Source organism: Porites lutea, chromosome 7, assembly GCF_958299795.1.
Source record: "Porites lutea chromosome 7, jaPorLute2.1, whole genome shotgun sequence".
Classification (NCBI taxonomy): domain Eukaryota; kingdom Metazoa; phylum Cnidaria; class Anthozoa; order Scleractinia; family Poritidae; genus Porites; species Porites lutea.
In genome coordinates, this window is record NC_133207.1 from 29441719 (window position 1) to 29513807 (window position 72089).

The window sequence follows — 72089 nt, forward strand, 5'->3', positions numbered from 1 at the left end:
TTTTCACAGTGCAGCACTTCAGCCATGATTTTCTAGATAACGCTGTATTGTGCTTCTCAAGGACATAAAATATTTTAAGAGACTCCTTTTCTAACCAATTTTTGCCTGCAAGAGAACGACGGAGTATTCATTTAACCAAAGTTAATTCTTTGGCTCAAAATATTAATTATGTTTTATAATGATTAAGACTATTGATAATCTTTGTGCGTGTGCGCATACAATTTTCCGCTTTTCTCTGCCTTTCTCTTCAAGTCTGGAACTTCCGACAAAAGATGGAATTTGAACGCATGTCACGGAGACCAATAAACAAACAAAGTTTCAGTATCAAGAGATTAAATTTGGTGTTAGAAACGTAAAGGAAGACATATTTCTTGAAATAAGTTAAGTTAGGACTACTTTTCAAAGGGATTTCAACCGATTTTTCCCGCATGTGACAGTCAGTTAGTGCGAGTAACGGACCTTTCATAACTCTGATAACTGTTGTACTGAACTGTTTTTAAAGACTGATCAAAGCAGTTTACGTAGTATTTTTTTGCTGGTGAATATTAAACTCTATCCTTACGTCCATGGACAGCTTATCATCGACACATACTCTCTCAGTTTGAAACTATCAAATTGATGATTTTCACCTGCTCAATTTTTTTGTTTGGACACCTCAGCCATTTATGAATTTTAGTCATTTAATTCTAACTATCTGGCAATATGTATTTATGATAACGTTTTAGTGTTCGAGTGATATTTCGTAATTTTTGAGGCTGGACATTTTGAAAAATTGTTTTTAACAAACGCCACAATTGTGGAAACTTTTCGTTAGAATATTACGTTAAGAGCAACATTGCATCAGAATATAGCTTAATTCCTTTCAGCTGCGAAATTAGACAGTGTGCATTTAGGGAAGTCTAATACAAACTTTATTTGAGAGTGACCGTCTATTAGATCATTTACGCTGTCTTTGCTTTTGACAGAACACGTCACTGACAACGCACAAGTCAATCGAGCTCAAATTTATTAATAAATTTAGCATGCTATTATTAACAATTACTATATTAGGGTTCCTTGCAAATTCTACCTGAGAAAACTTCGCTTTTATCGCTCTGTTACACACACACCCTGTTGATGAAAACGGCGCTATGAGATTGCAGAGGTGGCCGGATAAAATGATTTGCTTGGTCATATTCTGCTTCATCTTTGGAGCAGTTTTGGCGGCCGAAGAAGAATCTAGATCTTCCTACATAGTAGCCCAAGATAACAAACGTTTACATGGCTATGCTGTAAAGAGAATCGATTCTACGGATGAAATGGCATGCAGTCAAGCTTGTTTAAGGCATTCTTGGTGTACTTCATCTAACTTTAAAGAGTCCTCAAGCAATTGTGAACTGAACAAGCACGAGTTTTCAATAACTGCAGATGATGACACCAAGCTCACCGATAATACGGGCAGACGTTTTCAATGTTTCTTAAGGTGAGTCGAAGAGAGGTTTTTCAACAACGTTAACGTACGCGATATAAGAACTGCGCTCAAATAAATTTTAACTAATACACATATGTTCTGGTGGAAAAAACAGTAAATTTGAGTTTTATTAGGATGCATTTATCAAAAATGGCATCCAAAGCGGGGATATATCTTGAATTGGAGCCAGTCTAACTCTGAGTCCATTTGCTACCAGTTTCAATATGCGACAATTTTTTAATGTTATTGACGGCTATGTATTCTTGACTTCAATTGGTTCATTTGTTTTTAAATTACAGTTAAGAAAAATGTGCAGTGCAATTCAAAAATTCAAAGAGAGTCCGTCGAGTTTGTAATTTATAGAAATGTTATTTTGGTTTCTAAGTTCAAAGTATATATTGTACAGATATGATTTGCACTGCGCCTAAAAAAGGATCTTGTCAAAAAGTGAGAGATCAGTACGCACTGCAAGGATGACATGAAGTCGAACGTTTTTGCCCTAAAACATTTGCTAGTGTAAAAAGCTTCAGGAAGTCGATGGAAAACAACTTTTGCTTACCCAAGTAAAATGTGATTTTCTGCAGGGTTGTCTGATGGCTGGATGCCTCAACGGAGGTTATTGTTTATTCGGCAAAGAAAAAGACGCTTTCGCTTGCTCATGCAATCTGCAATGGAGTAGAGAAAAATGTGAACTAGGTAAATTCTTAGTCTTTTTTGTCCCTTATAATAAACATAGAATAGTGAAAGAGGTGTATTCCCTGGTAGCATCTGGTATCCCGAATACCAGGGAAAAACTCTAGGCCTCTGCTAACAGGGAAAGATGTGTATTGTTTGAAGGAAAATCACATATTTGTCTGTATCTGGCAAATGTTTCAGTGGTATAAAGAAAGTTAAACTGTTGACAGATCACCAATTTAATGAACCTTCTACTCTGTGACACTGGTAAGTAGCATTTGGCGTTTACTTTTATTAATTTCTTAGCCTCAAATGTGGATCGGCCTGGAATCAGGTTCCTTAGTAGGAAGAAAAAAGCGACTAATGGTGTGAACAGCTTGCTATTCGCCCCTTTTCTCCTCTAAGAAGCCTGATCTAGGCTAAGTCTGGAACCTCAATGTTTTTCTTGTGATTTTTCGTTTTCTTTCTCATGAAGTATAGGCTCCTGAAGGGTATTTATGTCCAATGCATGGTTGTGGCCATTTTTAAATTTAGGTTCGCCATCTTGTGTTCCGGCCATTAGGCTCTACAGCAAAAGCTTTCAGCCAACCTTGCATTTTGGCGAGTTTCTCCATCTAATGGACTAATTATAATCTGTTTTTGTAGACATTGACGAATGCGCAAAAAATACCCACAAGTGCGGTGCCAATGCCTACTGCAATAATACCAAGGGAGGATACAACTGCACTTGTCATCCGGGATATTACGGAGATGGAAAGAATTGTGAACCAGGTGAGATGGCAGGCTTCGTTTCAACTCAGAAGTTTTTTGAAAAACTATGTTAGCAGACAATACCGTTAAATCACTCAGTGCAAAAAGTACAATTTACTTGGCCATTATTCTATGATGATTAAACGGCGGTATTTTGATATATAGACAAGAGCCATGATTGCTCTTGATATAGAATATGGACACACAAAAACCAAAAATGGTTGGGAAGTTATTTTTGATATATAAGGGATTTTTTTAAAAGAATCATGCTAAAAGTTGAAATAAGACGAAAACAAACCAAACGAGAATGAGAGAATAAATTTTGAAACCATAAGAGAGAAACCAATTCTCGTCGCTATGAGCGGGAGTGTTTATTTTGACTAAGAGGACTAATTTTTTCTTCTCATCTGTTCTTGTATTATCGTTTATCGGTTTTGTAGAGAATAATATCAATTTAAGGACTGAAGCACACGTACCAACTCCGCGATTTTCTACGGTATGGCCATTACCTTACGCATGCGCACAACCATACCCTGGCAGTGGCAGCTGCATGGACAGTTGTTTCGTCCTTATTGGGTGCCGGGATATACGCCGATTATTATGCCCGGCTAGACGTCGACCAAAAGAGTTAAGGGAAGTCGCTAGATCGTGTAGTTTGGGTCAGTTCTGTCTGGTTGTAATTCGGTTCAATCGGTTACTTTAATGTGAATATTTAGACTGTGCATGTCTCTAATAATGCTTGTTTTCTTCAAGCTTTACCCCCTTGTTTATTTTGTTGCATAGTTTCATCGTGTAAGGATCTTTTTGACAAGAAAATGTGAGTAAAAATTACAAAGTTTACTTTTTAGGCTCTTAAAATAACGACATAAGTCGGTGCAGTTGAATGCGCCCGAACTGTGCTTGTTTTGCCCGTCTGAGTGAGATCCAAATATAAGTGATTTATCAGCTGTCATTATGTTATTTCGATTGTAATTGTTCGAAGTTGTTCCCGGTAAATGCGATGATGGTGGTGTCGTAAGTAAACCTTCAGCTTACTAGCTACCTTCAATTGAGTCCCCCAGCTACTCTCCTACGCAGTTCTTGTGTCTTGTGTTCTTCTGTCTTCCTTGACTGACGAACTTAATTAGTCATCACTGCAAGAGCAAGAAAACTATTATTAATTGATGCTTCACTGTTTTATTTAGTCGCTTTGCCCTTTCCTAGTGAATTTTGTCTTAACACCTTCAAGACCACGACGTCCCACAGCATGATACCATGACATACATCCTTTTACCAGCCACTTTTGTTGATGCCTACAATTACTATTTATTGCCCGTTGTATATCTGTGAAAAAGTTCTTCGACTACCGCTATCATATCTCCGTCTTTGCCAGTGTATAAAACCATAGGAAAATAGCCTGCGTAGCGCTTCAGTTCGGAGATGAAAAAATTGAAATGAGATTTCATTTTGTACAGGTAAAACGTGACTCAGTTGGTCACTCTCCTCCTTGACTCCAGACCAGTTTCACTTGTCTGTCACTTTGGAAATGTTGGATGCGGAGATGGAGGATGGACACCGGTCATGAAAATGGACGGCAACAAGGTAAAACATTTGTGTACGTTTTCCCTTAGTTTGGCGAAAAAAATGTGTTATTAATAATTAAATACAGGTTTGCCTCTGTCAGTGGTAATTTTCAATTATCCTAGCTTGCGAATACAACCGTTTCTCCTTGCTCCTCGTCGCTAGGAACGTTTCATCAGGAGGAACGTCTGCACCTCAGCGACAGAAATTCCATACTAATGACGTAAAATTGTAAAATTTTCTGGGGCAGCATAACCCCAGCCTCCAAGTTTGAGACGTCTTCGGCGCTCTAACTTTTCTTCTCGTCGGTACATGCTAAGTCCCTGGATCTGAAAGATTTAAGTATTAAGAACACCTTTAAGCTTCTGGAATATCTCTGTCAGTAGCAGAGGTCATCCGCCCTTCCTGTCAGACGATATGAAGGTTTTCATCAAAACACAGAAGCCTGGTCTATGTACTAACGAATACGTGAGAGTTAAAGATAATTATATTCAATTCGGCATTTTTTTAATCGCATCAACGATTAAGAGTGCAGTATTTGTTTACTTTGTATTGCATCGGGGACCATTAAGGCCATTTCGCCAGCTGTGGCTAACTTCATTTTATAAAGCTGGAGAAGTGAGGACGTTCCAGATATTCTTTCCATTGTAATGGATCTTTCACTGCAAAATCTTTTTTTCTTCTTCTCCGGTAAGGATGTTGTCTTTAGAAGAAAAAATAAACCTTAATTTTAACTTTTCTTTTTAAAGGACAGTTTTCCTATTTCTTCCTCCTTTCTACCATAGCAAACTTTTCACTACAATTCCGACCTCTGGAGCAACAACAAAACATTCAATCTTGATTGAGGGACGACTGGGTTTGATTTACAGGAGACCAAACTGCCCTCCTACTGGAACATATCCTTCTCCAAGATCTGCCTCGGTATGAAGATCGGCCAACAGATCAGGTTTATTGTCGTCAACCAGCAGGCGAATTCCATGTACTCTCTGATCGCTGATGGGCAATACCGCAGCACCTCACTGGGTCCTCACACATGGAAGTCGCTGATTGGTTCTAGTGCCTCCTTTCAGTGCAACTGTAACAGGGAAGGATTTAACGCCGGGATTGACGGGTCGTATTATGGTAGCGCAAGAATCGGTATCCTTGGTAGCATTATACCCTACTGCAGAAGTCACTGTTACTCCAGAATTGGGTTTGGTACTGGAGCGTGGTATGATCGCGGCCGCTACACATGTGGAAACATCGCACTGAACACGCTGATCAAGGCCATGGGGTACATCTTGGTGCAGTAAAAAGAAAACACCATGCAGAAAATTTTGTTTGTTGAAGTTTTTCTTGTATCAGGATCACATTCTATGTGTTTATTGGTCAGGCAATCTGACAGTTCATCTCTATGAGCTGCAGTTTGCACACTAACGTTGAAGCCAGTACTAGATTATAAGTAGTGGTAAATATAGTAATAACTTCAGTACATGTTTTCTATTGATAGATTGTCAACAGGGAACTGCGCCCTGGGGACGAGGTTGATAGATTGTAGATTTGTGAACTAAAGATTGCTGTTTTACATAATTGCGAACAGGGAAAACTAGGGTATTGGACTGGAAACATTTTAATAAAAAATCTTTGGGGCCTAGAATCGTGGATTCATTTGCAGCAGTAAACGTGTAAAAGCCGAAAACACTCTAGAACCCGTTTATTTCCATCGCTTTCTAGTTACGCACACTGCAGGTTATTAGTACTCTCAAATCAAAGTGCCACCCACACCAAAGTGCAACCACCGTTTACCGGAAAAAGACTTTCACAGGTCTGCTCACTAGTTATCTGAGTTTTTGCCCCTTTACCTACAAATTGGGGTTAATCAAAACCTTGATTCATAGAACTTTTAAGATAAACAACACTTGGATGGGGTTCCATACTGACCTTCAAAAATTGTCTGTCATTCTGCGGAGGAATCTCTTCCCTGAAAACCTTATCAACAAATATATTTCTAAATATATTCAGACAGCAGTCAAGGGAGGGAAAACACAGCCCTATTCAGGAGTCGAGCCCCAGGAAACGCCTAAGTTCTTCTTCAAAATCCCTTACGTTGGGCACTTCTCAGTCACGGCACAGAGGAGTATACGCAAACTTGCTAACCGGTTATGTAAACCTATTGATTTAAGGTTAGTCTTTACTACTTTCAAAGTCAGGAATCCTTTTAATGTGAAAGATGCTGTCCCTGAGGGGCTACGCACGCGTGTGGTCTATAAATTTTCGTGTGCAAGTTGCAATGCTTGTTATGTTGGTGAAACCAGCCGACACTTCTCCACACGAGTGCGCGAGCACTTACTTTCAGACAGGTCTTCGAACGTTTTTAAACATCTGCAGGGTTCAGAGTTTTGTAGAGCATCCTGCACACCGGATTGCTTCGAGATCCTGGACTCTGCAGCCACTAAGTACCAAGTGAAGCTTAAGGAATCCATGTTCATAAAATGGGAGAAGCCCGATCTCAACCAGCAGGTGAAACACATTAACCTGACTCTCTCCCTGTAAAGAACTAAGCGTCACTCATTTAACTTTGTTTTAGTACACAATATTGACAACGCAATGTAACGAACTTTGTAAGATCGCGCGCGCTTTAAATTCAACGGCGATTTCAAAATATGTAACACTGAAGATGACGGATGTACCGTCGAAACATGTCTGGAAAATTAAAGAAAGTTGTTATGTTTATACGACTATCTATATTGTTGCCGCTATCTAGACCTTTTACTCTCAAATCCAAAGCCAGGATCGGTATCATTAGTAACAATGAAAACAATTGCAAGTCCTATGACTCTAGAATTGGGTTTGGTACTGGAGGAGAACCTGATCATAGCACCTCATGTGGAAACGAGGCTACAGCCGCTCCAGATAATGGCAGTAAGCACATTAAGAGAAGGAGATATGTTTTGGTGCAGTAAAAAGAAACTGATCTAGGTTAATTTACTTTTGGTGCCAAACGAAAGCTAGTAATTAACTTAACGCTAGATCCTGTTCTTTTTTTCTGGATAAACAACAGACTTCTTCTAGATCGAATTAAGGTGTTTTAATACAGTTTTTCAAAGGTCAAACCGCTATTTTTCAAACGCCTTAGAAGTGTTTTTTTCCTTGTCTGATCGCTATAAAATTGTCACCAGTAATTAGCTATGGCCGATTGTATGGCTTGAAATTTGTGAAAATGTAGTTATAAGTAAAATCGATATTACTATGACAACAATAAACAAAAAACTTTGAAATTAATAAAAGCCGAATTTTGCGTGATCTAGACCAGCTACTGAAAATCCAACACTAGGAACTTAAAGTTTGGTGTTTAGCAAACAATCTCCGTAAGAAGTAAAAAATTCTGTATGTTGTAATTCGACTAAAACGAAAATATATTTCAAACCTTCAATTTTCAATAGCCGTGATGGATTGTTTAACAAAAACGTTATGAATGACTCAAATTATTCTTAAGTAGCGTCAGAATGCTGCTTAATCTCATATTTTGATGCTAAGAAATTTTGTTGTATTGCCGTTCTCATATGTGCGATCTTGAAAACTAACCCGTTTTCTCACCACGTGTATAAGTGCAACGTTAACTTCATTCAAAATTTGGACTGGAACCTGTCAAAAATCTGCGTTACAACATTCACTGGTTTGACGTTATTCTAATTTTTCCAAAATAATGCGCACTATACATACTTCCTACGGTGTGATGTGTGGAGAGTGATAAATGAGGCAGTGGCGAATCCCACCAACGCAGAAACGTAAACCCCCCCCCCCCCCCTGCACTGCTCCAACAGCAATGTAGATTGTTTTGCCTCACCTTTATTTTAAAATAAATGAGAGAGGGTGAGAATCAATGAGACGAGGCAAACGACTCAATGAAACCGCAAAATAATGCTATCATCTAAACTAAGTCATGATCATTGTACACGGTCAGTATTATCTTTGACAGTATTTTAAAAAGCCGTTAGTGTCTTATTAGCAAATCTGAGCAAAGTGGCCGAGAAGTGGTTACATGTAAGCGTACAAGATAGCAAAGGAGGGCAAGCGTGAAGCGAGCGAGGAGCACCAGACACACGCGTGTCTTACGCTTCTCGCCCGAACGGCTTGGAAACTAAAATTTGATAGCATTTTGTTTTGAGCGTAAAAATTGCATTCAGTCTGAGGATTAATGAGAGAGGGAAAATTTTATATATTTAGGCATGACAAAATTCATGGGAACATTGGTACTTAGAAATTACGTGTCATAGGCATGGAAAAAATGGGTTCATGCCCTCGCAGCCCAAAATTGACTTAGCTAAACTTAGGTCCCAGATCTCTCGCCGGGTTGATAATTCATTCCCAGTTTTTGCTCGTCTGGTTTGGCATGCCGGGAATGCAGATCGTGCAGCCAGTTGGGTTTGCCATGCTCGGCATGCCGGGTATGAAATTGGCATGCCCAGCGTGACTGATTTTGATGTTCGCTCCAGCATCATATCCTGAGAATCACATAATCGCCAAATATATCTTAGGGAGCTTGAAGCTACAGGTTTCATGCCTGGCAATAAATGCACATTATAACAAAAAAAGTTATGTTTGTCACAATGTATGTCACGGGATCGACTGGCAAAACTGAAGACAGAAGCCTGGATTTATAAATAAAAAGCACAACAAAACAACATTATTCATGCATAAAATAGAATACTTCACTTGCAATTACAGATCAATTAATCCTTTTATTTCAAAGCGATACTGATATTTCTGGGTCCAGATTTAAATTTGATCGCGGAAAAGCGTTTTAAACAATAAGATAACAAATCTTCTCCGTCAGTATATGTTTCTCGGTCAACAGCATTAAAAGACTGGTGAAAATTAAGCTTACCAGGACGTTCAAGTCAGTACGAGAGTACGACGTTAATACTGCAAAGACGTTCTGATTTGGTGAGTTTGGACTGCCTTCTCAGAGAGATTTTGCTTAGGTTTTCAGTGCGCTTCTTGTCGGCTATGCGAATTTTGCAAACTGTTTTACTCCTTGCTGACGATAGTCCTTTCAGCAACGTCATCTGCTCCATCCGAAGATACCCCGAGCTCGCACGAAATCGGCCGAATTTCCGAAGAAGTGTTTTCGGATGACGATGAATTTAGTTTGTTGTAGCGTGGCAGTTGTGGCGTCACGATGTCGTCATGTCTCTTCGCACTTGTTTGTCTTTTTTTTTTTTTCCTGCGGTACATGGTTGAGATGTTGGTGAATGCTGGACAAGAAATGGATTCTGCGAGAGACTGTAAGTACAAATTTAGTATTAATTTGGTAAAGAAAGAGCCTGAATATCGAAAAAATCCCGTGAATTATCCTTTTGGCATTCAGTTTATCTTGCTGTTCAGCATGCCTAAGAACTCTCAGGCATAAGTGGTTTTCAACTCGTTCACTTCGGATTGTTTCTGTTTCTACGTCTTGTAATCTTCTTCTGCTGTTAAGAAGACTGGAGGAAACTTCAAAAATATAGAAACCAATCACTTTTGGAGACAAAATAAAATATCCGTAAATCAAATGCCAAAATCAGATTTGGATTTCGCTTTAAAAAAATGAACATGCTGCAGGTGTCAATGCAAAGTTGTAAACAATTCAATAAGCAGTCTGTGAATGTGCGTTTAGGTCCGCAAAACTAATTTTTCTTTTGGATGTCTTATCCAAGCAACCACTTATGCCTTACATTGCTTGTCTACGAGTGTACTACAAAATGCTTTACTACAGTAAGCCTTTGAGAGGCGATTCTAATAAATTTATAGGACGCTAAAATGCAAAAAATTCTAAGCTTAAATAACCTGGCTGGGTCCGATTTCTGAATTACAAAATGTTCACGTTTGCCGGCTCTTCTTTAAATAAACATAGTTTTTGAAATGACTTTGTACTATTTTAACCCGAAAATTATGATTGGGTTATAAAGCTTTTAAAACGGACGAAAACTAAGCTAATAAACATGTTCAACGTAAAAAACTAAGATTTAGTCGCTTTTTCAACTTGGCTACCTTTACGCAAAAACAAAAGCAAGCAATGAGGCTTTTATTCGACATATTTTCTGAGAATTTTATCTGATCAATTTAATGTCTCTAGCATTATTTTCGTATAGGAATTTTCCTAATTATTTGAGCTTTTAATTTAATAATTTTGATACTTTATAAACTTCTCATTTGATAGCTTCACTTTTTTTATACACCGATTAAGAAACAAATTCTCTCTCGTTAAATCCTATTTTATGACCTATTTATTAGAACTCTAGATAACATGCAAAATGATGTAACAGGAAAGGCTTTAACCTTTGGTCCTAATGTATTTTTTCTTCACAACTCCCAATAATCAGTTGACGGGCCATGAGAGAATATCGCCACAAAGATGCGAAAAAGTTTTCGATGAGTTTCCTTTACATATTCCTGCTTTATATGGGTCTACACCTTCCCTGCTCAAAAATGAAACTGTTTTTCGAGTGTCAGTCAAACTCGGGATAATCTTGACTTGCAAACCCAAATGCAAAGGTTTATTTCGCAGTAGAAGAGCGTGTAAACATCATCGAACAACACAATGTAAATTGGCTAATGTGAAACCACGTTTCTTTCACTTTATTTACCATGCATTTATCTCAGTTGCACACTCTTGTGACATTAGCCTCAGACAATTAGTTGCGACCTTTAACAGACTCAACAAGCCAGTATGAAAATATCTTAAGAGAAGCTGAGCTCTACACGTTCTATTTCATTTTTTCATATTGCCCTTGCATGTGTTAACATTCCATTTCTTTTTTGTTACAGGTAACTTCCAGACATGACGAGGAGATAATTACTTTTCTAGAGAGCAATTCTTTGATACTGTCAGTTATTACTGACTTATTTTGAGTTAAAAACAAAGAACACAGACTCTGGTAATGACACATAAACAATAATCCCTGGCAAGCCTACAAAACAAGAAAGAGGAACTCAGACTCCTTATCAAAATATGAAACAAGACAAAAACAGCTTTTCTAACTTAGGGAAAATTGCGTTAGAGAGATTTGTAATTGCAACGTTATATTCAAGCACATTGCATTATCGAACATCATAATTTACTGAATAATGGACAGTGATTTTGGAGCTTAGCTCAGTTTGTAATGTAATGAACGTTGAAAGATCTTCTATAACCTTGTATTTTTAAAAGCTTTCATGGAACATAGATGCATTTTATTATGCAAAGAAAATAGTCTCTGTCTCTATTTTTAATGATTTCAGTCAATTCCATTTTATTCGCAACGTGAAATGGGAATCCTATTAAAGACTCATTAAAAGGGGTGAGGCCGTTTTTACAATCCCCCAACAGGTCATCTCCACGATGACGCTGTTTTATTACTACGGCAGAATCCCTCAGGGTTTTACTTTCTTGTGAAAATTAGAGCTTTTGTTATTTAAACTTCGCTGGGACAACCAAATCTATAAAAATGAGAGGAATAGCAATGACGTCATCGTGTAAATGACCTATAAACCGTACATCAAACGATAAGTACTGTGATTTGTTTAGTTTTTTTTTTTAGCCAGGCTTAAAATATCTGTAGATTCAAGGAATTATAACCTGTGCGTTGAGAGCATGCCAGAGACCGATTTTGGCATGCCCGGCATGACCCAGATTATGGTACGCCCGGCAAGCCAGAGAATTTGGCATGCCGGGCATGCCAGGAAATTTGGCATGCCCGGCATGCCGGAGATTTTGCTGGGTATGAGTTACTTATTACTAGAACCTAGGCTTCTCGCGGCCTGGGTGAGAAGGTCACGGAACCTCAAATTATGCTTACAGAGCATGCGAAATTCTGTTGCATGCCAATTTCAATGCAAAACCACTCTGGGGCCACCCCCTCTATTACCAGTGAGCAAATCATTGACGATAGGCATGGGAAAAATCCTTGCATGCTAACCAACATTGAAAACGTAGCAGAAATGTCCTCAATTGCTGAGTCATGCCCTAGGGGAGGCTTTAAAATACAGAATTTCCTGACATGAATGAGGGAATTTTCCGTAAACAGCATGTGATCATGCCGGCTAGGACGTATTGCCTCCGTATTGCCCTTTTTTACAGCTAGCTAGGCTCATTTTTAGGTTCCATGGCCTGAAATGACGAAAAATTCATGCCCTAAATGTAAAAAGTCCAAAAACGTCCTCGAAATTTTAGTTTCCAAGCCGTTCGCCCGAGAAACGAGAAAAACTAGCACCTTTTCTGCAGGTTAATTATAAGGAAACGGGAAGAGATACTGAGATTTTAGAAATGAACAAGGACTGGGTACTTTCATTTTCTTAACAATGGACTCGTGTTTGTAGCACCACTTCACAACCCTTTGGAGATGAAGTTGGATTCTAACTACAGTAATAAGCGGTATAAAAAAAAATAATCATACAGCACGTAGCCTGCAGGAATGGGCGTCTTTTTCTGAACTTAATGATAGTTGCCGGGCTTGTTTTAGGTTTTTGTAGATATCAGAAAACAAAGTGTGTACAGTAAACTATCTCCACTGCCAGAACGACAACTTGCTGCAAGAACGGCGCGATAGCCTGTTCCAGGCATTTAGATAGTAGAGCGCGGCGGACAGTGGGGACCAAGTTAAATTGTACACCGGGAAAACGGGGGGGGGGGGGGGGGACGAGGGGGGTCTCTAGTCTCCCCTCTTTTTTTTCTTCGTGAATTTTTCTCCCGCGCTCTACTATCTGAACGCCTGGAACAGGCTAACGGCGCGAATGCTGATCTGTCTCTAGAAACGGTTAAACCGGTTTTAGCTTTGTCGCATGAAATTGAATGAAATGCTCTTTCTTTTCGCCCTGGTGCTCTTATGAGTAAACAGGACCTCTCTGACGCCTTTCGCCATGTCCTTGTTCATGACGGGGACCGGGAACTACTCGGATGCACATGGCCGGTAAAGATTGACGGTACCGTTGTTACTGGTTATTTCTTGGACACTTTTCTTCCTTTTGATCTTCGAAGTTCGCCCGCTCTCTTTCTAAAATTCGTCGACGGGCTCAAGTTTGTCATGTCGTCTAAGGATGTGTCGCCCATTTGGAACTATCTTGACGATTTCTGGACTTGCGGCCCGCCTTCTCCTGCTCCACACTGCCAGAATTCGCTTGATGTTATGCTGAGAACGTGCGATGAGCTTGGTTTCAAAACCAGCGCTGAAAAAACAGTTCAACCGAACACGAACTTGATCCTCCTTGGAATTGAATTAGACTCACTTGCTCAGGAATCACGCATTGACCAAGCTCGACTAACTGAAACTTTACACATGCTGGATAAATGGTCGTCCCTTGAACATTGTACGAAGCTAGAATTGCAATCTCTGATTAGAAAGCTACAAGTTATTTGTTCTGTATGCCGCCCGGAAAGAATCTTTCTTCGCCGCATGATCGACTTACTCCCCAAGGCCACATGCACACACCCTTCTCATCGCATCCGCCTAACCGTCGCCTTTCGTAAGGATATTCACTGGTGGCAGACCTTTCTTATCTCGTGGAACGGCCGTAGTTTCTTTCACGCGGACGCATGGATGTCTAATTCTTCCTTGGACCTTTTCACCGACGCCAGCCAAGCAGCTTTTGGCGCCTATTTCGCTGGTGGATAGTTCGCTTGTTCGTTTACGGATCATCGCATTCCCCTGTCCAGGTCCATTACGTTTAGGGAACTTTACGCTTTTACCGAAGCGGTGTCCACATGGGCCCCTTCACTTACTTTTCGGAGCGTGTTATTTCCCTGTGACAATCAGTCAGTGGTCCACATCCTCTACTCTGGTACCATTGGTTGCAAGCATATCATGTCTATGTTGCGTTATTTGTTCTATGTTTGCGCTTCACACAACATCATGTTACGCGCTATACACATCCCTGGTGTGACTTATTGCTTTGCTGACTGCATGCCTCTCTCGTCTGCAGGTAACTAAGTTCCATCGCCTTTGTTTGACGGCCAGCTAAAGACGGACGTTTGTGCCACGTGTTCCCTTGGCTAGGCTTGATGTAAATGCAAAGGAGTACTTTCGCTCTGGTCTCGCGGACTCTACTCACCGGACTTAAGGCGCTGCCCAACGACAGTTCCTCAGCTTCTGTGATAATTACTGTCTTACTCCCTTACCGGCATCGGAAGACGCGTTAATCTTGTTCGTCACCTCCCTGGCAGCGCGAATAAAGCCTCAGTCCATTAATGTTTATCTGGCCGGTGTTCGCTCTCTTCATGTTTCTAATGGTTACGACAACCCCTTGACTCCTTGTCTCCGACTGAAGCAAATTCTGCGCGGTATTGAAAGGAATCATTTCGCCCCACCAAAACGGAAAATGCCGATTACCTTTGATCTTCTCTGCAAAATTCATGTCTTCGTGAACTTCTACTCCAACGACGATATTGTCTACTGGGCGGCAATTACCTGTGGCCATTTCTTGTTATTACGCGCCGGAGAGTTTACGTTATGCAACAAGGAGCGCTTTGACCTCTCACGCAATCTCGCACTCGGTGACGTCACTTCTCATCAGTCCCTAGACGGTCAGCACTACTGGATGGTGCACATAAAACAGTCGAAAACTGACCAACGACCGGCCAGGGAGTGACCCTTTATATAGTCACACACACCATTCAGTCTGCCCAGCCTGCGCAATGAAATCTAACCTTGCTCTTCAACGGAGCCGCCCTAATATGTCCGAGGAGTCGCCGCTCTTCCTGTTAGAGAATAATCAGGCCCTGACCAAGCAACAACTAGTAACATTCGTGTCTCACTTGCTGCGACTCATTGGTGTAGATCCTACAGCTTATGGCACACACAGCTTTTGGATCGGTGGCGCCACATCTGCTTTTTTGGCTGGCCTTGCTGACGCGAAATTCAAATGTTGGGTAGCTGGAAATCAGACTGTTATAAAACTTATTAACCGTCAGTAATGCTTCTATTTGGAAATATGTAGACGACACCACAACATCAGAGGTAATAAAGAAAGGACAGCATAGCGAGGCTCAAGGTATTGTAAATGAGGTAGTAAATTGGTCAATCAGAAACAGAGTCAAGTTAAACACAGACAAATGCAAGGAGCTCCGCATTAGTTTTACATCAGATTGTGACTTTCCTCCAGTAGTCATAGGAGAGGAGTGCATCAAATTAGTTAAAGATGATGATGATGATGATGATGATGATACCTTTATTAAAGTGTCAAACTGTAATAGCGGTATATAACCACTAAGTGGGGACACTAAAATAAATTTTAAAAAATAAATCAATTAATAAATTAATTAAAAATTAAGAAAAACTATATACAGTATAAGCAAGTGAGAAATTCGAGAGAACTATATACAATATGTACAAATGTATCCATTACTTATAAAAAAAAAAAAAGAAATAAAAGATTAAGAAGTGCAAAGAGAGCAGTTAGAGCAGTTATTGTCATCTAATAGCATGCTAAGATGCTAAACTTTTGGGTGTTACTATCTCTGGTGACTTAACATGGAATGCGCACATCACGGAAGTTACTAAGAAGGCAGCTAAGAGGCTCTATTTTATTGTTCAGCTAAAAGGAGCTCGTGTTCCACAGAGAGATTTATGCCTTTTTTACATCACATGCGTGCGCTCCGTCACTGACTATGCTGCTCCAGTTTTCATCACGCGCTACCAGCCTACCTTTCGCAAGAATTAGAACGCGTTCAGAAAAGAGCAATGCGAATCATATGTCCTGGTATAGAATATCAGCAAGCTTTAACTGCGCTTATGAGTTTACCAACGGTTGCGGAGCATCACCACAACATTTGCACGCGCATGTTTAAAAGCATAATGAGCGACCCGAACTACAAGCTAAGAAAGTTGTTGCCGCCTCCATATAAGAGCAACTATAATCTAAGGCACGCGCGCACTTTCACTTTGCCTCGTTGCAAGACAAATAGATTTAAGAACAGTTTTTTTATGGCCTCAGGCAGAATTGTAAATAATTTTTAGGTTTCTTGTTATACGTTTTTAGTTTTAGCTATTACAATTATTGCCCATTTTTACAATTGTTAGTATAAATTATTATCATTATGTAAATACGCAATTCAGCTTTGCTGCAATGTATTTAATAAAGTACCTATCTATCTATCTATGTTCGTTCCCCGCTAAATGTCCTACTCCAGTTCCCTCAGCGAACTTCGGCAAAGACTGCGTCGATAACTTATCAATATGCTAATCCCTACTACCATGGCCAGACTACTCATGATTCCTAGTGGACAGCTAGTTTTTCTTTCCCTTAGTTTCTCTTACCGCCAACTTTACCATTTGGGCATTTATTTGGGCAGTTGTATTTGTCCCAAATGGAAAATATATGTAGCTGCCCAACGACGGCCCACATACGTACAATTGTTGTCTTTATTGCGTGATTAAGTGGTATTAATAGTTAATACAAGTTGATGGTGAGCATGTATCGTTGCGTTCGACGAGAACGCAACCCCTAATTTGTGTTGGGTGTTCTGTGCCTTATTGGGTTTCCTGTGCAATTAATAAGGGAGGTTTTTTCGAGATTGCATTCTTCGTCGTCGTCGACACACATTTGCCTCGCTTTGAGGCGCTTGCTTACGTTTTGCCTCACTTTGACGCGCTAACTCACGTGGTGATTGGTGTGTCCTCGGCGCTCATCTTTCAAATGTTTGCTGAGGTCTACTATTCTGTCTTCGTAAATCGTTCATCTTTTAAAAGTGTGCTGAATCTTCGTAAAGCGTACATATTTAAGAGTTTGCTGAAGGTCTACTATCGATCTGTGTTTAATGCATCTTCCAAAGCGTTCATCTTTCAAAAGTGTGCTGAAAGTTTACACCCTGAGGAAAATTTTACTTTGGATTAACCCTTCATATTTTTCTTTGGAAAATACGTGCTACTCCTGCTACTCCTGGTGCATGCATCAAACCGGGTTTTTTAGCTTGGCGTTCGTTGTGCCACAAAGTAAATTTACCAGCGAGTAACAACAACAACAACAAATTTTATTGAAAATTGGAAAATAACTAATTACATTACTTTAAATTTCCCACCCGCAAATAGCTTATAAACTAATCGAGGCGGGGGGAGCTGAAGACATATTACAAAACAAGATTTATATATAGATGGACTAAATAACAGTGAAGACACTACTATACAGTAAATAGAATTTAAACTAACATAAAACAAGGCAAGTACATAACGATTACGAAGAGAGGCTAACCCGGTATTAAATAACTTAATAAGACGGGAGACTTCGACTTTTAGTCTTGATGTTGAAACCTTAGATTTGAGATCGTTATTTTCTCTCTTTAGGTTGGCAATAGACTCAGGCATAATATCAGGGGCACCCAATGGATCTGTTCCTAAAAATATCTGTTCTTCAGGCACATTTTTGCTGGCTGGGAGATGTGGAAGAAATAATAGTCCTTGGAAGGAAAGTGTTGGTGGGAAAAAGATAATTCAGGGTGTGAGAGGGGATTTGAAGTCTAAAATATCTGCTACGGGTTACTTGTATGGGTTACTTACCACTCAAGATCTGAATTGTGCCCTATGAAACTTCCCAGTAAGTTGGGTTGGAGGTTGTAAGTTTGCTGGCTGGGAACTCTTCCATCAGTCTTGCTGGGAGTGAGGAACAGATAATTTTTTTCCAGCAATCTCCCAAAATGCTTAAAATAGTCTCAGAAAACTTTATTCACGCTTTGTTGTTGTTTTTAGGTCTTTTTCTGAAAATTTCCCGTTGGGTGCCCCCGTAATATGACACACGAAACATAATAACAAAACAAATAGAAAAAAGCAGAAGGAACACTTAAACATCAGAAATTTACGAAATGTTACGCGGAGCACTTAAACACACGGCCTTCCATCTTAACCACATCACGAGTTGTGAAGCTCAGCGTCTGTTACGCCACAAAGTAAATCTACTGAGTTGTGTAGCTAGGCGGCCGTAGTACCACAGAGTAAATCTACTGATTTGTGTCGCTCGGCGGCCGTTATTCCACAAAGTAACTACCCAGATGTGAAGCTTGGCGGCACCATTTCATCATGACTTGTGATATTTTCCGCACTGGATAAACGAATAGTTTAGCTCTATATTATTTATTCGGAAAAACATGACCAGCCCACAGTAACGCTACTCAAGCCACTGAAATCAATACACTTGACCAAACTACTGGAAAAGTTATTGACGTGAGCCGCACACACATTCCACTGAAGGCTTTGATGATTCCCTTGAAACGAGTGAAATTGAGAGGTCTAGTGCAAGTGAACCAGTATTCAAATACAATCATTGTGCCCCGGAATTCACCACAAAAATGTGGTCTTGGGTCGTTCTTTAATATCATCACAAGTTAAGAAGACTTGCCAGTAACGGTTTCCGGCATTTTATAGTAAATTTCATTAATCGTCTACATGTGGAATTCCCAACATTAAATAAAATTAATGATTACATCTAAAACTTTGTCGACTGTTTGCTTTTTAACAGTACCTGGGCCGGGTTGTTCACAGCTGGGTTAAGATAAACCAGCGAGGAGGGTTAGTGCGAAATTTGAACTCAGACGTGAAAGCTTCATTTTGCCAACAAGTTGATGATTGGACGCTCTTAAAAATAACTGAGAAAATTATCCAAAGAAATGTTTTTTTAACAAAAGAAAAAGAAACCCGTGTTAAGCGCTGATCGGCCTTCGAACAACTGTGGCCTGTAGCACATCTATTGCGCCAGTAAAACAAAAAGTTCTTTTTACACGCCCGAACCGCTAGCACTCTGGCCAGTGTCTCCTCAAATAACAAGCACTTAAGACAAACCATACCTTTCACAGCGGCACATACCTATATATAGCCCATATTTGGCAGGATCCCCCCCCCCCCCCCGCCCCCAGGACGGTATCTCGCTGATCACTAGCCTTCAAAACCTTTTTATTATCAAACACAGTTTAAATCGAAATTTCGCTGTACGCAACCCTTTCAAAATATCCCATAATCATAGTTATCTATCGGAAGAACCATCCACCCTTTCCCCTCAACTGCTACCTGTACGCCTAGCAAACATATCGAACGCACTCTCCTAAGCTCCGATTACTCCTAGTACATACTAGTTAGGAATCGCATTTCATTTTGTAACCTCGTGTGTCGTATCGTTCGGTTTGCCCCAGGGGGGGGTACTCGGGATTTCAAGTGACGGTGATGATCGAAGGATTTTTTGGGGTTTGAAATTTTCGATTCCGGTATTGTTTTGGGTACGAAAATTTGGCAAGTATTTTTTTGGGTAGCTTGATTTGAGCAGGGATTTTTTGGGGGGTATTAAAAAGAATCGGTACTGCCCTGGCTGCGTAGTTCTGGGAATAAAGTACAAACAAACGTGTTTTGCTGTTGTTTAAATTTCCAATGTTTTTCTTTGTGTTATAGCATTACCCCTTTCTGGAACTTTTAAGGGCCATCAAATCGGCATGGGATTTTTTGGGGGTTAATTTTTGGTCCAGGGATTTTTTTGGGTTTTGCTGGAAGCCCTAAGGACTTTTTTGGGTCTTGACTTTTGGCTCCATTTGATCATTTGATCATCCCCGTCACTTGAAATCCCGAGTACCCCCCCCCCCCCCCCCCGGGCGGTTTGCTCGCTCCATAGTGTTGTATTTTCCCATCCCTTCCCTTCGTTGCCAGTTGTATTTGTCCCAAATGGAAAATATATGTAGCAGCCCATCGACGGTCCACATACGGACGATTGTTGTCTTTATTGCGTGAAGGCAGGGCTTTAACTGCACCACTCACTTCAACTGACTTTTTAAATAAACAGATGGCTGTAACTCTAAGCAGGTTTATTTATAGCGAAAACTCGAGCTTATAAATTATTTTAAACAACTTTCTTTAATTAGCGTTTCTCTATCAACTCTTTCTTTTTAACGCCGAGGGGAATAAACAAATATTGTTAATAGGCAAGAGCTAAAATTCAGCTGGGTATTGTCATAACACTGAGCTTAAATTAAAAACTCTTTTAACTCTTCCTTTTTAACGACAGAAATGAATTAATTGAGCTAAAAAATAACACCAACTGAGCTTATAAGTTACACATACGACTTACAATTTACTCGAGAAAAATGGACATTCCGGTTGTTTGTGTCATTCTTCAGAGAAGATTTAAGAGGAAGTAATTTTTGTACTCTTTTCAGTCTGTTCAGCCGATTTGGATATAATTTGTAGCAGTTCGTTCTCATAACCATTGTTTCCAACAACAACGGTTGTCCCAAATTTTGGGGTGTAAACAAGGTACGTTATGGTTTTGGATGAACATTTTCAATAGTTTTATATCTATGCACAAGATTTCCACCTGGGTGGTTTGTGTAAATGGTAAGCATCTCTCGGCGGCTTCCAAAGATTGCTTACTAAGTATGCAATACAACAGTCGCGCTGATCAGACATAACAACTCAGGTTTGACTGATGTTCTAATTAGCCTGGCTGCTAGAAGCGACACACATAATTGAAAAGGAATTCATAGATAATTAACATTTAATATTGCATATAAATTGATGGTTTTTGAGGACACCTATCGCTTTGGAAAAAGACTCAGTGTTTTACAGAGTTTGTCAGGTTCTCAATTTCACGGAGTTCTCCAACAGTCTCTTCACCAATCAGCGATGTTCTCTTTTTACTTTTGCTCGTTGCCCCTCATTCCGTTGTTTTCTGTGATACCTAATGCGGCTTTTGCGCAAATGGAAGGTTACTTTCTTTTATTTATATAGAAGGACATAGACTGACATGACTTCTTGTGCTTTGTATGTAACTTATGACTTTCCTTGGTAACTAAAAATTCCGGTGAGTGCGTTAGAGAGAATGTATAAGAGCTCCTAAAATTTTGCCCGACCTAAGTGAGGACTGTGGATGTAAACTATGTTTTCCTTTTTAATCAGTTTTAATAGCACACAAAATTATGATTTTAACTTTAAAGGTCGTAAATTATCTATTATAGAACTGGCGGGTTTTAATTTATATCCATAAGTGTTCATCGAGCGCCTACAAGTCCTCATTTATCTTATTTTGTCCAACCTGCTTCGGTTTTGACTTACATGTAACTAACGTTTGCGACTTCTAGTTCATTATAATCATAAAACCTAACAATCATCGGGGGCACACAACGTCAATTTTCGGAAAATATCTGTGCGAAAGACGATTTCAGATCTAGAATTTTGAGAACATTTGTTTTAAAATGTCTTGCTTGCCTGCCTCTCCTAGGATTTTCGAACACCTAAAAAATGGTATAATTGCACATTTTTAACGGATTTTTACCCTTAAAAGGTGACCTAGAATTTTCGGAAGCCTTTTTTCTGACTGAAATTTTCGAAAAGGAAAGTTTTGATCCCTATTAATAATTTTCGGATCACTAGACTTTCAGCTAGGAAATCCGAACAGATGAAAAATTTTTAGGGCCCATAAAAATATGCCTATATCTACCGTCTAAATACTAAAATACGTTCAACAATGCTATGTTTAAGTGGTTTTGAATTATATTCTCGTTGGGTGCCCCTGAATCATATTTTGCCGAGTTTTTTACCTTATTTGGCCGTTTTATGGCTAGATTTAGTTGTGTTGTGCTCAAAAGTGGATTCTCTCAGAAAACTTGGAACTTTTCGTGAATGCATTACAATTTAACCCTCGGACGTACACGCAAATTCATACCCCTAACGTGGTATAAGGGGGGAAGGGGGTTGATAGAACCCTCCTTAGAGGTTTTGAAAAGATTTTTTCCTTCAGTGGAAAGCCCTTGATCTTCTCTGTCAACAAGATGAGGTACATTTTACAGGTGGTGGCGCTGCTGGAGGCCCATCGCGTCACCAACAATGATCGCCATCTTGGATTACACCAAGAATTGGAAATCCGATTAAAACCGCGAGAAACTGATATTTTTTTGGTGCTTGACATTTAAAATAATACATAAAATAAGCACTTTACTAGACTTTAGTCAAGTCTGAAACTTCCTGAGAAAACTTTCCCTTTATCGCTCTGTCACACACACACCCTGTTGATGAAAACGGAGCTGGAAAATTGTAGAGGTGGCCGGATAAAATGATTTGCTCACTCATATTCTGCTTCCTCTTTGGAGCAGTTTTGGCAGCCGAAGAAGAATCTAGATCTTCCTACATAGTAGCCCAAGAGAACAAGCGTTTACATGGCTATGCTGTAAATAGAATCGATTCTACCGATGAAATGTCATGCAGTCAAGCTTGTTTAAGGCATTCTTGGTGTACTTCTGCTAACTTCAAAGAGTCCTCAGGCAATTGTGAACTGAACAAGCACGAGTTTTCAATAACTGTAGATGATGACTCCAAGCTCACTGATAATACCGGCACAACGTTTTCAATGTTTCTTAAGGTAAGTCGAAGAGAGGTTTGTCAACAACGTACGCGATGTAATATTGCGTTCAAATAAATTTTAACCAATACACATCTGTTCTGTTGGAAAAACAGTAAATCTGAGTTTTATTAGGATACATTTATCAAAAATGGTATCCAAAGCGGGGATAAGTCTTGTATTGGAGCCAGTTATATTCACTGCCTTTTGCTACCAGTTTCAATCCGCGATAAATAAATTTTTTAATGTTATCGACGGCTATCTATTCTTGTCTTCAATTGGTTTACTTGTTTTTAAATTACAGTTAAGAAAAATGTGCAGTGCAATTCAAAAATTCAAGGAGAGTCCGTCGAGCTTGTAATTTTTTTTATGGAAATTGTATTTTGGTTTTTAAGTTCAAAGTATAAATTGTACAGATATGATATGCACTGCGCCATAAAAAGTATCTTGAGAGGTTGGTACGCACTGCAAGGATCACATGAATTCGAACGTTTTTGCCCTAAAACATTTGCTAGTGTAAAAAGCTGCAGGAAGTCGATGGAAAACAACTTTTGCTTACCCAAGTAAAATGTGATTTTCTGAAGGGTTGTCTGATGGCTGGATGCCTCAACGGAGGTACTTGTTTGTTCGACAAAGAAAAAGAAGCTTTCGCTTGCTCATGCAATCCGCAATGGAGGGGAGAAAAATGTGAACTAGGTAAGTTCTTAGTTTTTTTTTTTTGTCCCTTGTAATAACTATAGAATAGTGAAAGAGGTGTACTGTTGGAAGCAATTGTCTGTATCTGGCAAATATTTCAGTGCTACAAAGAAACTTAAACTGTTGGCAGATTGTCAATTGAATGAACCTTCTGCTCTTTGAAAAGTATGTAACATTTGGCATTTAGTTTTATTAATTTCTTAACCTAATCAAATGTGGATTGGCCTGTTATTAGGTTCTTTTGAAAAAGCGAATAGTGGTGTCAACAGCCTGCTATACACTGGTCCCATGTATGGTTGTTGCCATTTTCAATATTTGGTTCGCCATCTTGTGTTCCATCTTGTAGTCCAGCGAACACTATTCGCGAGTTTCTCCATTTGATAGACTACCTGGGATTGTAAGAAATGTTTTGACTGCGTGAAGTGTTGTTTTACGGCTTTAAGAAATCGTTACTTTTATTTTTCATGTTGCTAAGTGATCTAACTATCGAATTTCGAATCATGTGATAAGTAGATAGGTTTTTCTGGAAAAAGCTGAGATCTTTTCGGTTGATTGTTACACATTCTAGGATGTTATAGGCATTAAATACGTTTATTTCTACAACGCGAGTCTTCAGTGTGACAGGAAATTGGGGCCAGCAATTAGATTCCCCACACTGAAAGGTGGCGACCCTGCCAGGACTCACTAGGACTTAACAGGATCACAAGGTTATTTCTTCGTACTAAAATTAACACACGTTGCAGCGAGTGAAAAATTATATGTTCACTTCAGCATGGCTCAAACGGAGGACAAATTTAAAACAGGACGAAATCGCGGAAATTTTAGCGAGTGGAAATGCAGAGGATATTTCTGGGACTTACGAGCAGATTGGAGAATTGATTAAGCGTCTGGAAAAATCAAAAGGATGCGACCGCCGAAATACTTGATGGAGACGGATAAAGACTTGGAGTACATCCCGGGGGGGGGGAGGGGTACTCGATATATACCTGGGTGGGGAGGTGCGGCGCGGCCCCTCATACCCTGACCCTGTTTAAGACAAATATCGCTGATTTTCCTACCCTGTTTAAGACATTTATCCTGTTTAAGACAAAAATTGATAAATCGATACCCTGATTAAGACAAAAAATGATAAATTCGATACCCAGTTTAAGACAAAAATCCCAAAAAACATACCCTGGCTGGCCGCACGTCCCCATTAAGCCCTTATAAGGGAGTACCCCCCCCCCCGGGAGTACATCAAACAATGGACAATGGATCACAAAGAAGACATTTCACCATTCAGAAAAGTGGTAAGCAAGTAGTGGTGAGTTAAGGGTGGTGAGTTAACCCGTGTGAGTTGCAAGATCTTGAACTTTCAAAATCTTGCCGGCAAAATTTGGAATTTTCCAAATCTTGCAATTTTCTCATTTACTGCAAACGTGGCAATTTGACGTAATTTGTGAATCCAGGCGGGTATAACTTCTACTTTTTTCTTGTAGCGTCGACATGAACAACGGTAAACGTACCATGAGAAAATGCAAGGGGTGACAGGGCGCACATCTATACCGGCGTGAAGCCTTGTGTTAACCTTTTATATTTTAGCTCTAACGAGCATGTCCTTTAGGGATTTTCAAGGCTTCTCCTTTGACAAATCCTTTTTAACACTCGGCGGGTGACAAGAGGTGAAATGTGTCTTTACATCAAGGATAGATTTTTCCTTGAATCTTGTGCCTTTGTATACAACCGTGTCCTAAAAACACAGTGTCAATGTCAGATATTTCGGCCGTGAATTTGATAGCTGGGTGATGTAAGTTTGCTTGTTCGATGAAGGCTTCAGTGTCTGGTTCACTTATGTCCCACAGGCAGGCAAGATTAAGAAAATTCCAAATATTGCCGACAAGATTTGGAAAATTCAATATCTTGCCGGCAAGATTTGGAAAATTCAGAATCCTGCCAGCAAGATTTGGAAAATTCAAGATCTTGCCGGCAAGAGTTGGAAAATTCAAGATCTTGCAACTCACCACTCGCTAACTCTCTGCAGTAACTCACGACGGATAACTCACCAACTTGCCGGTCCCAATTAAAGGCTAAAATGGAGGAAATCGCACATAAATAAACAGAATTGGAACTTGAGAAGTAATTGTATATTCAACACAAGGTGAACGAAGAGCAAACGAAGCTAAAATTGCATCAACAAAAGGAAATTGGGGAGGCTATTTTTCTTCAAAACCAAAGAGAAGAAGAGTCAGGTACAGAAAAAAAATGGAATTCGAAAAGGAATTTATAGAAAGTCAGTTACAACGTGTGGAAGAAGCGAAAGCCGGGAAAAACACAACTGCGCCACAATCAGTGAAATTACAGAAATACACAATAACGCTCTTTTCCGGCGATTACAAAGATTGGTTACGATTTTGGAATCAATTTACGGTCGAAGTGGATGGTGCCGCGATTTCAGAAATAAGTAAATTCAATTACCTTCTAGTCTGCTACACAGCCGTTTTTAGTGTCGTCACGCAACGAGGAGCGTTGCGTGACGACACTAAAAACGGCTGTGTAGCAGACCAATTACCTTCTGGAACTAGTAAAAGGCAAGCCAAAAGAAGACATCCTCGGGCTGGCGCACACAGAGGATGGATACGGCGAAGCGGATTTAGAGCAAACATATGGAAAGGATATCAAAGTCCACAAGGCGCTTATAAAAGAGATGGAGGAACTTTCGGCCATACTCAACATTCACAAGATCACGATCATTCACGATTTCTATAACAGACTGTCAAGAGTAGTTCGCACCCTTAATACAATGAAGAAGCTAGCGTCCGCTCAAAGCATGGTGTATACGCTGATGGATAAGCTGGGTCCGGTGCGAGAAATAATTGTTCAAAAGGATGACGACTGGGAGGAATGGGGGTTGGAACAACTCGTGGAGAGCTTACGGAGGTACGTGCAGAGAAACCCCTTGAGAGACAGCGAAGACAACAAAAGGAGGACGGAAGATTTCAAGGACCGCCCGTGGATAAAAGAAAAGGAAAGGCCCGAAAAGCTGCTTTTCGGAAACAATTGGGGAAAGCCAGGCCGCAAACCTAATTGCGTGTACTGCAATTCTCAAGAGCATAACAGACTTAACTGTACGAAAAAACTTGACATAGCCGCCAGACCAGCTATATTACAAAGGAGTGGATTGTGCTGGAACTGCACTGGTGGAGGTCATGGCGTGACGCAATGCAGGTCAAGAGGATGCAAAAACTGTAACAGGAAACATCACACCTACTGCACACCTCGATATGCGACCAAGAAAAATCTACACTTGATCAATTTCAGAATCCAAGAGTTGACAAGAGTTGACAAGAGTATGAGTGCACTCATGAACCACGCCAGTACCCTTCATCCAACAGTACTAGCGAAAGTTGGGGAAAAGGAAGTGCGTGTGATGTTTGATTCGGGCGCCGGGAGTTCCTACTTGAGCAACAGATGTGATAACCAAACTTAACTTGAAACTTGCGAGGAAAGAGCAACGCTGCATAGAATTGATGTATGGGACAATGCGGAAAATCGTAGAAGTATACGGTGTTACCGTACATTCACTTGCTGTTGAAGGGTTTTCAATTGACGTCGAATGTATTAACGCCGAAAAAGGCGTACTGACTCACCGGCCCAATCCAAACATTAAGGCCCTAAAGAAACAGTGCTGCACATTCAGGAGATTAACCTTTACTGAGGAAGCGACAAGAAGCGACATTATGCCAGTCCATGTCATCCTAAAATTTATCTGGGAACATTTTAAAGGCGTAGTGACGTGCACGTTAACATTGATGTTACCAAATGATAACCGAGTTTTGATAGCCATGTTGTTCAATATTTGCATTTTCTTAAAAAAATAGGTTATATTTTGAATTATTACGTGACCTACTTTTTTTTTCAGTTGCCAAGTCCTCATGCCAAGACGTTTATAATCAGCTCACAGAAAAGTGAGTAAACCTATGCATAGTAATTTGATTGATGAGGATAGATCAGTTAAAGTCCGGGGGATCATTCGGAGTGAGTCACTACTGTGTTTATGAGCCAAAAAAACATCCAAAAAATCACTCATCAAGCCTCAAAAACGGAATACAATTTGTGTTGCAGAGAATGTCGATATCGCTTAATTGATAGAATTTGTATCGTGGCTGATGGACTCTATTTCAGTCTTTGTTCTCCACCCTGGAAACTTAAGGTTATTGGAGACCTAAATCGTAAAAACTGTTGAATTTTTAAATCAAATGATTGGTACTGTTCAGATAATAAAAACCATAATCTGTGAACACCACCATCCTGCACTGAAGGCCCTCCAGCCACAAAAGTTGTTGCTGAAATGCAGTGGAATCCCACCCTTTCGCTTAATACGAACACCTGTATAAAACGGATGGTTCGTCTGTACCGACAAAAAGTTCAGATATTTCAGTGCTTATAAGTTAACCTTGTTAATATGGAAAACGAACACTTTTCTGTGTCCCGAGTTACAAACTGATATATGATAATTATCGTAAACTCCCGCGGGAGGTCCTTAATAAAGTTTTGCTACAGGGAAGCTCAGCCCTGAGGTCCAACTCCTTACCTTTTACGCCTGTCGTTTTTGCAGAAAAGGTACTCCTTTCGTATACCATTCCATTCATCTCTAATGGTTGAGGGTTCGAGTGGCTTGTTGCAGGCATTTTATCCTCAGGGGGTACTCAAGAAAGTTTTATATAGGGAAGCCCTGCCCCGAGGTCCATGTCCTTACCTTTCCACATACCATTTTTGCAGAAAAAATACTCCTTTCGTATACCAGTCCATCCGTTTTGGCGGTTGTGGGGTGGGGTGGCTTGTTACAGGCATTTTTAAAATGATCTCAGACCATACAAGGGTCAATGGGAAGAAAGACTGCCTTATCAAAATCAAACTTACGCGCTATTTTGCAGTTTCTTTTTTTAGTAACAAAATCTTATTAACTTATTATTATTAAATCTTATTATCTTATTATTTGAACAGGGTTCATTGTATGCAATTAGTACGTGATTGTGACAAGGAAATAGGCATTGGCAGCTATAGGTAGCCAGTGGTTACCAGTTTCCATAAAGCGAGGTTGACGACATGAGATGTTAAGACTTGGGAACACAGAAAAGTGTCCGTTCTCCGTATTAACCGTAATTGACCTTATTAAACGGGTTGGAGAAAGTACGTGAGCATCAATAAACATGCAAAACTGACTACTGAATATTTGTGTAACATGTTCTGAGTAGTTTTCAAAAACAACCAATCCAAGTCATACAGGTAGCTGGCGGGTAAAATAGGGGTCCTTTGACGTCAGATGGGAAAAACATCATGCGCACGATTTTCGCGGTTTTTCGGTCGCCCCTTTGCTCTTTTTTCTGAACTTCTGCTACGCTGTTTAGCCATCTTCGATGTCCGAATTTAATTCCTACAAAACACTTTATTCAAATACACTTTATTAAAATTAGTTGAAGAACAGAACAGCTTGGTATCATAAAGCAAAATAAATATCAACCTGTGCTGGAGGTGAAATTATATCAGTCCAAAGTACATTAATCGTGTAGTAACTCCTAGTAACATGATGGGGAACTTGAGAAATTTAGATTTAACTGAGATTGTTTTGAATTCCATTGATTCATTTATTTTTGAAAAAGAAAAAGCGAACCTTTTTTTTTACAACCAGTTAAGGTACATTCCATTTTTTCTCTCCTACAGTTAGGAGCTGGAAAAACTAAAATGAGATTTCATTTTGTACAGGTTGAACGTGACTCAGTTGGTCACTCTCCTCCTTGACTCCAAACTAGTTTCAGTTCTCTGTCACTTTGGAAATTTTGGATGCGGGGATGGAGGATGGACACCGGTCATGAAAATGGACGGCAACAAGGTAAGACATTTGTGTACGTTTTCCCTTAGTTTTGCGAAAAAAATGTGTTATTAATAATTAATTAAATACAGGTTTGCCTCTGTTAGCCGTAATTTTCAATTATCCTAGCCTGCGAATACAGCCGTTTCTCCTTGCTCCTCGTCGCTAGGGACGTTTCATCAGGAAGAACGTCTGCACCTCGGTGACTGAAATTTCATACTAATGACATCAAATTGCAAAATTTTCTAGGGGAGCATAACCCCAGTACTCCAGATTTGAAGCGCCTTCGGCGCTCTAACTTTTCTTCTCGCGCGTACATGCTAAGTCCCTGGATCTGAAAGATTTGAGTATTAAGAACACCTTGTGTTGTTTATTACGCTTTTCAATACATGAATAATGTGTGAGTTTAATTCTAGTAAGTCAGTCCGTGTTCTAACGAATGACTGTAAAATATAAAACCCCACTTGCACGTAGATTCAAAGTTCTCTAGCATGAAATTTGAATGTTGCCAACTCGGAAACAGAGTAACTAGTGTATAAAAAATCACAACCAAAGCGTATGCGATCAATCAAAACTGAATTAAGTTTTCAGCCGCTTCTATTCGAGCCCATATTTTAGTTCCTTACAGTAATCATTAACGAGCAACATGAGCATGTTTTGCGTAAAAGTTGCTGCCACTAGGCTAAGGTCGAAATAAAACACAAGGATGCAACTGGCCGGTAAACTCGTCTGTTCAGCACTTACCTCAAACTACCACCACTGCGTCGTATGTTTCGTCCTGACTACTGTAGCTCGTACCAACCCCTTGGGTTGAAATTGCTCCTTACTTCGGTGGCGCCGAAAATTCAAACGTTATCGGAAAGAAGTTACCGGAAATGTTGAAATTTCCCGCGCGTGAAAGCTGTTGTTTCACGTTGATCGTTTTTGCCCTTACAAGGCAAGAAACGATCAAAAAGGAGGCGAGGACGTTGCAGATATTCTTTTCATTGCAATGGATCTTTCATTGCAAAATCTTTTTTTCTTCTTCTCCGGTAAGGATGTTGTCTATAGAAGAAAAACGAAACCTTAATTTTATCTTTTCTTTTTAAAGGACATTTTTTCTATTTCTTCCTTCTTTTTACAATAGCAAACATTTCATTACGAAACAGCCGTTTGGAGAAACAAAGAAACCTTCAACCTTGACGGAGGGAAGACTGGGTTTGACTCACGAGAGACTAAACTGCCCTCCTACTGGAACACATCCTTCTCCAAGATCTGCCTCGGCATAAAGATCGACCAAAAGATCAGGTTTATTGTCATCAACAAGCAGGCGAACTCCTTGTTCTCTCTGATCGCTGATGGGTAATACCGCAAAACCTCACTGGGTCGTGACACGTGGAAGTCACTGATTGGTTCTAAGGCATCCTTGCAGCACAACTGTAACAAGGAAGGGTTCAATGCTGTTGGTACTGCTCCTCACTCTTCCAAAGCAAGAATCGGTATTATTAGTAACAACGAAGACGCATGCACCTCTTGTGACTCTAGAATTGGATTTGGTACTGGAGGATATCCTGTTCAGACCAGCTCATGTGGAAACGCGGCCACAGGCGCTCCAGATAATGGCGACAAGCATATTAAGGCAATGGGATATATTTTGGTGCTGTAAGAAGAAACTTATCTGGGTTTATTAACCTTGGTGCCAAACGAAAGCTAGGTTAACTAAACTCTAGATCCTGTTCGTTTATGTGGATAAAAAATATACTATTTCTAGATTGAATTACACTTAACCATAATACATTAGAAATGAAAGACACTGTGAGAAACTAAGATTAAAATCATTGGCAAAGTCAGCCTCCATTGCTCCTTATAGTTTGCTGCCCGCAGATAATCTTTGAAGACTGATGTTTGATGTGTACTGCGACGGCAACGAGAACGGCAAAAAAGCAGTGTGTTTAGATTGGCAAAACAACAACTTTGCACGTGCATCAGGCTCTTTTGTACCCCTTTTTTTCCCTGAACTTTCATACAGTCCTTGAGTCAACTCCAAAAAGAATTGCCATCATTTGACATGGAATACGCGAGATAAGGTTTGAGGCACTGAGAGCAAATTCACTTTTTCAGTGACGTTTTCGTAGCCGTCGCCGTCGTTGTTGCTTAAGCTTCCTATTGTCAACAACGAGACTTCGATCACCCGGCGGACGATCATGCTCAATCCATTTTTAAAATCCATTTTGAAATGACCCCTGGGCTCAAACGGAGGCTTGATTGCCAGTCGTTGTTTGGGAATGAGCCAAAGCTCATTCTCTGGACACATATTAATTAAAACTGTATAGCTTTATTTGGTCTTCATCATTTCCCGGGATTCTCCTTTTTAATGTTTTTCTGTCAGTAATAATGACTTAAAAAATATAGATATAATGGTTAAGTGAAAGCATCATGTCTCAAAAGCAACACTTATTAGTTTGTATTATTCTCTTATATTGTAAGGAGAGATTTTCTATGAATTCTTTATTTGCCTCGAATTTCATATATAGCTATCAAATATTCGCTTTGATGTTGTTTCTAGTAATTCATACTACTGAATTTGCATAAAGAGGTTTAGCTCCGCAAAAAGGCTCGTGCCATTTTTTTGTCCTTTGTTTCATTTACTTTGTGTTCGCAAGGTAATAATTCTAGAAAAAGCCAACAGTGTTTACAGCTGTCAAAACTATTTGCCACTGACTCTTTTCAACCGGATACGTTTAACTTCAATTGTTGACTTTTAGGAAAAATCATTAGTTTTCAGAATAATGGCTACTAACTTAAGTTTATCTTTTAATTTAAGCTTTCTTTTTATTCTGCACGACCTCCGTTCACATTTGCACCTTTTTACAGATGTACCTCGTTTTAATTGGATAATACTTATATGTATTCTTTAGTCTGTTGGCTAAATAGTGGCAAAAGATGAGTTTGGAATATGAAAGGTTTTGCTGACTTGCAAATTCGAAATATATTTGTTTTGCTTTAAAACTAGAAAACTAGTAATTAGTCCGCGTTTCTTCCTATTTGAACTGACGCTAGCTGGTCTTGCAATTTCATTCATATTTTGTAAAATACACTGTGCAGAAACGCTGTGTTGCTGACCTTACAGCAAACGTAGCTAGCTTTTGTTCCAGTACCTTTCCTTTTTAAAAATAGCAACAATAACAAGCTATAACTATCTCTTTTATTTGATTTTCATTTACTTCTATAGCAAATGATTTCTGCTTACATATCTATTGTACTCTTTTGTTTTCAATGGTTATTCAAATCATATATAAGCAAGTTGCTTTGAACTGATTTTTCGATTACATTGCCCATTACATCGAGGATTTCAGAGCTGATTACATTGCTCACTACATCGCGGATTACATTTTCTGAGCTAAGTTACGTTACGTGTACAAGAATAAACGCTGTTGGAACTAAAGTTCAGTTTGCCTTTGCTGTACCAGTTAGTGGTTTGATCCCGTACCTCCAATTCGCCTCTCCAGTCCTGCCGAGCTTAGACTTGACTAACTGAAGAAGGACTGCTCGCAGTCTACAAGAGAAGTGAAGGCTCTTTCACGCCAGCGAGTTGCAATAGAGTCTAGTCCCCCCCCCCCCCCCCTCTTAATCGAGAGTTAAAGCGCAGAGTTCCCTTTGAGTGTTCAAATCGTTCACAAGTGGAAAAACTTTCCGTCACAATATATCCTTACCATACTTATGCTTGTACACTATGAGGAAATAATTATAAATAAATGCTCCACTGTCTCAAGTCGTGAAATTACAAAACAAAGCGGTTCGTATTATAAATAATGTTCCTTTTAATTAATGGAATCAATAACTCCACACTACGTATCTCTTAGCCTTTTGAAATTTCCTGATATTGTTAAACTGAACACATGTATGCTTTTTTTGATTATTTCTACCGTGAAAAGTTTCCTAATATACCTGTTTCACTAGTATCTGAGCTACATTATCACAATAATACCCTCAGTGCATTATCTAATCAAATAGTTATATCCCCATTACGAACTCATCTCAGAAAATTCTCCCCCTGCGTTATTGGAAGATACTTTTGGAATAGCATTCCGCAAGTAATCAGAGACAAACCATCTAAAAAATTGTTAGAAAACTGACACTTTTACGCTTGTACCTTGCCCAATACTAATGAAACATCATCTCTTTAACAATTCATTGAGCTATTTTATATTTTTCATTTACTTTGTATATCTATATCTTGTATTATCTTTTGCTTAGGTTTAAAGAAACAAATCAATTGAAATAATGACTAAGACTTGGCAGACGCCCCCCTCCCTCCTCAAGAAATCCCCCGATCAAATAATCGCCTACCTGATGTAAGGCAAATGTGCGGTTTTTTTAACTATTGATATGGTTGATGAACGCTGTGTGGTCATCAGTGAAGTGCTTACTCAATTTTTGTCAGGCATTACTGTCTCTTTGTATTTTTGCCCGCGAATACAGCATTCTATCTTCCCTCCTCACCGTATTGGCAGGCAAATTGTACCTCAGCAACTGTGAATAAAACCGTCACGGTTGAATTAAGAGCATTGTTTGTTGTCAATGATTCCGTTTCTTGACGCAGTAACTAAAAGGGAGTTTCTCTGATTCACCTACACAAGTAACCAACCCACCCCTCCCTTACTAGGCAAGCTTTTATTTGTTACGCCGGCTGGTACCTAAAAAAAACAAATAACTCGCCGGCCGATGACTTAAACTATGATGGGTTGAACTGATATTTCAGAAAAGGACATTTCTTGATTCAACCTACTTGAAAGAGAGTGCTCATAACCTAAAAAAAGAATTTATTCAAGTGAAACTACATATAACTAGAAGAATCTCTTGGAAAAATCGATTTGAACACAGCGCTATTTTTAGGTCTCAAAAAACTCACCAACATTTTTCTTTGAATAATTTTTAGAACGTTTGCTAACAAATAAACTTAAGTTAGGAGACACAAAGGGCTTGCACTGTAAGCCCTTCCAGGAGACTTCTCTTCATTAGCTAAGGCGCGGCGGATTTTGTCACGTATGATCAGCGCGAGGTGTTTTTCCCGACACCCTTCTGTCAGGAAAATGTCATCATATGAAAGCAAACCAGACACGATCGCGTCGGCAGGCCGAAGCCGGCAAAAATAAAAGGCTTTTCTTCTTCCATTTCAGAGGCCAGTTTTGTTTCGATGTGGTCAAAATAAATCAGGTTTGTAGGTTGTAGGTAATAAAATATTGTCTTATTCAGTTCTCAAGGAACTTTAGAAAACGAGATAATTGACTAGAGAAAGAAGCGTGAAAACGCTTTTGTGGAAGAAAATATTTTTTAATTCTCGCAGCAATTTTGCGAAATCGCGAAGCGCAATATATTCAGTTTCTTCCAAAGCCGTCATGATTAAGCAGTGTAATGCCATCACAACTGAAAATGAATTTAGTTTGTATCGCAAAAGCCGCGAAAATAGAGATGAAACAAAAAATGGATAGGAAAAATTAATAAAATCACCAAAAAACCGTCTCGCGGGAGCTTTGTCAAACAAACAGTTGGTTTATTTAACCTAACCTGGAAAAGGAGACGTCTGCACGCAGAATACATTTCATAATACATGTAGTTGTGATTTCGGGAACGGACCTCGGGAGCCTCATTGCCGTAATATCTTCTACATTGCAGAAACTACAGCAGAATCGCCCTGCTCTTGTGCTAACTTTCCGTTCCAATTATGACTATACATAGACTACGAGTAGTCCCCCATTTTTCCTCACGCGCGCTCGCGTTTCGCTCGCCCTACTATCCCTGAGGAAAAATGGGGGACTACTCGTAGTCTAGACTATACAGTACCAGTGAATTGTTTCGAAATTTAAAGGGGCGAAACTTATTTCCATCAGCGCGTAGTTAGCTAGTTAAGCAATGATAATGCACAACACTGTAAATAACACGGTTCTAGAGTATCTGACGGCTTCGCGTTTTGTTCGTCGCTGCATGCGATTTAATCGCTTATAACCTAACAGAAAATGCATGAATACAAACAAGCTCGCTGTTCCACAACCCCGCAATGAATTTTAAAAGAGAAACCTTTCTTATAACGGAAGAGTGTTGTAGAACAACTTGTCTCTGAAGGTGCGCAATAGTTTTTTTAAAGGAAAATTAAAAAACCTTTATTTAGATATATGTATCTTTACACAAGTCCTAAATGTAAAGCAGGTTTTTTATTGTTATATCGTTATTATTTTAGTTTTTATCTGCGATTCATATCTACCTTAGTTATTAGTGGTTATATTTCTATACGTGAATGTAAATATACCTGAGGGTAATACCGTGTATTACCTTACCTTACCTCTGTGTTGTGTGTAAATTTGTCTTTTGTGCGTGAAAACAATGTATCAAGCGCGCGATAAAGTAATTGTCTAAGTGCCACGGTGTAGCACTTTGTGACAAAGTTTTAACTGGAAAACTTGTTGCCATCTGATGTACACCTGTATAGTTTATGTTTGTAAGCTCTACCTAAAATAATCACTTGGTTACACTGCACCCATGGGAGTGCCACCCAAAGTGCAGCGTATGTTTGTTAGCTCTACCTAAAGAATCACTGGGTTACACTGCACCCATGGGTGTGCCACCTAAAGTGCAGCCTATGTTTGTTAGCTCTGCCTAAAGAATCACTGGGTTATACTGCACCCATGGGTGGGCCACCTAAAGTGCAGCGTATGTTTGTTAGCTCTACCTAAAGAATCACTGGGTTACACTGCACCCATGGGTGGGCCACCTAAAGTGCAGCCTATGTTTGTTAGCTCTGCCTAAAGAATCGCTGGGTTACACTGCACCCATGGGTGTGCCACCTAAAGTGCAGCCTATGTTTGTTAGCTCTGCCTAAAGAATTACTGGGTTACACTGCACCCATGGGTGGGCCACCTAAAGTGCAGCCTATGTTTGTTAGCTCTACCTAAAGAATCACTGGGTTACACTGCGCTCACGGACGTTTGCCTCGCGCTCTCTTCAGAGACAAAGAAGCTACAGTCTGTTTGGCCAAAAATCAAGCTTTGTTCCCCCTAAAAATTTGACACCATATTGGGCCCCGAAAGACGTTAAAAGTTCCTCCACAATAGAAGAGTGTTTTGCTAGAGGTCAGAAACGTTTGGCTTACATGAGTTTCAATATAAAGGTGCAAAAACTTATCAGCATAATTATAGCACACAAACATTGTCATTAAACTCCTGGCATGTAGCCTGAATAAGCCAAGCAAATATAAATAAAGCATATAACCAGAAATATTCGTCAAATGGTCTCGTTAAGTAAATTATACTTCACTTTGCGAAAGAAATTTATCTCTTGTATCCGTTTTAAGCATCGAAAAAGCGAGGAGTCATCGCATGACATTAGGTAACAGAGGTAATACCCACGGGTTTCACGAATTCCAATTCCACGATTTTTCGCCGAATAACAAATTTAAAACTTCAATTCTTACTTTACAGTTGTCGGTTCATTTACCTTACATTTGCCAACACCAGTAAACATGGACAAAACGATGAAATCCGGCACTCTTCTTTCAGATTAGCAAGCCGCATGAAGTAAAATCCACCGATATGCGCTGCATTCTCTCCACAAATATAAACATTTGTCGTGGAGAAAATACGACGAGGAGGAAAAAATGCCAGATCTTCGCCTCGGCAATGTATTCCAGCTACCAAGCCGGCGAATCTCCAGAAGGTGGACTCGAAGTGGGACAAACCTTGTGATTTTTTCGGGAGCGCTTTGCGCGCAAACTAATTTATTCTGGCGCGAAATGAAGATTAAGAAAATGTATCTGAAATCTAATACACGACAAGAAAATTTTCGCACTTTCGAGGAGCGCGACATATTAAATGGGATTAAGTCGGATTAGCTGCCAGCGGAGAAAACATCCCTGCGTGGGATTGTACTTCCAGTAAAAAGCCTCTGTGTCCTCTCATGGCGGCTGAACCACCCATCCCATTGTTTTAGGTGGTGAGGCAATTTAAGTTGGGTTCTTGCCACGGACCGATTCCAAAGCAGGTGATTCCTTTTACTAATGCGTTAATAATGAGTTTGCTAACAGTCAGATGGACACAATAACCACGTATAAGCACATCCCGATAAGAATTTGGTCTTGCGTTTCATTCACTTCTGAAGAGTTTCAATTGCATCGGAGTCCCAAAAAAAAAAATTAGTTTTAATATAGACAGTTGATTCTCCTTATTTTGCAAGCTGTCATAGAAAGGTTCCCTTTTTATTGATGCTACAGCCATACTTAAGTAAATATTTAAGACTGTATAAACTAGGCATAACTTAACAGTGCTAATGATCGAAAAACCCAAGTAGTCTCTAAAGCGTTATTGAACAGTATATTCTTCTTATTTGGCAAGTCGTCAAAAAGCTACTGTTTTTAAAGACTAGTAATTAAAGCATAATTTAAATTTAAACTGTATTGGTCAAAAAACCCATTAAGCACTCCCGAACATTGAAATAACATTTTCAAGAACTTTTAAGTAAAGCTAAAGGGAAGCTATCATTTTTTCGCTTTTCAAAAGGAATATAGACGATTCCATGAAAATTGTTTTTGAAAAGAAAAGCAATGGTTGTAGTTAGATTTTGGACGCACAGAAAACGATTTTGCGATGGCTGCTGATTGGCACTTTTTTCAGACCGGTGACGTCATTGATGGAAGAATAAGGCAATTACGAAAAGACTAAACATTAAGTCTTTTCTGAAAATATAACTATCCCTCGACCCCAAATCACAGTCTCAGTTTTATGCTATTTATGTTGTATGCCAACAGTTAATAAAGAAAAATAAACCTATAAGTTGACGCTCGAGACATTTTAATTAATATAACCTTATTAAAGAAGACCTAGTTTGATATAAAGCCATATTGAATTGCAGTGCAGAAAACTGTAAAGATATTTTCTAACGCCAAAGAGGCTTGGAGCTAAAAAAAATCATCAATTTTGGTAACGTCTCCTTTAAGGGGGCAATACCCAGGCGACGTTTTTAATGTCTTGTTTTTATAAGAATGTGTTATTTTTTTCCAGAGCCTTTATCGTATTAACCAATAAGTTGGCCGTATAAATTGCATTGGTTGAGGTTTCAAGACTTGTCATCAATTGGCCCTCCCAGACTGCAGCGAGGTACCAGACAAAGAAGGTCATAGATAATAAACATTCAATATTGCTTAAAAACTGAAGGTTTTTAGGACGGCTATCACTTCACAGGACACTGCTTTTGGCGGTGTTTGTCAAGTTCATCCACTAACCAATACGTTGGCGTATACAGTGCATTGCGTGAGGTTTCAAGACTTGTCATTAATTGGTCCTGCCAGAATACTAAAGCGACATAACAGACAAAGAAAGTCATGAATAACAAACATTTCATATTGTATAAAAAAAAACTGGTGGTTTTTAGAACGGCTATCACTTTACAAAACACTGTTTTTGGCACTTTTTTTAGGACTGTTGATTTTCTTTATTTGGCAAGTTGTCATAGAAAGGTTCCCTTTCTATTGATGCAACATACTTAAATTAATTTAAGACTTTAAACTAAACCGATAACAGTGCTAATGATCGAGAAAACCCACGTAGTGTCTAAAGACTTATACAGAGAACAGTATATTCTTCTTACTTGGCAAGTCGTCAAAAAGAGTACTGTTTATAAAGACTAATAAAGCATTTAAATTTCAACTATATTGGTCGAAAAACTTATTAAGCACTCCCTAGCGTCGAAATAACATTTTCAAGAACTTTTTTTAAAGCTAAAGGGAACTTATCACTTTTTCGCTTTTCAAAAGGAATATAGAGGATTCGATGTAAATTCTGTTTGAAAGAAAAGTAATAAGTTGTAATTAGATTTTTGGACGCACAGAAAACGATTTTGCAATGCTTAACCCTAATCTGTAGTGCTTAACCACTTTCAGGAAAAGTGCGTTGTGTAAATTTCATGAGGTGTTTGAAGGGGCTACGATTTTAAATAGCAATAACCGCGATGACTAACTAGCTGCGGGTTTTTATTAAATTAAAAATATTAAATATTAAAAATAATAGGATAAATTTGATTGACAGAACAAAATTGCATTTTCTGTCAAGTTTCAATAGGCGCGATCATGGCGGGCGTAATGCGCACCAAGGCAACTAGCTGGAATCATATTTTGCTTCATTTCGTCTTTTCAGCTAAAATTAGCAAACAAGTATTTCTTTCAGGAAAAACTACAGAGGTTTACCTATAAATAGGTATAAAATTGAGCATAAGTGGGAGATTTTTATACTGAGACAGCCTCTTAAAACTATGGAATTTCAGACTGGGTTCGTCAGCATATAATACAAACAAACAAACAAGAACAACTAAGAGAAAATTTTCGGTCAACAAAATAAATATTTATCATTTTCTCTGCTTAAAATTGTTCACTGTAATTTGTATAGCGATAACTTAATTTACTTTTTCATCTTTAAATACATTAAATACCAACAATCGAATGTCTCTTTTAAAATATATGTACTTTAAAATATATAAATCAAGTTCATCTCAATATGAAATACAATAAAACACAAATAAATAAAATTAAATTTTCATTGTTCCGATAGAAAATATTCCTAAAAACGTATTCATGTCCATATATCTCCTTGAATTCCAGAGGACTCTACTGTTACTTTGATAAACAGTGTATCGTTTCGAATGTATCCACCGCGCCGTAGCTCCTGGTGAGAAATAAAAGTTGGACATCCAGATGCTATATTCATGTCCGATGTTGGCCTTTTAAAACTTTTTTTTAAAGTGCACTTTTTGAACGAACGGCCAGGGTAATAAGGCGTCGTATTCACCTCTCATCACAACAAAAAACATTGACATATGCGTTCCTTTGCCCTTTTCCATCACCGTTAGGGTAGAGACGGGCGCACACTTTGTAACCAATTCGTCCAACGTAGAAAGGGGGGCTGTAAATGGATGGCGTTTTACCAGAAACAGCTTCTTGAAATCTTCAGCTAAAATGGTCGATTTTCCAAAGGTAAACCCCATCATAAGAAGTAGCCTCCAGCATTCTAACCTGAAGATCCTGTTCAGATAGCTGAATTTCATGTAACGCTAGTTGGTGCTCAGTTCTGTCCAAGCGTCGCTCGCAGGAAAGATGGGAGGAGCCAGACAGGCTCTGGACCCCGAGGTCATTTCGGCCACGTGGAGAAACTTTCAAACTCTCCAACTCACTTTGTAAGCATGGAACTTTTCTTTCGTGTTCTCTTACAGAATGTAGAATCTCCTTCATTTGAGACGAAACAACAGGTTCATTTTCTCCTTGTTTGACTGCTTCTAAATCATGATAGAGTTTCTCGAAGTCTTTTTGTTGATCACTTATCGATTTTTCTATCCTTGATATTTTGGTTTGCTGTGTTTGTACGTTGATTCTTGCAGCAACAAGTTCTTCCGTTTGGTTTTGAAGCTGACGTTCTAGAATGCTTTTCTCGTTAACCAGACCGGAAACTTGTTCCTCCAGTTCTTTCTGTTTGAGGCTGTACTGACGTGTGGAATGGTTCATCATTTCCAGATGGTCGGCCATGCTATCCTTGATGTGCTGGTCAAGGTTTTCTTTTGTTCCCTTCGTTAAAGTAACAAAGTTCAAATTTAGTTTTTTTTTGCGTATATTCGAACACAAAGAAATGAAAAAAGAAAAAGAAAGATATAGGATGTAAGAAGCGAGTAAGCGCAAGGACAGCTAAGGCAAAATGGGCAAGCGTACCCCAATGGACCTTGGTAGACTTTTGTATTTGTGACTTGGGGCAACTTTTACACCCGACTATCCACTATTAGTAAAATCCAACTAGTGGTCTATTATCAATGCTGCGTTCTGATTGGTTGAGCTACTACTAGGCTATATGTTATAGCCTACTAGTAGCGAAAAGCGCGCGCTTTTGGGCCGCAAAAAAAGATTAAAGTCTAGTTTTAACTAGCTAATTTTTTTTATCCTCGATATTTTTGACCAACTAGTTGGATTTTACGAAAACAATTATTTCTCTCGCCCTCATGGCCTCTGAGTCAATAGCCCATTCGGCCTTAGGGCTCATGGGCTATTGACTCAGAGCCCATTCGGGCTCGAGGAATAATTGTTAATTATATCTGTGGTGGACGAGGTTACAGAGGTTATGACCGCCACAAGCCCATATTCATCCCTCCCATTACAAGGACCATTTTCTGCTACCAACACAACCTTTAACTAATCGTTTGGACTAGGGTTTCGAAGAAGCAGAGCGCGTCCCAAAATTAACCGCACCCGGTTGCATCGAAGGCTGTATTTAGTGACTGAGAGGGAATAGGAACGACATTACAAAGAAGAGCGAGCATTGGGTAACCGTTTTTTAGATTAAGTATAAGCTTTTATTAACTTTAACTAGAGCGAAATGCCATCGCAAACAGGAAAGCAGTTTTCTCGACCTCATTATGCTTGCTGTAAAACACAAACCGAAAATAATACTTACTCTATAGTGGCAACCTTGACAACTAAAAGGGCACAAATGTTCCGCCTTAGGACAAAGTGTAGTCACGTGTTCCTCCATCATATCACGCGGTATGTTGTCTTGACCACATTTCAATTTGCATTCCATGGGAAATTTAAGACAGACTTCTCCATGATTCTGAAAGGAAAATAGCCGTGACGATTAAAAGTGTATTGCAATGACGGACTGGCCGGAAAGTCCAGTTTTGGATTTGCGCTATCATCATGCATAAGCCTATTTATCTATGGTAAGTATTTCGCATTTCCAATCAGTACCCGGGATCAGTATACTTAACTCCAACCTAACCTGCATCATTTATTCAGGTAATGGTACGTGATTTCGCCTAATCCTTGTGTTATAGACAGACTTTATGGCGTGATTCAGAGGAGCCGCTACCAATTTAAGAAATATCGGAACTTGGGAAATAAGATGGCACTAGAAACCGCGGGAAACGTTGGTTAAAGAATAAATTGAAGTGCGACAGACGCGCATACAAAACACAGTGAGCCTTTGTTTTCTTCGCTGCTATCACCTTGTACCACCATGTGCCATTTGCTGATCTTCAAAGAAGTATTGAGATATTTTATGCACTGTTTATGAGGCCAGTTAGTTATAACAGCAGTTAAACGCCCAAATACTTTTTTAGTAGGGTTTATAGTAAAGGTGAAGCTCATGTATTTCTTACCTCCATGTTGCTTTGGAGAACCTCCCCACCACAGTATGTACAGGCCACGGCTCTGTTGATACACTCCTTTGTTCTGTGTTGTTCAAGATGCCTTCTCTCCACTGACTCTCCACATGCTTGGCACTGCTCATCGCCATACTGACATATATCTTCATGTTTCTGCAAAAATGACAGGAGTCAGCTTGTAAGAGAAATCGAGAACAATAGCGAAAGCTTAGGTGTCTGCCCCGTTCATGGCGGAACGGTTGGGCAGTTATTGACGTGTGAAGAATGACTGCCTGCGTCACCCCCGTCGTTAGCAGCGCGTCGGGGCTCAAGAAAGCTAGCGGGTGGCTGTTTAGGCAGTTTTTAAAATTTCTATGGTCGGAGCACCGGCCGGTCAATACAATACCACGTAGCCTGTTCCAGGCGTTCGGATAGTATAGCGCTAGGGAAAAATTCACGAAGAAAAAAAAAACGAGGGGAGACTACAACTTAACTCGCTCCCCACTTACTAGGGAACTTAAGAACCACGACGACGACTCTGTCGACGACGACCGGAAGTGAGATACCGTGCACTGCGTAAGCGCGGTTAGCAAATTTCGTCGTCGTGGTGTCTTCGACTACGCCAAACACAGTAGATTCAAGTCGTCCTGCAATCCACAAGCTTTGGCAGGTATAACTCCTTGTTTTTAAGCGATTTTTCAAGGACTTTGTATTTTTTATCCTCGTAAATCCAGGTATCCTTTCTTTTTTCTCCTAACAAGCGATGTTGATTGAAAATTCGACTGATGAATTGTGTTTACTTCGAAGACAACACTGAGCTGTGGAGGCCGAGCGAGCGAACTCGTAAGTGATAAATTTAGTTGTACGTATTTAGGAAAGGCAAATCATATATCTTTAACATAGAGGAAATGAACTTTATATGGAAAACAGCTATCGCATCGGAATGTCTCTTTTTCAAAAACTAACCTCTGACAGACACTCGGACTCGGTCATCTCATTCAGGTTGAAAGTTGAATAATCTTCGTACGGAAAGCAGAGATTTTTCCATTCGAAAAGGTCAGACATTACTAAAAATTCTTCATCGTCAATGAAAGTAGACGTACGGCTTATAAAATAAGATCTTGCATCGCTTTAAAAGACGCCTCTGCGAAAAAAATTTGTTGCGAACGAACATTACAGTTCTACTACTTCTACTTGTTTGTTTACATTCAATGTCGTCGTCGTCGACCTACCGATCGACTGCATCTTAAGTTTCCTTTCTCCCGCCGAAACTGACCTTCTCGTTCCAGTCCTTTCCCGGTCAACAGACGTCGTCGTCGTGAACTTCGTTGTTGTTCTTAAGTTCCCTACTATCTGAACGCCTGGAACAGGCTAAGCACCACGTCACGCGCGTTCCAAAAAAACTGAGATAAGGCATTGAAAAATGATCATTATTATATAAACTGCAGTGTTTTACAAGGATCTCAGGCGCGGGAAAATCACAACGCGCCGGCAGCTTGCAGCTTTGACGATTTACAAAACGCATAAGAAGGCTTACACAAGGCTTGTGTAAGATACTTGCAGAACGCGAAGAAGGCTTACACAAGGCTTGTGTAAGCTACTTACAGAACGCTAAGAAGGCTTACACAAGGCTTGTGTAAGATACTTACAGAACGCGTAAGAAGGCTTACACAAGGCTTGTGTAAGATACTTACAGAACGCGAAGAAGGCTTACACAAGCCTTGCGTAAGGACTCTTAAACAAGCCTTCTGTAAGCACTCTTACGCCTTCTGTACACAAGCCTTGTGTAAGACTTTTTATACAAGCCTTCTGTAGTATCTTACACAAGCCTTGTGTAAGCAACCTTACACAAGTCTTCTGTAAGGACTCTTACAAAAGCCTTGTGTAAGGACTCTTATACAAGCCTCGTGTTAGATACTTGCAGAAACCTTGTATAAAAAGTCTTACACAAGCATTCTGTAAGCCTGCTTACGCGTTCTGTAAGTATCTTACAAAAGGCTTGTGTAAGCACTCTTACGCGTTCTATAAGTGAACTCTTACACAAGCCTTCTGTAAGTATCTTAGGAAAGCCTTCTGTAACTCATACACAAAAGACAACAAAAACTTTTTACATGATTTTTAAGTGTTAAAGAAGGCGTTCGTAAGAAGGACTTTTAGTAATGAGCTATTTTAATTTAGTTGCGTTATTTAGTGACACAGCAACTAAAATAGGGTAATTTTGGTGCAGTGGAATATATAAGGTGTCGTATATTATATTCTGTTACTGTTTTTATATAAGGTTCTGTGCCCAGCTGCTAAGATTGATCGCAGAGAGCTTGCAGGTAATGAACAGTGAGGAACGGATAGATCTTTTATCGGAACACTGTCACAGTTACGTGTTGTCAGTCAAAGCTAAAACCTGTTCCTAATATTCTTCTCTTTTTTTATTTAATTTAGATTTAATTTTTCGCTCAGCTTCGAACTTTGTTGGGAGGAGAATCCGGTCCACAATATGTGACAGCTTGTTTTGAGTCATTTATGAGTTCGTGACACGATGAAGGCTTAAAAATTAACTTTGTGCAATTGTTACTTTTATTTATAGTCTGAGTATAAGTCTCCCAAACGACATTACAGTATTGCACCCTAGTAATAATAAGTTATAAGTACACTACTTTAAAGTATTTACAATAAGGTAAGCATTTGATGACTTTAAGCAGACTTCAAATAGTTTATGGATAATCTGTTTTTATAGTCAGGGTGCTGTGTGCCCAAAATACAATTCAAATAGACCTCAAAACAGTGTTTAAGTACCCTATTTAAAAGTATTTAAAATGCGGTCAGTTCTTAAGGTTTTAAAACATATTTCAAATAGTCTATTTGAACTCTGTTTGTAACTTTGTCAGTGGATGCGTCTCAAAATACATTTTAGATACAACTCAAAACAGTGTTAAAGTACCCTATTTAAAAGGATTTAAAATACGGCCAGCATTTAGGCTCCTAAAACATATTTCAAATAGTCTATTTGAACTATGCTTGTAACTTTGTGAGTGGATGCGTCTCAAAATACATTTTAGATTCAACTCAAAACAGAGTTAAAGTACCCTATTTAAAAGTATCTTAATTACAGTCAGCATAAAAGCCCTTAAAACATATTTCAAATAGTCTGTTTGAACTCTGTTTGTAACAGTGTTAGTGGTTCTATGCCCAAAATACATTTTAAATACTCTATTTTAATCATATTTATTAAACAAAATATATACATGGTAAATTGATGAGAGAGGTTTTCCTTTACATGAAATACAATTTAACTACACTCAAGATATATTTCAAACAGGGGCGAAAATTTAAATTTTTTTGTCAAATAGTATTAAAATACAGGAAAATAGTGTTCAAATACTGAAAATACATTTTAAATACTTTAAAATCAGTTTCAAAATACATATGGTTTGGTAAGGGCAATCCATTAAGGCCCTAAAGAAACAGTGCGGCATATTCAGGAGATTAACCTTTACTGAGGAAGCGACAAGAAGCGACATTATGCCAGTCCATGTCATCCTAAAATTTATCTGGGAACATTTTAAAGGCGTAGTGACGTGCACGTTAACATTGATGTTACCAAATGATAACCGAGTTTTGACAGCCATGTTGTTCAATATTTGCATTTTCTTAAAAAAATAGGTTTTATTTTGAATTATTACGTTACCTGCTTTTTTTTTTCAGTTGCCAAGTCCTCATGCCAAGACGTTTATAATCAGCTCACAGAAAAGTGAGTAAACCTATGCATAGTAATTTGATTGATGAGGATAGATCAGTTAAAGTCCGGGGGATCATTCGGAGTGCGTCACTACTGTGTTTATGAGCCAAAAAAACATCCAAAAAATCACTCATCAAGCCTCAAAAACGGAATACAATTTGTGTTGCAGAGAATGTCGATATCGCTTAATTGTTAGAATTTGTATCGTGGCTGATGGACTCTATTTCAGTCTTTGTTCTCCACCCTGGAAACTTAAGGTTATAGGAGACCTAAATCGTAAAAACTGTTGAATTTTTAAAACAAATGATTGGTACTGTTCAGATAATAAAAACCATAATCTGTGAACACCACCATCCTGCACTGAAGGCCCTCCAGCAAAATAAAGTTCTTGATGAAATGCAGTGGAATCCCACCCTTTCGCTTAATACGAACACCTGTATAATACGGATGGTTCGTCTGTACCGACAAAAAGTTCAGATATTTCAGTGCTTATAAGTTAACCTTGTTAATATGGAAAACGAACACTTTTCTGTGTCCCGAGTTACAAACTGATATATGATAACTATCGTAAACTCCCGCGGGAGGTCCTTAATAAAGTTTTGCTACAGGGAAGCTCAGCCCTGAGGTCCAACTCCTTACCTTTTACGCCTGTCGTTTTTGCAGAAAAGGTACTCCTTTCGTATACCATTCCATTCATCTCTAATGGTTGAGGGTTCGAGTGGCTTGTTGCAGGCATTTTATCCTCAGGGGGTACTCAAGAAAGTTTTATATAGGGAAGCCCTGCCCCGAGGTCCATGTCCTTACCTTTCCACATACCATTTTTGCAGAAAAAATACTCCTTTCGTATACCATTCCATCCGTTTTGGCGGTTGTGGGGTGGGGTGGCTTGTTACAGGCATTTTAAAATGATCTCAGACCATACAAGGGTCAATGGGAAGAAAGACTGCCTTATCAAAATCAAACTTACGCGCTATTTTGCAGTTTCTTTTTTTAGTAACAAAATCTTATTAACTTATTATTATTAAATCTTATTATCTTATTATTTGAACAGGGTTCATTGTATGCAATTAGTACGTGATTGTGACAAGGAAATAGGCATTGGCAGCTATAGGTAGCCAGTGGTTACCAGTTTCCATAAAGCGAGGTTGACGACATGAGATGTTAAGACTTGGGAACACAGAAAAGTGTCCGTTCTCCGTATTAACCGTAATTGACCTTATTAAACGGGTTGGAGAAAGTACGTGAGCATCAATAAACATGCAAAACTGACTACTGAATATTTGTGTAACATGTTCTGAGTAGTTTTCAAAAACAACCAATCCAAGTCATACAGGTAGCTCGCGGGTAAAATAGGGGTCCTTTGATGTCAGATGGGAAAAACATCATGCGCACCATTTTCGCGGTTTTTCGGTCTCCCCTTTGCCCTTTTTTCTGAACTTCTGCTACGCTGTTTAGCCATCTTCGATGTCCGAATTTAATTCCTACAAAACACTTTATTCAAATACACTTTATTAAAATTAGTTGAAGAACAGAAAAGCTTGGTATCATAAAGCAAAATAAATATCAACCTCTGCTGGAGGTGAAATTATATCAGTCCAAAGTACATTAATCGTGTAGTAACTCCCAGTAACATGATGGGGAACTTGAGAAATTTAGATTTAACTGAGACTGTTTTGAATTCCATTGATTCATTTATTTTTGAAAAAGAAAAAACGAACCTTTTTTTTTTACAACCAGTTAAAGTACATTCCATTTTTTTCTCTCCGACAGTTAGGAGCTGGAAAAACTAAAATGCGATTTCATTTTGTACAGGTTGAACGTGACTCAGTTGGTCACTCTCCTCCTTGACTCCAAACTAGTTTCAGTTCTCTGTCACTTTGGAAATTTTGGATGCGGAGATGGAGGATGGACACCGGTCATGAAAATGGACGGCAACAAGGTAAGACATTTGTGTACGTTTTCACTTAGTTTGGCGAAAAAAATGTGTTATTAATAATTAATTACATACAGGTTTGCCTCTGTTAGCCGTAATTTTCAATTATCCTAGCCTGCAAATACAGCCGTTTCTCCTTGCTCCTCGTAGGGACGTTTCATCAGGAGGAACGTCTGCACCTCAATGACTGAAATTTCATACTAATGATGTCAAATTGCAAAATTTTCTGGGGGAGCATAACTCCAGTCCTCCAAGTTTGAGGCGCGCCTTCGGCGCTCTAACTTTCTTCTCGTTGGTACATGCTAAGTCCCTGGATCTGAAAGATTTGAGTTTTAAGAACACCTTGTGTTGTTTATTACGCTTTTCAATACATGAATAATGTGTGAGTTTAATTCTAGTAAGTCAGTCCGTGTTCTAACGAATGACTGTAAAATATAAAACCCCACTTGCACGTAGATTCAAAGTTCTCTAGCATGAAATTTGAATGTTGCCAACTCGGAAACAGAATAACTAGGGTATAAAAAATCACAACCAAAGCGTATGCGATCAATCAAAACTGAATTAAGTTTTCAGCCGCTTCTATTCGAGCCCATATTTTAGTTCCTTACAGTAATCATTAACGAGCAACATGAGCATGTTTTGCGTAAAAGTTGCTGCCACCAGGCTAAGGTCGAAATAAAACACAAGGATGCAACTGGCCGGTAAACTCGTCTGTTCAGCACTTACCTCAAACTACCACCACTGCGTCGTATGTTTCGTTCTGACTACTGTAACTCGTACCTACCCCTTGGGTTGAAACTGCTCCTTACTTCGGTCGCGCCGAAAAATCAAACGTTATCGGAAAGAAAATACCGGTAATGTTAAAATTTCCCGCGCGTGAAAGCTGTTGTTTCACGTTGATCGTTTTTGCCCTTACAAGGCAAGAAACGATCAAAAAGGAGGCGAGGACGTTGCAGATATTCTTTTCATTGTAATGGATCTTTCATTGCAAAATCTTTTTTTCTTCTTCTCCGGTAAGAATGTTGTCTTTAGAAGAAAAACGAAACCTTAATTTTAACTTTTCTTTTTAAAGGAAATTTTTTCTATTTCTTCCTTCTTTTTACTAAGCAAACATTTCGTTACGAAACAGCCTTTTGGAGCAACAAAGAAACCTTCAACCTTGACGGAGGGAAGACTGGGTTTGACTCACGAGAGACTAAACTGCCCTCCTACTGGAACACATCCTTCTCCAAGATCTGCCTCGGCATAAAGATCGGCCAAAAGATCAGGTTTATTGTCATCAACAAGCAGGCGAACTCCTTGTACTCTCTGATCGCTGATGGACAATACCGCAACACCTCACTGGGTCGTGACACGTGGAAGTCATTGATTGGTTCTAAGGTATCCTTGCAGCACAACTGTAACAAGGAAGGGTTCAATGCTGTTTCTGGTAAACCTGGTCATTCCAAAGCAAGAATCGGTATCATTAGTAACAACGAAGACGCATGCACCTCTTGTGACTCTAGAATTGGATTTGGCACTGGAGGATATCCTGATAACAGCTCGTCATGTGGAAACGAGGCTATAGGCACTACAGATAATGGCGACAAGCATATTAAGGCAATGGGATATATTTTGGTGCTGTAAGAAGAAACTTATCTGGGTTTATTTACCTTGGTGCCAAACGAAAGCTAGCTTAACTAAACTCTAGATCCTGTTCGTTTATGTGGATAAACAATAGACTATTTCTAGATTGAATTACACTTAACCATAATACATTAGAAATGAAAGACACACTGAGAAACTAAGATTAAAATCATTGGCAAAGTCAGCCTCCATTGCTCCTTATAGTTTGCTGCCCGCAGATAATCTTTGACTGATGTTTGATGTGTACTGCGACGGCAACGAGAACGGCAAAAAAAGCAATGTGTTTAGATTGGCAAAACAACAACTTTGCACGTGCATCAGGCTCTTTTGTACCTCTTTTTTTCCCTGAACTTTCATACAGTCCTTGAGTCAACTCCAAAAACAATTGCCATCATTTGACATGGAATGCGCGAGATAAGGTTTGAGGCACTGAGAGCAAATTCACTTTTTCAGTGACGTTTTCGCAGCCGTCGCCGTCGTTGTCGTTTAAAAGCTCCCTATTGTCAACAACGAGGCTACGATCACCCGACGGACGATCATGCTAAATCCACTTTTAAAATCCATTTTGAAATGACCCCTGGGCTCAAACGGAGGCTTGATTGCCAGTCGTTGTTTCGGAATGAGCCAAAGCTCATCCTCTGAACACATATTAATTAAAACTGTATAGCTTTATTTGGTCTTCATCATTTCCCGGGATTCTCCTTTTTAATGTTTTTCTGTCAGTAATAATGACTTAAAAAATATAGATATAATGGTTAAGTGAAAGCATCATGTCTCAAAAGCAACACTTATTAGTTTTTATTATTCTCTTATATTGTAAGGAGAGATTTTCCATGAATTCTTTATTTGCCTCGAATTTCATATATAGCTTTCAAATATTCGCTTTGACGTTGTTTTTAGTAATTCTTACTACTGAATTTGCATAAAGAGGTTTTAGCTCCGCAAAAAGGCTCGTGCCATTTTATTGTCCTTTGTTTCATTTGCTTTGCCAACAGTGTTTACAGCTGTCAAAACTATTTGCCACTGACTCTTTTCAACCGGATACGTTTAACTTCAATTGTTGACTTTTAGAAAAAATCATTAGTTTTCAGAATAATGGCTACTAACTTAAGTTTATCTTTTAATTTAAGCTTTCTTTTTATTCTGCATGACCTCCGTTCACATTTGCACCTTTTTACAGATGTACCTCGTTTTAATTGGATAATACTTATATGTATTTGCAAATGTAACGTTCTTTAGTCTGTTGGCTAAATAGTGGCAAAAGATGAGTTTGGAATATGAAAGGTTTTGCTGACTTGCAAATTGAAAATATATTTTTTTTGCTTTAAAACTAGAAAACTAGTAATTAGTCCGCGTTTCTTCCTATTTGAACAGACGCTAGCTGGTCTTGCAATTTCATTGATATTTTGTAAAATACACTGTACATAAACGCTGTGTTGCTGACCTTACAGCAAACGTAGCTTTTGTTCCAGTACTTTTACTTTTTAAAAATAGCAACAATAACAAGCTATAACTATCTCTTTTATTTGATTTTCATTTACTTCTATAGCAAATGATTTCTGCTTACATATCTATTGTACTCTTTTGTTTTCAATGGTTATTCAAATCATATATAAGTAAGTTGCTTTGAACTGATTTTTCGATTACATTGCCCATTACATCGAGGATTTCAGAGCTGATTACATTGCTCATTACATCGCGGATTACATTTTCTGAGCTCAGTTACGTTACATGTACAAGAATAAACGCTGTTGGAACCAAAGTTCAGTTTGCCTTTGCTGTACTAGTTAGACTGGTTTGATCCCGTACCTCAAGAGAAGTGACGGCTCTTTCACGTCAGCGAGTTGCAATAGAGTCTAGTTTCTCCCCCCCCCCCCCCCCCCGCCTTAATCGAGAGTTAAAGCGCAGAGTTCCCGTTGAGTGTTCAAATCGTTCAAAAGTGGAAAAACTTTCCGTCACAATATATCCTTACCATACTTATGCTTGTACACTATGAGGAAATAATTATAAATTAATGCTCCACTGTGTCAAGTCGTAAAATTACAAAACAAAGCGGTTCGTATTATAAATGATGTTCCTTTTAATTAATGGAATCAACAACTCCACACTACGTATTCCTTAGCCTTTTGTCATTTCCTGATACTGTTAAACTGAACACATGTATGCTTTTTTTGATTATTTATACCGTGAAAAGTTTCCTAATATACCTGTTTCACTAGTATCTGAGCTACATAATTCACAATTATACCCGCAGTGCATTATCTAATCAAATAGTTATATCCCCATTACGAACTCATCTCAGAAGATTCTCCCCCTGCGTTATTGGAAGATTCTTTTGGAATAGCATTCCGCAATTAATCAGAGACAAACCATCTAAATAATTGTCTAGAAAACTGACACTTTTACGCTGGTACCTTGCTCAATACTAATGAAACATCATCTCTTTAACAATTCACAGAGCTATTTTATATTATCCTATGCTTTGTTATTAAGAACTACAAGGTTTTTGTTGTACGCAACTTTAAGGGGCACAATATTAGTTTTTTTTGACGTGCCGCTCTCCTCTCTTTCCTATCTACAATGTGATTTAATTGAAGTGCTGTAATTTTGTCTTGTGCGTTTTCTTTGTTTGTAAATTTTATTTGTCACTTGCTTTTTCACCGTACATGTAAATCTAATTTTGTATTATCGTTAGCTTAGGTTTAAAGAAACAAATAAAATGAAATGAAAAAAATGAAATAATGACTTGGCAGACGCCCCCCTCCCTCCTCAAGAAATCCCCCGAGCAAATAATCGCCTACTTGATGTAAGGCAAATGTGCGGATTTTTTAAACTATTGCTATGGTTGATGAACACTGTGTGGTCATCAGTGAAGTGCTGACTCAATTTTTGTCACGCATTACTGTTTCTTTGTATTTTTGCCCGCGAATACTAACAGCATTCTCTCCTCCCTCCTCACGGCATTCGCAGGCAAATTATACCCCAGCAACTGTGAATAAAACCGTTGAATTAAGAGCATTGTTTATTGTCAATGATTCCTTTTCTTGACACAGGAACTAAAAGGGAGTTTCTCTGATTCACCTACACAAGTAACTACCCCACCCCTCCCTTAATAGGCAAGCTTTTAGTTGTTACGCCAGCTGGTACCTAAAAAAACAAACAACTGAAGGGAGACGCCGGCAGATGACTTAAGGCCATAATGGGTAGAACTGATATTGCAAAAAAGGATATTTCTTGATTCAACCTACTTGAAAGAAAGTGCTCATAACCTAAAAAAAGAATTTTTTCAACGGAAACTACATATAACTAAGAGAATCTCTGGGAAAAAATTGATTTGAACACAGCGCTATTTTCAGGTCTCAAAATACTCACCAACATTTTTCTTTGAATTATTTTTAGAACGTTTGCTAACAAACTTAAGTTTGAAATTTGAACTAACCCGAACCACCAATCCCATTGTTTTAGGTGGTGAGGCAATTAAAGTTGGTTTCTTGCCATGGACCGATTCCACAGCAGGTGATTCCTTTTACTAATGCGTGAATACTGAATAGGCCAACAGTCAGATGGACATAACTACATTGCACACAATAACCACGTATAAGCGCTGATCCCGATAAGAAATTGGTCTTGCGTTTCATTCAATTCTGAAGGGTTCAATTGCATCGAAGTCCCAAAAACTTTATTTAGTTTTAATTAATAGACAGCTGATTCTCCTTATTGGGGGGTTTCCCTTTTTATTGATGCAACAGACGTACTTAAATAAATATTTAAGACTGTATAAACTAGACATAACTTAACAATACTAATGATCCAAAAAACCCACGTAGTCTCTAAAACCTTATTGAACAGTCATATTCTTCTTATTTGGCAAGTCGTCAAAAAGCTACTGTTTTTAAAGACTAATAATTAAAGCATAATATAAGTTTTAAGTATATTGGTCGAAAAACCCATTAAGCACTCCCGAGCATTGAAAATAACATTTTCAAGAACTTTTAAGTAAAGCTAAAGGGAACCTACCATTTTTCCCCTTTTCAAAAGGAATATAGAGGATTCGATATAAATTCTTTTTGAAAAGAAAAGCAATGGTTGTAGGTAGATTTTTGGACGCACAGAAAACGATTTTGTTATGGCTGCTGCTGATTGGCGCTTTTATTAAGACCGGAGAATAATAGTCAGGTCTCTTAGGGTCAGGATCGTTACAGAGTTGACAAAAGCACCAAACTTTGCACAGCGATAGCTTATTGCAGTACCATGAATATTAGAGGGGGTGCCCACTGCAAATATGCCACTGAAGCGTGCTAAAAAGGATTTAATTATTGTAAATTTCACCTGCTGGGGTCCCTTTGGTGTTTTGATTGAAAATTGTTATTAATACCTTAAATCACTCTGAATTCTATTCTCAGGTTGTAAACAACAATTTCACTCGAACATCTGGCATTCCCATCCATGTTTGCTTATTGATTGTATAATTAAGTTGATTATTACTGTGCCCTTAAAGCAAGTCCACAGTCCGCCCACATTTTCATAAGTCATTTCTAAGATGGCCTCGTCTTTGCTTCATAACTTGCTAGTACTCAGCTTCTGGGGTCTCTTCTCCTTTTCTAATGTATTTCAATTAGAGGAGGCCTTATTGTGTGGCTTAAGCCTTATTTATCAAGTATTACTAGTCATTACATGTCACTTTAAGCTGAAGAAAGCAAACAAAATTTCAGAAAAAAAGAAATTGTCAAAGAGTCCGTTGTATCACATATTATCAGGGATTTATGACAGCTATTCATGAAGAACAAATAACGAAATGACAGAACCCAAAATAGTTCTTTCCTAGGGAGGTAATTAATTTTTCAGCTTAACATAGGCCTGGATGCCTTTCAGTTTCTCTTTATCCAGTTATCTGCTGGACGCAAGTGCATGTTTTGACAGAGAAGCAAGCACCGTGGCACAAGTCATATCATTTACAATTTCCGCAGTTTGTCTAAGCTTTACAAAGCAAAAACAAACAAAAAAAAATCTGGTCTCATAAACGAAAAAAAAGAAACAAGTTAGCCCAAGCTTCAAAAAACAGCACAGTTTAACATGAAGCCTCTACATTTGGCACTGAAGTACTCATGTCCAAAAATAATAACAGCTTATCAAGTCGTAAAAGTGAGACTCAAGTGGTACAAGATTGACTCAAATGAAAAATGGTGAATAGTTTAACTGCTGAAACTGAAGAAAGGGGGCCGGGCTAACTTTTAGGGCCTGTTTACATGGAGGAAGGGGACCCCAGGTAGGAATGGTCACCCACTTAGGTGGGGTAACCCGCCTGTCCATGTAATCTCTCATTTTAATTTGATCACGTTTACGTGATAGGTGGGGTCACCCTTCAAGGTGGGTAGCCCGGTCTGCCACACTAGGTAACCCTCTCAGCTGAGGTCAAATTTTGCCATGTCAACGTTTCAAGGTGAGGAAACCCAGGCTAGTCAGGGTCGGATGCGAGATACATCAAATTCGCGCAAAATTCACTTTGGCGCTGGGTGGCTTCACATAATTATTAAAGGTAACAATAGAAAGCCACAACAATGAAGGTTGCAGCAAGAGCAGCAATTGAGCGTAGACGTGGTTTGCCAGCATTTTTCTTGTTTACATGGTTAGCGACCATTCATATAATCCTGAGAAACTGCACCCCAGGATGGAGGGGTTGTAAGATTGCATGTGAAGGAGGGTTATTTTTTTACCCCACCTAAGCAGGTTACCTCACCTACCTGGGGTCCCCCACCTTTATGTTAACAGGCCCTAAGTCTCAAGAACCGTGAAACTGGTAATAAACGGTATACCTAACCCGGGCCATCTTCAAGAACGTCAGCATGGCAGCCAAAGAAGCCATTATATCGGTGTAAAACGAACATTAGATTGCGGTTGTTTCATGCGTCTTGTTTTGTAACTTTTTCTGTGTTCGTTTTTGTCACCATCTCTAAATATCAATCATGTTCAAAACACCCCTACTAACAAAATATTTCGTAAAGCTCTTTAGAATGATATTCAGCAATAAAAACAAGGTGTGAACAGGAGCCGATTTCTAGGCTCCTGGTGTGGCAACATAGGCATAAGTGAATGCAAAGTTTTGCAGTATGTAATCTGTCAAAAATCTGTTTGAGTGGTCACAGTTGGGGCTGATGGGCTTCTTTATCATGACCACTCCATTATTATAAGGGACCAGGCCATAATTATTGTTGACCCTTGCTTCTTTGGTATTTTATGTAATTTTCCACAGCATTATTTTGTGAAAAGTTGGTAACTGAATTGCTCTTGAGGAATTCATGATCGTAAGATTTCGTAACCACGGGGTATTCGCCGAATTGCATCAAACAAATTACATTCATTTTCATAAATGATGCATCATTGGTTGGCTAAAAGAGGCCTTGTTCCTGTAAATTTCAGCTCTTCTGAAGTTAGTTTGTTTGTAAATTGTAACGCACGCGACGACCTTCCTTTTTTATGAAAGATCTTATAGACCTACCATTAACACTCTGGTCCAAGGGCTCTGAAGTGAATGAGCCGCTTACAGGTGTATAGGCATGCAGGGACCTCATACACTTCTTTTTAAATGCAAATGTGCAAAAAACAAAGAGTGTTAAAAATTCCTGGAGAGGAATGTTTTACAACCTCGTCCCCAGGGCTTAATAAAAAGGTAGAAAAAGGTAAAGCGACCATGTTTTACGTCAATAACTCGTGACAGTAATAATAAGTGATAAACTTGAGGTCGACGGTGCGCTCCTTTTACCCCCCTCTCTCCATTAATTCTCCGTTTTAAGGGTATTTAAAGCTAGTCAAAGCTACACAGAAAAAAGAGAAGTTGAAATAAGGAGGTGTTGGCACCGGGCTCGAACTCGGGACCTCTCGCCCCGAAGGCTGCGTACTAACCAACTGTGCCACCCTTGCTCCTCCTTTTCCCCCTGAGGACGAGGTTGACATGTTTTAATCATTATCTCAAGGACAGGGTTACCAACGAAGCAAATTACAATCTAATCTTAGCTGCACAATTACAAAGTGGGCGCGTTGTCAGTTACGGTTCATGAGGTCGTTCATGTGGCATGTCAAACTTTAACGATTCTATCGTTCAGGATGTGATACATTTGAGTTTTATGTTGTTGTATGACGTCTTTGAAAGCTGGCTTTGTGATCTGTTTAAATTGATATGTAAGGATATTATCACTGGCAAGTAGTCTTAGCAGTGACACTGATAGCCGCACAGTCCGCACAATGAACATGGCCACACTTACCGTGTGGAGACTGGGCACTAGTCAGTATTATGTACATGTAAAACTATTTTGAATAGTGTAACAACAACTAAACATTACCAAATTAAAAACTTAAAAATTTACAACAAATGTTTTTTAGCCAAATCAAACAAAAAGAGTACTCACCACAGGGCACCCAATTTGCTAGTATAGGTGAAAGTTAACCCCCCCCCCCCCTTTTATCTGTAATTTGGACCATTTGTAACGGGCACCCCCTCCAGTATTAATCGGTAGGTGCTAAGGAAGCTCTGTGCCAAATTTGACACTTTTGTCACGTCTGTAACGATCCGGCCTATATTTTGCACTAAGAGACCTGACTATAAGGCATTTATGACTCACTAAACATGAAGTCTTTTCTGAAAATAAAACCCTCCTTCTACCCCAAATCACCCTAAAAACATTTGTTAAGTTCTTATTAGTTTCATTGTTTTTATGTTGTATGTTCACAGTTCACTAAAGAGAAATACACCTGTAAGTTGACCCTCAAGGCAATTTTAATTAATATTCCCTTGTAAGGAAGAAGCAGTCTGATATACAGCCATATTTAATTGCAGTGCAGAAAACTGTAAAGATATTTTCTAACGCCAAAGAGTCTTGGAGCTAAAAAAAAAATTATTTATTTTGGTAACGTCTCCTTTAAGGGGGCAATACCCAGGCGACTTTTTTTTGTCTTGTTTCTATAAGAATGTGTTATTTTTTCCAGAGCCTTAATCGTAGTAACCAATACGTTGGGGTATAAAGTGCATTAGTTAAGGTTTCAAGACTTGTCATTAATTGGCCCTGCCATACTGAAGCGAGGTACCATAAAAAGAAAGTCATAAACACAAACATTTAATATTGCTTCAAAAACTGAAGGTTTTTAGAACGGCTATGACTTTACAAGACACTGCTTTTGGCAGTGTTTGTCAAGTTCATCTACCGATTTTACGAAGTTTGCCCCAGAGATTGTTAATCGTAGTAACCAATACGTTGGCGTATACAGTGCATTGCTTGAGGTTTCAAGACTTGTCATTAATTGGTACTGCCAGAGTACTAAAGCGACATAACAGAGAAAGAAAGTTATAAATAACAAACATTTCATATTGTATAAAAAACTGATGGTTTTTAGAACGGCTATCACTTTACAAAACACTGTTTTTGGCACTGTTTTTAGGACACTCAGTTGATTTTCCTTATTTGGCAAGTTGTCATAGAAAGGTTCCCTTTTTATTGATGCCGAGAACATACTTAAATATTCAAGACTTTAAACTAAACATAACAGTGTTAATGATCGAAAAAACCCACGTAGTCTCTAAAGACTTATTGAACAGTATATTCTTCTTACTTGGCAAGTCGTCAAAAAGATACTGTTTATAAAGAGTAATAAAGCGTAATTAAATTTTAACCATATCGGTCGAAAAATCCATTAAGCACTCCCTAGCGTTGAAATAACATTTTCAAGAACTTTCTTAAAGCTAACGGGATCTTATCATTTTTTCGCTTTTCAAAAGGAATATAGAGGATTCGATGTAAATTCTGTTTGAAAGAAAAGTAATAGTAAGTTGTAATTAGATTTTTGGACGCACAGAAAACGATTTTGCAATGGCTGCTGATTGGCGCTTTTATCCAGACCGGTGACGTCATTGATGGTAGAAAGAAGGCATTTATGAAAAGGCTAAACATTGTCTTTTCTGAAAATATAACTTTCCCTCCACCCCAAATCATCCTAAAATAATTTGTTGAGCACGTCTTAGTTTTATGCTTTTTTATGTTGTATGTCAACAGTTAACTAAAGAAAAATAGACTCGTAAGTTGACGCTCGAGACATGTTAATTAATATAAACTTATTAAAGGAGAAATAGGTTGATATAAAGCCATATTAAATTGCAGTGCAGAAAACTGTAAAGATATTTTCTAACGCCAAAGAGGCTTGGAGGTAAAAAAAATCGTCAATTTTGGTAACGTCTCCTTTAAGGGGGCAATACCCAGGGGACGTTTTTTTGTCTTGTTTTTATAAGAATGTGTTATGTTTTCCAGAGTCTTAATCGTAGTAACCAATACGTTGGCGTATGAAGTGCATTGGTTGAGGTTTCAAGACTTGTCATTAATTGGCCCTGCCAGATTGAAGCGACGTACCCGCACAAAGAAAGTCATGAATAAGAAACATTTAATATTGCATAAAAAACTGATGGTTTCTAGAACGGCTATCACTTTACAAAACACTGTTTTTGGCAGTGTTTGTCAAGTTCATCCACTGATTTTACGAAGTTTGCCAACCATGAACAGTTTCACTAATCTGAGATGTTCTCTTTATCCTTCTTCCAGCTCCTTCCATTGTTTTCTGCGATACCCAATGCAGTCTTTGCTCAACTGGAAGGTTGGTTTTTCTTCGCTTTATTGATAGTCGAGTGAAATTTAATGGAAATAACCTTTTTACTTCGTATAAGTTAGAGGGAAATCTATGAAGAGGACAGTTCAGGGAAGATGGAGGCAAACAAGCTTTCCTCATTATAACGAAATGCATGTAAAACAACGCCCGCGAATAGTATTTTGTCACTAAGTAACATGGCTCTTTTTCTGTTTCGCTTGGTTAATTACTTTTAATTAAAAATCGCTGAAAATTGCGGCCGGCATGTTAGAGAAATGTATGACAGTCCCTAAAATTTTGCTGGGGAGGGAACTTAAACAACTAGGACAAAAAACGAATATTAGTTTTGTGTTGTTTTAAACTCTATCGCCTTTATAAAGTTGAGTTTTTATCGCGATACTTTATTTTCTTTCAGTCAATTTGTTAAACGCTGATGAACCCTGTAAATTTTCCTGGAGTTTAATTCTTAAGGAGCAAGAGCCATAATGGTCCCAGTTATGGCACGACATTAACAGTCAAATAAATAATAGTAATAATTAATAACCTGTCACGAACACGAATCGACGTAAAAGTGACTACTGCACGATAACAAGTCGGGGTTATTCAGTCGAATGTCACTTTCTTCTTTTTTTCTTACTTCTGCAATCAACACTTTTACGCAAAACAAAATTACCTTAGTCATATGGCATTTGACATCAACCTTTTTCCAAAATTATTTCAGAATCCATGTATGTCATCACCTTGTCAGAACGGAGGCTCCTGTGTAGCGAACTACACGTATCACTCGTTTGACTGCCGTTGCAAAGAAGGGTTCTATGGAGAATTTTGCGAAGAAGGTAATTGATATTCAGACCGGGGCCCCCGTTCAAGTTAGGACAACCAAACTTAGCCGCTTTACCTAAAATTTATCTGGGAACATTTTAAAGGCCTTGTGACGTGTACGTCAACATTGATGTTACCATGGCAACCGAGTTTTGACAGCCATGTTTTTCAAAATTTGCATTTTCTCTAAAAAATAGGTTTATTTGTTTCTTTTTATACTGATTGAATTATTACGTTATCTACTTCTTTTTTTCAGTTGCTAAGTCCTCATGCCAAGACGTTTATAATCAGCTCACAGAAAAGTGAGTAAACCTATGCATAGTAATTTAATTGATGAAGATAGATCAGTTAAAGTCCGGGGGATCATTCGGAGTGCATCAGTACTGTGTTCATGAGCCACAAAAACATCCAAAAAATCACTCGTCAAACCTCAAAAACGGAATACAATGTGTGTTACACAGAATGTCGATATCGCTTAATTGGTAGAATTTGTATCGTGGCTGATGGACATCTATTTCAGTCTTTGTTCTCCACCCTGGAAACTAAAGGTTATTAGAGACCTTAATCGTAAAAACTGTTGAATTTTTAAAACAAATGATTGGTACTGTTAAGATAATAAAAACCATAATCTGTGAACACCACCATCCTGTACTAAAGGCCTTCCAGCGAAAAAAGTTGTAGATGAAATGCAGTGGAGCCCCTCCCTTTCGCTTAATACGAACATCCCTATAAAACGAATGGTTCGTTTGTACCTACAAAAAGTTCAGATATTTCAGTGCTCATAAGTAAACCTGGTTAATATGGAAAACGAACACTTTTCTGTGTCCCAAATCACAACTGTCATATAATAATTATCCGTAACTCTCCCGGAAGGTCCTCAATAAAGTTTTGTACAGGGAAGCTTAGCGAACTATTTGCAGAAAAGGTTCTCCTTTCGTATACTATTCCATTCATCTCTAATGGTTGAGGGTTCGAGTGGCTTGTTACAGGCATTTTATCCCCGGGTGGTACTCAACAATTTTTACGGGGAATCTTGCTTAGTAGCAGAGGTCACCTGCCCTTTCTGTCAGACGATGTGGAGGTTTTCATCAAAACACGGAAGCCTGGTCTCTGTACTTGCAGATACGCGAGAGTTAAAGATAATTATATTCATTCGGTATTTTTCAATCACATCAATCACCAACTGAATGATTACGGAGTCTGTTTACTTTTTATTCTATCGGTGACCATTAACGCCATTTCGCCTGCTGTGGCTAATTTCATTTTACAAAGCTGGAGAAACAAGGACGTTGTACATATTCTTTTCATTGTAATTGACCTTCCATTGCAAATTCGTTTTTTTTTTTTCTTCTCCGGGAAGGACGTAGTCTTTAGAAGAAAAAAAATTGAAACTTTTCTTTTTAAAGGACAGTTTTTCTATTTCTTCCTCCTTTCTGCCACAGCAAACTTTCACTACACTTCCACTCTCTGGAGCAACAAAGAAACCTTTAACCCTGACGGAGGGAAGACTGGGTTTGACTTACAGGAAACCAAACTTCCCCTCCTACTGGAACACGTCCTTCTCCAAGATCTGCCTCGGTATGAAGATCAACAACCAGATCAATTTTATTATCATTAACAAGCAGGCGAACTCCTTGTACTCTCTGATCGCTGATGGGCAATACCGCAGCACCTTACTGGGTCGTGACACGTGGATGTCGCTGATTGGTTCTAATGCCTCATTGCAGCGGAACTGTAAAAAGGAAGGGTTCAACGCAAAGTGTACCGGGAGTGGCTATTCCAAAGCAAGAATCGGTATTCTCGGCAACAATGGAGCGAATTGCCATGGATGTAACTCCAGATTGGGATTTGGGAGCGGAGGGAACTACGATAAAAAAAATACATGTGGAAATCTGGATAACCACAAAGAAGTTTTTTCAGAGAAGTTTTAAGACGAAGTAATTTTTGTACTCTTTTCAGTCTGTTCAGCCGATTTGGATACAATTTGTAGCGGATCGTTCTCAAACTACGTGAAATTTTATTTACCATTTTCACCGAGACCATAATTATACACCTCGTTTGCCCCCACCCCCCCCCCCCCCCCCCATCCCATTTTTCATCACCATTGTTTCCAATTTTTTCACCTCTTAATACAGTCGTCCCAAGAGAAATCGAAGACCACGGTTGTGCCAAATTTGGGGATGTAAACAAGGTACGTCTCGGTGAAAATTTTCAATAGTTTTATATCTATGCACAAGATTTCCACCTGGGTGGTTTGTGTAAATGGTAAGCATCTCTCAGCTTCCAAAGATTGTTTACTAAGTATGCAATACAACAGACGCGCTGATCAGACATAACAACTCAGGTCTGATTGATATTCTTATTAGTCTGGCTGCCAGAAGCGACACACACAATTGAAAAGAAATTCATAGATAATTAACATTTAATATTGCATATAAATTAATGGTTTTTGAGAGCACCGATCGCTTTAGAAAAAGACTCAGTGTTTTAAAGTGTTGGTCAGGTTCCTCAATTTCACGGAGTTCTCTAACAGTCTTTCCCCACTAATCGGCGATGTTCTCTTTTTACTTTTGCTCGTTGCCCCTCATTCCATTGTTTTCTGTGATACCTAATGCGGCTTTTGCTCAAATGGAAGGTTAGTTTTCTTTTTTTTATATAGAGGGACATAGACTGACATGACTTCTTGTGCTTTGTATGTAACATAAGACTTTGGTAACTAAAAATTCCGGTGAGTGCCTCAGAGAGAATGTATAAGAGCTCCTAAAATTTTGCCCGATCTAAGTGAGGACTGTGGATGTAAACTATGTTTTCTTTTTTAATCAGTTTTGATAGCACACAAAATTATGATTTTAACTTTTAAGGTCGTAAATTATCTATCATAGAACTGCCGGGTTTAAATTTAGATTCCATTTATCTACAAGTGTTCATCGAGCGACTACAATTCCTCATTTATCTTTTCTACAACCTGCTTCGGTTTTACTTGCATGTAACTAACGATTGCGACTTCTAGTTCATTAATCATTAAACCTAAAAATCATATTTTGCCGATTTTTTTTTTTTTTTTACCCCATTTGGCATTTTATGGCTAGATTTGGTTGTGTTTACTTAAAAGTGGATTCTCTCAGAAAACTTGGTACTTTTCGTGAACATATTACAATTTAACACTCGGACGTACACGCAAATTCATACCCCTATTGTGGTATAAGGGGGAGGGGGGTTGATAGAACCCCTCCTTAGAGGTTTTGAAAAGATTTTTTCCTCCAGTGGAAAGCCTTTGATCTTCTCTGTCAACAAGATGAGGTATATTTTATGGGTGGTGGCGCTGCTGGAGGCCTATCACGTCACCAACAATGATCGCCATCTTGGATTATACCAAGAATGAGAAATCCGGTTAAAACCGCGGGAAAGTGATATTTTTTTGGTGCTCGGACATTTAAATAATACATAAATTAGCACTTTGTATCATTTTATCCACCACCTTTACTTTTATTGTTGAAAGATGTTGAAAAAACATGCATTTTAACTCCAAAATGGCTTGACCACATGTTACTTATGACGTCATATCTCGTAACCATAGTAGCTGACCATCACTAAAATTGTCTCAAAATGAGCGTGAGGGATAAACAAACAGCTACTGAAAACGTCACGTGCTGATGTTTTATCGTCTTGGAAAAAACTCAGAAAAACCTCAGAGGGGGAGGAGTGGCAACCCCCTCCTCCCCCCTTGTACGTTCGAAAACATGTTCTCTACTCTTATAGTTTTTCGATGATAATTGGCCTGGCCTTTTTCTTGTATGTACAGACGCCTATTGTAACGTTGTATCTAAACTTGTAACCACGCCCTATCTCATTAATAAAGTCTGTCTGGCAATTTCGAAAACAAATTTATATGGTTATCGTGAGAAGATTGTCTCTCTGGACTCAGTAGATTAAACAATTAGCACAGAACTGAAACTTGTAGCAATTTTAAAGACCCCATGGTTAAAATGCAAAGACTCTTCTGCCCTTGGAAATGAAAATAGCACTAGTCACTCAGGGGAAAAACTTGGCAAACAATTTGGTTTGGTCATCGTTAAAAGTTGTCTCTCCAGTCACGACTCAGACTCAGTAGTGAGAAAAGTAAGAAGTGGAAACAAATTGTTATGGTGATCGTGAGACGATTGTCTAGCTAGTTCTTTAATTTATTCAACAGCTTAAGTACTGAAACTTCTAGCAGACACATTCTTTAAGTGTCAAGAGCTGCAGACGGGCTACATGGGTTTCCATTCCTTACCAAAACCACCCTACCCCTCCCTTGCCAGGCAGGCTTGTTACGCCAGCTGGTACCGAAAACGAACAACTTCACGGCTGATTGCTTAAACCACGATGGGTAAATTGAGGTTGCAAAAAAGGACATTTCTTACTCCAGCCTACCCTAAATTAGTGACAACTGAAAGTATACATTTGTTGTGGAATATTTTGAAAGTTATTTTTAAGACAGATCTATCTTATCTTTTAAGTTTAGTTTTTGATCTTTTGTTTTTACTTGTACTTTATTTAATTTTTTTTGTTACGCTTAGCTCGCGAATTTACTCAGTTACCATATTAGGAATGTTATTCGCTTGGCATTGTCAGATGTTAGTTTTTTACAGGTGGTCGTGCTTGTGGTGTTAGAGCTGACCTTCGTTCTTTGGTACTTATCGGTTGCGTCCATGCGTAGGCTAATCTATTCCCCAACAATAGCAAACCTGTTGAAATGTTAGCGATAAGATATACAGACATGTCCAGTTTTGGCTATTAAAACCGCTACTGTACTTGAACTAGAAGTAGAGAAGAGTGGAGAAATTGGTAGAACTGAGAAAGTTGCTGAGTAAGTAGAAGTTGTAAGAAGATTAAGAAGAACCGGAAAGTAAAGATGTAAATCAGATTCCTGGTAACCTCATCTTGTAGCGAGCGAGTTGCTCCAACACACCCCCACACATTACTGCGAGAATCTCTGGGGAAAAAAAAATTTCGATTTGAACACAACCCAATTCTAATTTTGAATTTGTTTGTAGGCTTAACTTAATTGTCGCCATTTTTGTACACTTTTGTGTTCTTTTTCTAGTACAAAACGACGCTATTTAATTCTGCCTTTACATTGCTGTATAGTGTTTTTCTTCCTTTTGCCCAGAATTTTGTCTTGTTGATAACGGAAATCGGTATACGTAGAATTTATATTCCAGAAACTCAATTAGCACCCACTCTTAGCTCAACTGATAGCCGGCATGATTCCATTCACTTTCAAAAATAAAATTTAGTGTTAATTAGTAACTTGAACAAATTGACAAAAGCTATCTAAGCTGAATGAATTTTGGAATTTCCAATCAATTAGTTGAAATAAAATAGCTGTTTTCAGGTCTCAAAAAACTCACCAACCTCGTTAAAATTTCTTTGAATCATTTTTGTAACGTTTGTTAACAAATTGAACTACCCAAACCACGCATTCTGCCCTTTTAGCTAGTGAGGCAATTAAAGTTGGGTTGTAGTTTGATTTGTAGTAGAAGGAGGGTTATATTTTTAGAAAAGACTTCATGTTCAGTCTTTTCATAAATGCCTTATTCTACCATCGATGACGACAGCGGTCCGAACAAAACCGCCAATCAGCAGCCGTTTTCTGTGCGTCCAAAAATCTTATTACCATGATTCCTTGTCTTTTCAATAAGAATTAACATCGAATCCTCTATATTCCTTTTGAAAAGCGAAAAAATGATAGGTTCCCTTTAGCTTTAAAAAAGTTCTTGAACATGTTATATATTTCCAGTCTAGGGAGTGCTTAATGGTTTTTCGACCAACATTGTTAAAATTTAAATTATGCTTTATTAGTCTAAACACAGTACGTTTCTTTTTGACGACTTGCCAAAAAAGAAGAATATATATACATACTGTGAAAGGTTTGAACCTAGGAGTGATTTCCAAAGTAGGTTGGGTGAACGTAGTCCTGAATAGGACTGTTGTTGTTGACAGTGACTGACGTTTCGACAACCTGCTGAGCGGGAGTCATCTTCAGAGTCAAAGTGAGTTGTATCACGTCAATTGATGGTATTATACTCTGGTTATTCATCTGATTGGTAAATTACGCCGCGATGTTATTGGTAATCTGTCAGTTAAGCCGTGATGTTATTGGCTATGAAGATTCGTAATCAGTAATTGGTGCGTCTCGATCCGTCTATTGTCACAGTTCAACAGTCGTCTATTGTGAGTCAAATTGTTAGTTCTCCAGTATACATACTGTTCGATAAAGTTTTAGAGACTATGTGGGTTTTTTCGATCATTAGTACTGTTAAGTTGTGTTTGTAGTGTAAATATTTAAGTACGTCTGATGCATCAGTAAGGGAGCCTTTTTTATGACAACTTGCCAAATATGGAGAATCAACTGTCTTAAGTAAAATTTTTGGGACTTCGATGCAATTAAAAGGGCTGTGTCACGGCAATCCAGTTCATTTTGTTTAATTTTGCCGATTACTCGTCCTTAATCGCTATGGAACTTAAAGTAAGCAAAGAAATTACATGTAAATGACAAAATCAGAGATTCGAGACAAACAAATATGTCCCCTGAGCATTATTTTTGAAGTTGCAAGCAGCAGGGGTCATCTTTGAAAAACTGTTAGGCTGAACAGTTTTCAAAATCCCTAATTTCAATCCGTTTCAACCTTCTTCAGTTTTGCCCATCCGTGGCATCTGTTGTTTCTGTTATGTTATTTAAACTTTGTTTAAAGTTTTAAGAGGCTATTTTTATGTTTCTCTCAATTTAACGGGCATTTTGTAATTTCTTAATTTGGCTGAATTTCGTGACACAGCTCCTAGCTTTAAAATGAGAGATTATATGGACAGGCGGGTTACCCCACCAACGCGGTTTACCTCACCTTACTGGGGTCCCCCACCTCCATGTAAACAGGCCCTAAGAAATGTGCCCCAAAGTGTGATGCACGTGCTGAGCTGTTATTTTTTCATTACACAAATTGTTTTCAGACGTTCGATCGTTGCCACCATCGTCGAGTGGCTGCTTCAAACTTAATAAATCTTAATCAGTTTTAAAGCTACATGACTTTAAACAGTCCGGGCCACAACCAGATCTGGGTATGTAATTTCCTGCAATGTGATTGGTCCATACCGCAACCAACACATTGATTTGACCGCGAAAGGACTAAGTTCGACAGAAATGTCGCAGCAAAGAGCGCTATGGCTGGGATGTTCCTTGAAGAAAAATAACAGCATGTACTACCAAACCGATTAATCGAGATGATTTTATGCGTCTTAGCGTTCGATTTACAAATATCAAGATGATAATGATCGAGGAAGGTTTCTGTAAAAACGCCTGGACTTATGATATCAAGAGGCCCGAAGCAACTGAACGACACGGATCGAAAGGGAAGAGTAGGGAATTTGAATACTTGAAATACTGATACATTTTAAGTGGAAAGGTATAAAGAAGTCGTGTTTGGATTACTTTTTGTTAGCACTGCTTCGGCCTAGAGTAGTATGCTTTATGCTTCTTCGGGAGCAATTGCAAGTTTTCAGTGTCACACCATTCAAAATAGATCAAAATAAAAATCAAAACCATTCCACAGATAAAGCCCAGAATCTGGGAAGTGAAAGGAGGTAAATATACAAAGACCCTCGCCAAGATTTGGGTCGAAGGAATAATTCGTATGCGAGATATCCGAGGAAATGTTTTACCCAAATTTATAGAGCTTTGTATGGAGACGCCATGCTGGAGCTCATCCGGATGAGCTCCAACATGGCGGACGGAAACCAACAAAGTAATACTCTTTCTAATACTTGAACTGTTTAGATATCCAAATTCCTCGAAAAAAGTTACTTTTTTAACCTAAATGACAGCTCCCTTGGCCGTAATGTAAATGCTGCGTCACGCAAAAGCTTAGAAATTCAAGCGTACTCTATTACAAAACCAAGAATCCTTTTGAAGCGAAAATTTGTTTGAAAATTAGTTTTCAGCTGCTCTAATACACCATCAAAGTAAAATCTCGGTAGGATCGATAGTTTTGTATTTTGAATTTTAGTGACGTCATGTGAAAACCAACAATACCATACGCGCTAAAATCTAACTGGGATCGAAGGAGTGCTGGATATCAATTTTCAATATTTCAATCGTCAAACATCTTGGATTAATATGCGAAGGTAAAAAAAAATAAATAAAATTTCTGTAAATTGCACTCACAAAGGGTCGTAAACTGTCATTAATCAATGTCTGTCTTTTCGTGGTGCAAAACCCCATTGCGGATGAAAATATTAAAATACCATTCACCAGGTGGACTTTATCGTGTTCTAATAGCATTAAAGTGGGGTGGTAGGCCTACACGAATTTTAACTCATGCCAAAATGCTGCTCGTTTCAATTAAGTTTTTTTCCTCTGCTGGGTAGATAATGATCTGGAAGATTGTACATTTTCACTGAGATTTTAGCCGCTTGTTGCATACTGAGAGGTCATAGCACACACATCGATTTACTGTGGTTTTTGTATCTGGTCTGAAGGATTTTCCCTCTAATGCAAGGGCATTTTCTGTGACCTCAGTTTTTGAAGCGTAAAGCATTTTATTACGGCTGAATAAGGGTCTTAATTTTCTCCAAAGTGCCTTCTGGATCTGAATAACTAAGCGATTTTTGTTAGTCCGTGAATGTAAATAAATATGTTGTTGTTTTTTATTTTTGCAGTGTTGTATCACGCTGTGAGTTTTCTTTGCAGGATGTTAAATTATCACGGATAGTGATTTACAGATGCAAAATTATAAGAATTAAATGCAGCTTCAACTGAAGCTGCATCAACTATGGAGAAATGCATTGTGACTCAGTAGACTCCAGCTTGGTGTTTTTCTATAAATGCGATTCTTCTGACTGGAGCGCGTATTCCCTTCCTTGACAATAGCTTTTGAATAAGCTTAACAGTGTTTGAACTGTTTTGTTATTGCCACTTTGTGATCAGGCAAGACCATGGTTACGGTTCTCCACGAACAAACTGGCGGCATCTTTTTGCCACAAAAACAAGGTGCTTTTGCTTTTCCATCCGACTGCAAGATAACATAAAATAAACATTGCGTTACAATGAAAAGCAGCACGTGAACGGCGCAATTAACTGACTGTTGCATTCTCCAAAGCACAGCACTACTTGAATTCGCTATGCACTACACCAAAAAGACCACCACCAACAGGCAAATTTTATCTACATTTCAAAAAATTTTTTTTCAAGGATCAGAAAATTGAAACTCACCTTCTTTTTTAGATGTTTTGCGCCTTGTCCGGCATTTCTTTGAGCTGAAAAACTCTCGTGTTCGGTCGTTTTGCCTCCCAAGAACGCACAAACGTTAATTGGACGGCATTTTTTCTTCACACCTCTGATTTCTTGCTGTCTAAAGTCACAGCTCTCAAAGTAGTATGGGGAAAAGACACTTATAGGCACAGCAAAGAGCCTGGAAGTGACCTTCCCCAGGTTTCTCGGCGAGGGCGCCATTTTGCAAAAATGGGTGACGTCATCATATACCCAGATCTGGTAGTGGCCCGGATTGTTAAAAGTCATAAATATCAAGTACCTAAGAACTGCCAGAAAAATACTTAATTTCATCAGAAAATAATTCCCTATTTTTCTTGCCCTGACCTCTAGGCTTTACTTTAGCTAACGTTTTTGAGTTTCAGCTCACTTAATGCGTTCCACTTTAAAAGCCATTCTTAAAGCCAGGAACTGCCTAAATTAAGAGATTTCTAATATGCACGACCCATGCATCCCAAAAACGTAAATTAAACCCTTCATTCTTTCTCTTCAGAATTTACCACCATGTATCATCACAGTCTTCGTCAAGATGTCTTTATAAAGGACGAGTACCATTATTTGAACGTTTCTAAAATTGGAACGTTTACAGTCAGTATGACAGCCTTGACTGCACCTTTGAATGCCTCGGCAATCCTTCCTGTTTGTCCTTCAACCTGGCAGCTTACAGAGGAGCAGATGGAAAGTTGCGGTGTGAGTTGTTATCCTCAGAAAAGTACAGCAGTCCTGAGGAATATAAAAGGAACGAGAGTTTTCATCACTTTTCCATCAAGGTGGGGTAGCATAGAGTTTATTAAAGTAAGACATTTTTTGATATCCCAGTCTATGCGACTTTTAATAACCTGTCACGAACACTAATCGACGTAAAAGTGACTACTGCACGATAACAAGTCGGGGTTATTCAGTCGAATGTCACTTTCTCCTTTTTTTTCTTACTTCTGCCATCAACACTTTTACGCAAAACAAAATTACCTTAATTATATGGCATTTGACATCAACCTTTTTTTAACTTATTTCAGACTCCATGTATGTCATCACCTTGTCAGAACGGAGGCTCCTGTGTAGCGAACTATAAGTATCACTCGTTCGACTGCCGTTGCAAAGAAGGGTTCTATGGAGAATTTTGCGAAGAAGGTAATTGATATTCAGACCAGGGCCCCCGTTCAAGTTAGGACAACCAAACTTAGCGGCTTTACCTAAAATTTATCTGGGAACATTTTAAAGGCGTTGTGACGTGTACGTCAACATTGATGTTACCATGGCAACCGAGTTTTGACAGCCATGTTTTTCAGAATTTGCTTTTTCTCTAAAAAATAGGTTTAATTCATTTCTTTTTTTTACTGATTGAATTATTACGTTATCTACTTCTTTTTTTCAGTTGCCAAGTCCTCATGCCAAGACGTTTATAATCAGCTCACAGAAAAGTGAGTGATCCTATGCATAGTAATTTAATTGATGAGGATAGATCAGTTAAAGTCCGGGCGATCATTCGGAGTGCGTCAGTACTGTGTTTAAAAGCCAAAAATCAGCCGTCAGGCCTCAAAAACGGAATGCAATTGTGTTGCAGAGAAAGTCGATATCACTTAATTAATTGTACATGTTAGAATTCGTATCGTGGCTGATGGATTCTATTTCAGCCTTTGTTCTCCACTCTGGAAACTTAAGGTTATTAGAGGCCTAAATTCGTAAAAGCTGTTGAATTTTTAAAACAAATGATTGGTACTGTTTAGATAATAAAAACCATAATCTGTGAACACCACCATCCTGCACTGAAGGCCCTCCAGCAAAAAAAGTTGTTGATGACATGCAGTGGAACCACGCCGTTTCGCTTAATACGAACACCCGTATAAAACGAATGGTTCGTTTGTACCGACAAAAGTTCAGATATTTCAGTGCTCATAAGTAAACCTGGTTAATATGGAAAACGAACACTTTTCTTGTGTCCCGAGTCCCAAACTGTCATATAATAACTATCGTAAACTCCCCCGGAAGGTCCTCAATAAAGTTTTATAGGGGAAGCTTATCCCTGGGCCTAACTCCTTGCGTTTTACGCCCGTCATTTTTGCAGAAAAGGTACTCCTTTCGTACACCATTGCATTCGTCTCTAATGGTTAAAGGTTCAAGTGGCTTGTTGCAGGCACTTTATCCCCAGGGGGTACTCAACAAATTTTTACGGGGATAATCCCTGCCCCGGGGTCCATGTCCTTACCTTTCCACATATCATGTTTGACAGAAAAGGTACTCCTTTCGTATACCATTCCATGCCTTTTGGCGGTTGAGGGGTGGAGTGGCTTGTTACAGGCATTTTAAAATGAGCTCAGACCATACAAGGGTCAATGGGAAGAAAGACTGCCTTATCAAAATCAAACTCGTCACGCTATTTTAATTGGAGTTTCTTTTTTTTAGTAACAAAATAGTATTAACCCACAGAAATCTGTAATTATTTGAAAAAGGTTCATTGTATGCAATTAGTTCGTGATTGTGACAAGGAAATAGGCAGTGGACAGTAAGGTAGCTAGTGGTTACCAGTGTCCATAAAGAGGGATTGACGACATGAGATTTTAACACTTGGGACCACAGAAAAGTGTCCTTTCTCCGTATTAACCGTTGTCCTTATTAAACGGGTTGGAG

General features: G+C 38.8%; 2 protein-coding genes and 4 pseudogenes across 2 annotated transcripts; 5 read left to right on the top strand and 1 right to left on the bottom strand.

Moving 5' to 3' along the window:
- The first annotated feature begins 1182 nt into the window (after positions 1-1182).
- LOC140943099 (uncharacterized skeletal organic matrix protein 5-like) lies at positions 1183-7377 on the top strand (annotated as a pseudogene).
- Positions 7378-13260: 5883 nt separating this feature from the next.
- LOC140944753 (uncharacterized) lies at positions 13261-14046 on the top strand. The gene has a single exon (XM_073393866.1). The coding sequence runs from the start codon at positions 13261-13263 to the stop codon at positions 14044-14046; it is 786 nt and encodes a 261-aa protein (XP_073249967.1).
- An 8398-nt stretch (positions 14047-22444) lies between these two features.
- LOC140944754 (uncharacterized) lies at positions 22445-30921 on the top strand (annotated as a pseudogene).
- Positions 30922-39256: 8335 nt separating this feature from the next.
- On the bottom strand, positions 39257-42611 carry LOC140944755 (TNF receptor-associated factor 3-like; annotated as a pseudogene).
- Positions 42612-48055: 5444 nt separating this feature from the next.
- LOC140943124 (uncharacterized skeletal organic matrix protein 5-like) lies at positions 48056-49934 on the top strand. Its single transcript, XM_073392184.1, has 2 exons — positions 48056-48091; positions 49193-49934. Exons 1-2 carry the CDS (start codon positions 48071-48073, stop codon positions 49709-49711), a joined length of 540 nt encoding a protein of 179 aa, XP_073248285.1. The 5' UTR covers positions 48056-48070; the 3' UTR covers positions 49712-49934.
- Positions 49935-69965: 20031 nt separating this feature from the next.
- Positions 69966-72089, top strand: part of LOC140944756 (uncharacterized) — a 13160-nt pseudogene continuing 11036 nt past the window's right edge.

Coding starts and splice junctions, on each gene's coding strand:
- LOC140943124 (XM_073392184.1), top strand. CDS start 48,071: ATGAAAATGGACGGCAACAAG. Junction 48,092..49,192: donor TGAAAATGGACGGCAACAAG/GTAAGACATTTG, acceptor CTTTTTACTAAG/CAAACATTTCGTTACGAAAC.
- LOC140944753 (XM_073393866.1), top strand. CDS start 13,261: ATGAGTAAACAGGACCTCTCTGACGCCTTTCGCCATGTCCTTGTTCAT.